At 42.1% G+C, this 71,015-nt stretch overlaps 3 protein-coding genes across 17 annotated transcripts; 2 read left to right on the plus strand and 1 right to left on the minus strand.

Moving 5' to 3' along the window:
* Window positions 1-2,107: 2,107 nt before the first annotated feature.
* FAM217A (family with sequence similarity 217 member A) lies at window positions 2,108-10,806 on the plus strand. The gene is made up of 7 exons (XM_048508267.1): window positions 2,108-2,593; window positions 3,848-3,956; window positions 4,393-4,474; window positions 4,558-4,583; window positions 5,458-5,526; window positions 5,645-5,724; window positions 9,376-10,806. The coding sequence occupies exons 1-7, from the start codon at window positions 2,451-2,453 to the stop codon at window positions 10,541-10,543; spliced, it is 1,677 nt and encodes a 558-aa protein (XP_048364224.1). The 5' UTR covers window positions 2,108-2,450; the 3' UTR covers window positions 10,544-10,806.
* Window positions 10,807-16,784: 5,978 nt separating this feature from the next.
* On the minus strand, window positions 16,785-45,442 carry PRPF4B (pre-mRNA processing factor 4B). 9 transcript variants are annotated; one of them, XM_048508426.1, is made up of 19 exons: window positions 45,296-45,442; window positions 40,198-41,394; window positions 35,787-35,957; window positions 34,776-34,928; window positions 32,673-32,754; window positions 30,949-31,159; window positions 29,917-29,990; window positions 29,126-29,216; window positions 28,280-28,427; window positions 26,722-26,859; window positions 25,566-25,719; window positions 24,337-24,451; window positions 23,318-23,469; window positions 22,480-22,566; window positions 21,441-21,536; window positions 20,182-20,227; window positions 19,584-19,668; window positions 18,776-18,821; window positions 16,785-17,848 (listed from the first exon to the last, which is right to left on the minus strand). In XM_048508426.1, exons 1-16 carry the CDS (start codon window positions 45,406-45,408, stop codon window positions 20,222-20,224), a joined length of 2,988 nt encoding a protein of 995 aa, XP_048364383.1. In that variant the 5' UTR covers window positions 45,409-45,442; the 3' UTR covers window positions 16,785-17,848; window positions 18,776-18,821; window positions 19,584-19,668; window positions 20,182-20,221. The 9 variants fall into 9 exon arrangements, with proteins under 9 accessions (XP_048364383.1, XP_048364380.1, XP_048364378.1 ...); XM_048508423.1 differs by adding an exon at window positions 20,760-20,897 and having other exon boundaries at window positions 19,584-20,227; XM_048508421.1 differs by having other exon boundaries at window positions 20,760-21,536.
* Window positions 45,443-45,454: 12 nt separating this feature from the next.
* On the plus strand, window positions 45,455-57,651 carry LOC125439349. Of its 7 annotated transcripts, none has more exons than XM_048508431.1 (5): window positions 45,455-45,525; window positions 49,473-49,743; window positions 52,530-53,096; window positions 53,837-53,917; window positions 54,988-57,651. In XM_048508431.1, exons 3-5 carry the CDS (start codon window positions 52,547-52,549, stop codon window positions 55,437-55,439), a joined length of 1,083 nt encoding a protein of 360 aa, XP_048364388.1. In that variant the 5' UTR covers window positions 45,455-45,525; window positions 49,473-49,743; window positions 52,530-52,546; the 3' UTR covers window positions 55,440-57,651. The 7 variants fall into 7 exon arrangements, with proteins under 7 accessions (XP_048364388.1, XP_048364387.1, XP_048364386.1 ...); XM_048508430.1 differs by lacking the exon at window positions 45,455-45,525 and adding an exon at window positions 48,083-48,197; XM_048508429.1 differs by lacking the exon at window positions 45,455-45,525 and adding an exon at window positions 48,566-48,729 and having other exon boundaries at window positions 52,433-53,096.
* The last annotated feature ends 13,364 nt before the right edge of the window (window positions 57,652-71,015 follow it).

Below are 71,015 nucleotides of genomic sequence, written 5' to 3' on the forward strand. Positions count from 1 at the left end.
ACTTTACCTGGATCATGACCAAAATCAGTACTAGCTCTCTACAAGCACTAGGAATAATAATATATTTCAATAAGATATTTGATTGCATCACTACTATAGCACTGGATTTTTTCACGCATGTCAAAAGACAAATTTCACATTGCACTTATTAGAAAAGGTATTGAAAGTAAGACCAACGTATTGCCCCAAATCGGCCTCTGCACTCAGCAGAGGCAAATTTGCTGGTGATCCCTGGCCCCTCAATGATGCGGCTGGTTTCCACTCGGGCCAAGGCCTTTACAGCTCTGGCCCCTGCCTGGTGGAACGCTCTACCTCCAGCTACGCGGGCCCTGCGGGATCTTAATGAATTTCGCAGAGCCTGCAAGACAGAGCTGTTCCACCAGGCCTTTGGGGAGTCCGGCCGCTGATGCCCCCCCTCCTCTTTACAACATCTGTGGACCCTGCCGTTCCCCCCTCCCTCTCCCCTTCTCTCTTAGGGGATTATTAGTAGGATGCCATCGGTACATTTGATATTAGGATGCTGCATTTTAATGGGGTTTTAACATATAGAGCCATATTTAATGATTATTTAAACCTTGATATTATGGATTTTATCGTGCTCTATCTATTTGTCTTGTTCGCCGCCCTGAGCCCTCCGGGGGAGGGCGGTTTATAAATATAATAAATAATAATAATAATAACTGCAGCTAGAAATGCAGTGGCCTGGGGAAAAATTAAAATTCAACCTCACCCCATTTTTCCTTCCCCCCCCCCCCCAGTTTTTACTCAGGAAAAACTGGAAAATTGGGAGTGTACTAAAAAAAACAACCCTCCTGTGAAATATTTTATCTTTTAGAATGAATGAAATGCTTTCAAAGACAAGAATGCTTTAGACATAGATAGCATTTGAATGAATGAATGAAATGCTTTTAGAATGAATGAAACGCTTTCAAAGACAAGAATGCATTAGACATAGATAGCATTTAAATCCAAGATATATTTCCACACCTAAAACAACACCTAATCTTCGGGGTGGGGGGGGAGGTGACTTCCACATTTCAGGAAATTTTACGTCTCTAGCTGCTTATATGGAGCCTACCATGGTCTGTAGTTAGGACAGCCAACACTCAGGTGTGGCCTGGAGATCTCCTGGGTTTACAACTGATCTCCAGACTACAAATATTAATTCCCATAATAATAATAATAATAATAATAATAATAATAATAATAATAATAATAATAATGTCAGCTGCAAAAGGCCACCCTACTCGGCTCTGCCCGCATTATTCGTCGATACATCACACAGTCCTAGATGTTTGGGAAGTGTCCGACGTGTGATGTAATACAAAATCCAGCATATTGATCTTGTTTGCTGTGTATAACTGTTTTGTAATAATAATAATAATAATAATAATAATAATAATAATAATAATAATAATAATAATAATAATAATAATAATGGTTGTTTTGGAGAGTGCCCATTATGGCTGAAATCCTTCCATTTCAAACTGCAAACCGTGGAGGGGGTGATGTCTATGGCATTATACCCAGCTGAAAGCCTTCCTTTGCAAACTGCAAACTTATCGAGGAGGTGACCTCTATGGCATTATAGCCTGCCAAAATTCTTCCATTTCAAACGGCAACCTGTGGAGGGGGGTGACCTCTACGGCATTACACTCTGCTGAAATCCTTCCATTTCAAACGGCCAACTGTGGAGAGTGAGTGACTTCTTTCGCTGTGCACCTCTTGCCCTTCCCTCAGCTTCTGAGGAAAGAGGACGCCTCATTGTGAGGCAAAGTGGATTTCATTAGGGAGAGACACCCCGACACCACCCCACCACCCCGACGTCCACAGCCGATAGCAGCGTGCAGGGACGACCGCGGCGAGGCAAAAACGAGGACAGAGCAAGGAAGCCGCCCCAGCCCTCAGAAGAAGGGCCCTTCCCCTCCTTCGGAAGGCCTCGCGGCCTCCTGCAGCGACTGGGCCCGTTGCCATGGCGACCGGCTCCCTGGCCTGAGGAGGAAGCGTCTGGGCCTACCCAGCAGCGTCCTCCCTATGCAGTCCTGCACCCGGTGGGGAGCAGGGTGGCGGCGCAGGGGTCCGGGGAGAAGGGGGTGAGGCGAGAGCATCCACCCCGACGTAGAGATACTCTCGCCTTCCTCATCCCCCCCAACTTCCTCTCCGAGAGTGGTTGTTCCTGCTTGAAGTTACAACTCTTCTTATGTTTCTCTTGCCTGGCTTTTAGCTCTCGCGTAGTCCATGGGTATTAGGAGAGGACCAGGAGCAGCTGCACGTGGTGTGGACCAAGATTAGAAAAGAGGCAGTATTTTTCCATTTTCCCCCAATATTTTTCAATATTTTCTCACTAGGAATGGGATTCGCCTTTTAACATAAAAGTCATTTGCATGTCTGGGGCCTCAGCTACTTGCTTCATACATTATGCACCATATTTATGAACAGCGGAGAGCTGAATGCCTGATCCTAAACCTCTGGCATATCTACATGATGAGGCGCAAACATGCATTTCCTCACACACAGAATGCACTAGAAATGTTTTGCACCGAAACGCCAACAGTGTGACCCGGAAACGAGAGGGTCAAAAGTACATTCTTTGGTATGTATGTTTGATTTTAAATTGCGTCTCTTCTGCTTTCTTGACTGTCTTCTTTCTGTGTTAACTAGATGTTCTCATTCAAAGAGGAGCATGATCCGTTTTTAACCTTACAATTTGTACGCATGCAGACATTCCTAAAACAGTGCACACTCGACTCCTGGATGGCGAGGAAACCTGTTCTGATTTTTTTCAAACCTTATCTACCAGTCCACTATCTGGTAGAGCTACCAGCTCTGGGATGGAAAATGCTTGCAGATTTCTGGGTGGTACCTGGGGAAGGCAGGGTAGTTCAGCAAGTTATAATGTTATAGAGTCCACCATCTGAAGCAGCCAATTTCTCCAGGGGAATGGATTTCTGTTGCCTGGAAATCAACTATAATTCTGGGAAATCTCCAGGCTGCACCTGGAGGTTGGCAGGCCTAGTATGGGCTGCATTTTGACCTTTAGAGGCCATAAGCATCCTCATATACTGTGTATGTAATTCAAAATAAAAACAGTAGTAAACCATAAAACATATATATTCTAATGAATAAATATCATTGTTTGTATGGAACAAAACACCTACTACTCCATAGCTTTCTTACCTTGAAGATACATAGTATTTTAACTTACATGAATCAAAGATGCAAAATATTGTTTACAGTTGTTTACTTATAACTTTACTTGTACTACCAAAAGTTGTCTCCTGCATTTTTTCATTGCAAAGTTTTTGATCATATCCTCAAACTTAACCTGATGTAACAAATCTGCTTCAATAATTAGCGGCGATAAGGAGGGAAAAAACTCTATGGAGCCCTCTTTACCTGAGACCCTAAGCACGCGCTTATTTTGCCTAATGGTTAATCCAGAGGTGACCCTAGGTATACTATGTTACTGTTGCAGAAATGAGATTACTGCAAGTTCTGATGATAGGTCAGAATCCCTTGGAATGTCTTCTGTGACTTGCATCCCTCCTGCCATTAGCTAGCTTTAAAAAAATGAAATATTTGAGCCAACACACCTGAATGGGGCCAAATCTCCCAAGCCAGAGAGATATGGATGATCAGATGACCCTTCATTTCATTAGACCAAAGCAGCATGGCCGCATTTGCATTTTTATTTTGACAGTCTTAGCCATAGTAGAATGTGACCTGGCTCTGCTTTTTGGCACAATTGTAACTGCTGCTTCCGTATTAAGTTGTTGATTTTTGCTACTTTGCTCATATTAATTTCTGTTCTCTTTTGTGTCGCTTCTAAATCCCTATCCCCATACAGGTTTGGCAAAGGAAACATGACCAAGAAGTCTCCCAACTTAATGGAAAAAAATAACTTTGTTCCTGGCATCTATGGGACCAGTCTCCCTCTGAGCAGCTTTGCTCACCAGGTAGATGTGTTTTTACATCATTCTCTCCTCACATGTGTCTCATGATCAAGTAGGTCACAGTTTATCATATTAAGAATGGACAATATTGCTTTATTTTTTTGAAGACAAAAGGGATTCAAATTTTAGGTGTGAGGAACACTTCAGTGAGAAGATTATGGAACAGCACAAAACAAGAGTGTACCATTTTTGTTATCTCTCAAGAAAAAGTAGATTGAAAAATTTATCATGGGATTTTTCTACTTTTGGTTTGTTTAGTTGCTTTACCAATGTTCATTACTCATTTGAGCATACCAATGAATCTGGTTTACAGTGTTCCTAATTGCAATTCTTGACCAGCCCCTCCCCACCCCGTTCTATTTAAAATGCAAACTTAAATTATACTTGATGTACCTGCTATAAATACAGTTGGTGAAACTCTAAAGATATGTCATTGCAGACACAACACAATTGTGGTTCGGATTCTGATGGCTCAGCTGAAAATAAATTAAATTCACATGGAGATAAAATTGTCTCTGGAGGTAAGCAAGTATAAACATTCTTAATGCAAACAAATTGTTGTTAAAGTGTGTGTTGGTAAAACTTAACTCTCGGTCTTCTACAGGTGTTCTTGCAAGTACATTCTATAAGGTAAGAACAATATAAGCATTGCTTTATTAATAATACTTATACAAACCTATAGTGTCCTGTTACAGTTTTTAATCCATAGAGACATACACATTATTTAGGCATGAATGGGCCTCTAAAGAAAAATAATTGTTTGTCATTGAAAGATTCCTGCCTTGTTTTTTCTTGATAGAAAGAACCAATGGGTCCCATTTGGGAGCTAATGGTAATGCGACTGTAGATAGAACCCCTCAGTAATTTCAAAAATCCTGTGGAATGCTACCCTTACCAGCATCATTTCATGTTTTGGGAGACGCCTTGACTGCCAATTGCCTGTGTTGCTGCAGCTCCCCATTGTGTGTTGTTTTGACTGGGATGTATTAAGCTCAGACTTCACCAAGGGTCATCCATTGCCTCAGGTGGTCGGCAACATTGCCATTTATTTGCCTTTGTAGCACAAATAAGTTATAGTTCCAGCGAATGTTATAACATGAAATAACATCTCTGATGCCCCCGTGTGGATGCTTCATGTAGGATGTCTATCCCTGTGTCCTTTCTGCAAGGATTTTTTTCCCCTCAAATTGTATAGTTGCATATGTATACCCTTTGACAAAGGTCAGTTCAGTTGCATATGCTGCTGAAGCTCATACAGAGCATATGCGGGCTTAATAGGGGGATCTAAAATTTGTGTTGATGTCAAAACACGCAACACAAATGAAAGGTTAAATCGGTGTCATGTAAACTTACTCGGTAACTGTTAATATTAGCACTGTGGCTTGTATGTTAGTCTTTTTGCTGGTCTGTGACTGTATTTAATAAAGTGAGAAATGAGAATGAAAGATGAAAGTTTAAAACAGATGTACCTTCTTGATTGTGAGGGCACTCTTCTCTTTTCCAGGATCATTATAAATCTGCAGTGGAACAGCTAGCAGCTCTTAGCTTGTCAAAAAATACAAGGACAGCACAGGTAGTATTCGTTTGCTAAGATCTTTGAATGCAGTTTGCTTCTTTTTTGTATTATGTGTTTTTATTCTGACGTGCATATCAATAACGTTCTGTTTTTGGCCATATTTTGCTCATTTCAGCTCAATTCAAACAGCGACAAACAAGGGACCCTCAATTTCTGGAGCTATATGTACCACCAAGGCACCAATTCAGTGAGCAGGTAAATACATTTATTATCGTTGTAAAGGTAGTTAAATAGAATAACTAGACAAAAGTGCCAAATATGCAGATAGCCATGTTCCTAGTTTAAAACTGAGTGCCAAGTATCAGTCTTATGGGAAGTGTGTATCAACACTTTACAGTTTTTAAGTTTTTAATGTTCTCGTTCATTGTACAATCCAGAACACGCTACCGAATTTGCCAGAGTGTTGCTGTATATTCAGGTCTCCATTGTTTAGCCCTAAGAAAGAGCTATACCATTTTTTGTTAATTATTTTATAGTCTTACTAGCGTGGCCCGGCCATGCGTTGCTGTGGCTTATTGTGGTGAAATGGGAAAGGAACAGTAGCAGCAAATCAATTGCAGAGGCCAGCAGTACATGCTCATGCAAACACGCAGCCTGATACTGTGCGATGTCAGTGATGTGTGTGCCTGCATTCCTGGGGGGGGGGGGAATGGAAAGGCACCCCTCCCACACATCTAGGCTGGCTGGTCATGATCCTTTACCTGGGAGTAAGTTTGGTTGGTGGCAATGGGTGTCGCTTCTGAGGAAACCTCCTCTGACGGGTGTGACGCAGCCATTCAAAGTATGTCATGGTTGCTGTACTTGGAGTCTTTACTCCTGAGTACGCGTGCCTGGTTTCTTTAACTGTAACTGCAGTATTCAGGGAATCTTAGGGTGCCTGGCTCCCTCCCTCCCGCCCCTTGCAAGTCAGCCTCTCACTCTCTTCCCTCCTCCCTTCTCTTCCTTTGCATGCCACCCTCCCTCCCTCCCTTCCCTTTCCCCTCCGCTTAGGGTGGGTGGGTCCTATTAAGATGCTGGGCCCCCTGCCTCCCTCCCTTGCATGCCACAGCTCACTGTCTCCCCTCTCTCACTTCTCTTCCCTTGCATGCCTCCCCCCCCCCCTCCGTCCCCTTTCTCTCCCCCCCCCTCCTTCCCTTGCATGCCACCCAGTGGTGGATCCAAAATTTTAGTAACAGGTTCCCATGGTGGCGCGGATCTCAAACTGTGGCGTAGCGCCAATGGGGCTGGGCGGGGCACGACAGGGGCGTGGCCGGCCATTCCAGGGGCGGGGCATTACTGGGCGGGGCTGTGGCAAGCGACGCGAGTCAGCTGTGCCGGTCCTTGGGTGGGAAACGAATGCACGCAGGCGCAGGCTGCCACGCACGCTGGTGCACCTCCTCCTGCTAGATCATGCTTCCAAGTTCTGTGGCGCTACTTCTGAGAGAAGGGTCGTGAATAAAGGCAAAAATCACGCGGACAAAAATCACTCAATTAGTAACCTCCTCTCTCGCACACACACACAAATAATTAGTAATTCTCTACTCGAACTCAGGAGAAACTGCTGGATCCCATCTCTGGATGCCACCCCTCCCTCTCAGTGGCAGTGGAGGTTAAGAGAGCTCGCGGTATCTAATCTGAAGGGAACCGGTTTGATTCTCTTCCTCGCTCTGCCACCTGAGCTGTGGAGGCTTATCTGGGGAATTCAGATTAGCCTGTGCACTCCCACACACGCCAGCTGGGTGACCTTGGGCTAGTCACAGCTTCTCGGAGCTCTCTCAGTCCCACCTACCTCACAGGGTGTTTGTTGTGAGGGGGGAAGGGCAAGGAGATTGTCAGCCCCTTTGAGTCTCCTACAGGAGAGAAAGGGGGATATAAATCCAAACTCCTCTTCCTCCTCTTCTTCTTCTCCTCCTCCTCCTCCTCCTCCTCCCCTCTCCCTCGTGTGTATGTGTGTGTATGTGTTTCACTTCCACTCGAGTTACTGCCTATGTGCTGTTTCCACTGCTCATCTTTGGCCATCTGAGTGAACATTCTAAGGGCACGAACATTCTAAGGGTGACAGTTACACACAGGCCCCTCCCTGTCCTTCACCAGGGAGCGCCAGGAAAAAGGCGTTTTTACCTGGGCCAGGTATGAAATTTCAGGTATGTGAACATCTGAAAACACTCTCGCCTGACTGACTATAGTGGCTGGGAATTTTCAGAGGAATTGGCCCAGCAGTTACTGAGGTACCCTGTCATCAACACATACACGGTTAGCTTTTTATATATATAGATTTCAAAAGTTTTGACCTAAACTCTGGAAATTTCCATAGTTATGTTAAAGCAGTTTTACTGATGTATTGTCGAAGGCTTTCACGGCCGGATTCAACTGGTTCTGGTGGGTTTTCCGGGCTGTGTGGCTGTGGTCTGGTGGATTTTGTTCCTAACGTTTCGCCTGCATCTGAATGTTGCGTTTTGTGGTTTCTACATAAGTCTACATAGGTCTACATAGGAACCACAAAATGCAGCATTCAGACCCGTATTAAGGAACACGAACAACACTGTCGGCTTAACCATCCTGAAAAATCTTTAGTTGCAGAACATGTGTTAAACAAAACTGGACATAATATTTTATTTGAGAACACTGAAATTCTGGACAATTCAGAAGCTTACTATGTCAGACTGCACAGGGAGGCCATTGAAATTCACAAACACCAGGACAACTTCAATAAAAAAGAAGAGACGTTAAAAATTAGCAAAACTTGGCTCCCAGTAGTTAAAAAATGGACTGATAACCCCACCTGCAATACAATGCACTCAACCACACCTTTGAATAGCAAGTTCCACCCAAACACTTAATGATTGGTTCCCCACCCTGGGACATCGACAATATACCACACTAAACTTTCCCTTCTCACTTAGACACAGTATGAAACAGACTTTTCTCTGTGATACACCTCTGAAGATGCCAGCCACAGATGCAGGCGAAACGTTAGGAACAAAATCCACCAGACCACAGCCCAGAAAACTCACCAGAACCCGTTTTACTGAACTGGTCAGTCTAACTACAAGTGGGGGGGAGGGGGGTGATTTTGCACCCCCCACGTGTCTGAATGAGCTGCGCCCGGGGACATGTGACACCATGTGGCAGAACAGGGGAAGATCCCTTCCAGTCTGCCAGCCATTCATGTGTCAACACAGGAGTGAAGCCAAGAAAAAGCATAGCTTGCTTTGCCGCTTCTCCTTTTGGAAAATATGGCTGTACACCAGCTTCTTTCGGCTGCATCATGACCTTCACCAGCTACCATTGACAGATGTATCTTCTACTGAATTATCAACACCTATTGGGGATGAATTCTATAGATCATGTGATGTCTAAATAAGTACTTCTATTTGTTTGTCCAAAACTATTATTTAGTAACTTTTCTAGCTAGATACTGAAGTGGAGGTAGGCAAGTTTTCTTTTAAATGAGACTGATCACCTCCCCCTCCCATAGTACTTTGCACACAGCTTGCTTGTGCCATCCAGTTTATTTTATTAAATTTATTCCTAATCCTGTTGTCTCGATCTGGCATGGTAAAAATGAAGCCTGCCCAGTTCTCTGCATTTATTGTGCCATATGATTTGTAAGATGTACTAAAGCAGTTAAAAAGACAAAGAGGAACAGAAGTAATCAGGAATGTTAAGGGATGTTCTATTTTTAAATATGGAATAAAAAGTTTTGTATATTAGCGAATGTCTTACTTCAGTGTGTATTAACATAGAATTTAGTTGCAAATACATTTATTCTTCCTGTACATGAACAATGACACCAATAACTGCCTCATGGACATGTAATGAAATGCCCTACTTTGATTAGTACACAGTTTTTCTCTTTCTCTGCAGAAAAACTTTTGCAGAAATGCCATCTAGCTCCAGTGATACTCCAATAAGCCTCATCTGTACCAATCCAGCACTGGTAGGTTCTCACCGTGTGAATAAATACCAGTCCATTTTGTATCCTGGAGCTCAGCAGACTGTTTCAGAAAACTGCTGTAGAAATGGAGACGGTGACTTTTTCAGGAAGACCCGGAAAGCCTCTGCTTCTGATTCGTATCCTGCTACAAATAATAGTTGCGAAGATCTGCTTTCTGTAATGAAACTGGCGTGGAAAACCAGAAACAGCCAGAGAGAGGACAGCCTTTTCGCTGAGAAAAAGGATTCATTTGAGAGTTCAAAAAATAGGGTAGATCTGCTAAAGTATTTCAAAAATGCAAATCTTAATCTAAGACCAGAGCCTATAGAAGACATAGAAACTTCCAGTTCAGCCGAGTGCCATACATTTTCATATCCTGATTTCCTTCCTATGCCTTTCAATAAATTGGATTTAAAAAAATTGTCCTCATCCAAGTGGAATGACTGGAAATTAGCATTTGAACCACCTTTGGAAGAGTCGCTTGATAAACTCATTTCTCGCTTAGTGGAAATGGAAAGGTTACAGCACTTGACAATATTAAAAGAAAGGACAAAGGAACGATCCGCTTCTCCTACCACGGCTCTCAATAACCGCCCCAGTTCTACAAAAGAGTTGTATCAGTTGAAGCAGCTGAAGTCAGTTGATCTTTTGTGTCCCCAGGCAGCCTTTGATGGAGATTTGCACAATTTTAGCAGTTGTGTGCAGGAACCAGACATCCCAAAGTGCTCTTGCCACCGCTGCCAACAGAAATGGAATTCCAGGCCAATTTCCCCAATGTGTTCAAAGCAGTTGCGATCATCCTGCAATAAGTGCACTAAAGCACCAGTGACTTTAGACTCCAGCAACATAGTTGCCCGAAGGTCTCTGTCATGCTCTAGTTCAACAAAAGTCCGATCAGGTGTCAAGGTGCTTTCGCCCAGCACACCTGTACCTTTTTTTTTACCTGACGGCGAAAATGCAAAATGTAAACAGCAGAAGACCAGAAGAAAATCTTGCAGAAAAAATGTAGCATTAATGAGCAAACCTTTCACCTCTCAGAAATTAAAATCTTTATCTGTTCTGGCAACAACTAAGTATACTCAGGTTGACCATCAGTAATCTGCTGAATTAGCTTGTTAGATCAAAATCACTTCAGAATGTTGCATCTCTTTGTTATTTGTGTTATATTAGCATATCAGATTTTTTTTTTACCTTAGCAATCATTTTCATGATCTCTTTTGAAAAGAAAGTAGCAAAAATTATTCCAACTTTATTAGTGATGAGCCGGCCAGCGGCAACTGTAATCGTTTTCCTTGGAGATTTTATTTTGATGCAGTATTCTTTTTTTCCCCCTTTGGAATATGTTTATATTAAGATGTAAATAAAATACAGCATGTAGACTATCTCCTTGGTATGATTCTAAACTGAAAAATAATGAGAGATTAAATACACTTGTGATAGAAGCGCTGATAAATTGGCTCCAGGAAAGTTACTCTAGAGTCGGGGTGGTGAGAGTGAGGAACATGTGCTGTTCTCAAGACTATGGATGGAACCGCCCATGTTCAGAAGCTGTGTGTGGCTTTGATTACCAAATACTTAGGTTACACCACCTGGTCTAGCTGTTCCCTGGTGAACTGTTCTAGACATGCCCAAATGCTGTGCCGCTAATTATCTCACAGCTTTCAAAATTCTCCTGGCTTTCAAAAGATGATTGCTGTGCAAATGTAAGGCAAAAGAAATATACCAGAGTACTGCCAGAAGCAGAATTAGCTACGTGGTTTTTCTGAATTGTAACTTTCTCTTGTGAAAACAAACTACTTTAAATCTTTAGGCTACGGAGAACATAACAAAAGCCCTGTGTAGGGCATATTGCTTGCCCAGCACCTTCTCTTACACCCTGGCGAACCAGTTGCACTGGAAGTCCAGCAAACAAAACTTCTGCTGATGTTGCCTTATAACAGCGGTGGCGAACCTATGGCACGAGTGCCAGAGGTAGCACTCAGAGCCCTTTCTGTGGGCACACATGCACAGAGTTCATCATGGGGGGGGGGATCACCCCCCCCCCACACACACACACACACATTTAGGCTAGCCTGGGCACAATCCTTTACCTGGGAGAAAGCTCGGTTGCTGGCAATGGGGCTAGCTTCTGAGTAAACCCTCCTAGGGTCGTGATTCACCCATTTTAAGTGTTGCATGGTTGTTTCATCAAGCTTACTCCTGAGTAACGTGCGCCTCTGAGCCAACCGTTTTTTTCTAAACTAAAACCTCAGTATTCAGGTTAAATTGCCGTGTTGGCACTTTGCAATAAATAAGTGGGTTTTGGGTTGCAATTTGGGCACTTGGTCTCGAAAAGGTTCGCCATCACTGCCTTATAAGCATCAGTATTAAGAGTTTCTGCATCTGAGTGTGGCAGTTAGTTATTATGGCCAGTAGCCACTGATGGACCTGTCCTCCATGAATCTGATTAGTCAAGGGTGATTGATTTCCCTTAGAAGTGTCTGGTTGCTATCTACATGTCATATGCAGCAATGAAGATTCACATGTAATCTCACAGTGTTCTGGACAGTCTTCACCATCAGGTGACTGCTACTTTTAATACAACTTGTTTAGCAGTGGAAAAAAACCCTTGCATGCCTGTGCTGAGACCGTGGCAGATCAGCTGTTTCAGGGTCTCGATTGTTTAGCAGGGGGAGGGGGAGCAGGCTCAGTTTATCATCTGAATGTGGATAACTAGAAGCAAAAACTCCCCACTTTAACAGCCACATTTGGGTCTGCCCTGAGAAACAAGCTTGTTCCATAGTAGATTCCACTCCTGAGGGAAAAATAATTCTAAAGCTAGTACATGTTGATGGCCAAACTAAAACTCAACAGCCACTTATTTGTTGTGAAGTGCGGTAAAGTGTTGGAAACCAAACAGGAAATTGAAATTAGTTGTTTTCATTTGCTTGCGAAAGGGCACTGGCAATAGATGCTCACATGAAAATTATAATTTGTTGAATGCACACTGCAACCGAGGCATTTTGCAGTACAGCAATATATAACACACAAAAGTGGAAGGTTTGTCATTTCCCTTTTCCCACTTTCCTCTTCCTGGAAATCCCTATAGTTTTTTTCCTGCTTTTCTCAACAGACCCCAGCCAACCTGCCTTTCTCTCCCCCTGGCAGCTCCTACCCAGGAATTACTATGGCTAAGTTGAATGTTTCTGGCTGTTGGGGCGAAGAGCAGTTTTGTCGTGAGGAACCTACAAGAACTTGTAGGGGACACCTTGGTTTCTTTTGCATCCCCTTCCCAACATGTTTTCTCCTCCTGGCAACTTCCATTTCCTGACCTTTTAGGCTTCCTTTTCCCACTACCTGCCCATTCACCAATCTTTTATCTCTCCATCACCCCATTCTTCAGCTATATTTATTTACCTGTGAGGTTGGATAGGCTGATAATGTGTAATTTGGCCCAAGGTCACCATGTGAACTTCTGTAATAGAATCAGAATTGAAACCTGGGTCTCTCAAATCCTAGTCTGAAACTCTGACCACTATACATGCTGTTTTTTGTAGGGTGGCTGCTGTTGAATAGCAGTAAACAACTGGACTTGGGTGAGGCAGGCAAGTCTGCTGCCAGCTCCGGCTCCATGAGTCCTCCCTCAAAGGCCATAACAACCCTGGAAAAAGAGCCCTGCCCCCTCCCCACCTTTTACTACCAAAACAAAAAAACAAGGCCATCAATACTGTTGTAGTTACCTAGCAACTGCCACTGAGGGCATTAGTTTCTTAAAGCTACAGATGCTGCTTCCATCATTTGGGGGGATTTTAAACCCACAAATTTGTAAGAGTTCAGATTTTTCTGTCATCTTGGGGGTTTTCCCCAAATTCATAGAAAAACCCAACTTGTCTGTCCATAACTCCAATCTCTGGATTTGTTTCCACATATGGGGCTACATTTCAAAATCAGATATATCAATATGTTGCACATTTAGTATTACACTGATACCAAAAGCTATGGATGTAATTTTCAGTTAGCAAACAAGTGGTGTGAATCGGTATACCGTGTTTCCCCGAAAAAGACAGTGTCTTATATTAATTTTTGCTCCCAAAGATGCGCTATGTCTTATTTTCAGGGGATGTCTTATTTTTCCACTCCACAGCTACATGCTCTGGTGTTCTGTTCGACGGGCATGCTTCCAAACAAAAACTTTTGCTATGTCTTACTTTCGGGGGATGCTTTATATTTAGCACTTCAGCAAAACCTCTACTACGTCTTATTCTCCGGGGATGTCTTATTTTGGGGGAAACAGGGCAGTATGACTTCAAATGGCAGTTGGGAGCCCTGGTAATTGAATGCTGTTCCATACTTTTACATTTTAAATATAGAAACCCAGATCTTAGGGAAAAGGCTAACTTGAACTGTTCTCAATATTGAATTCTCTCTGTTCAATAAGGCTGAGCATTCATTGTTCTTAAATGAAATGCTGCAGTCCAGACACCAGCTTGTCCAACCTGCTGTCCACAAACACACAGCCAGAGACAGCATATCCAGAGGTGGGCCAGATGCTGAGGCTAAGTTTCCAAATGAGCTCACTGTTGCCACACCCGTCTGCATGCCTCCTCTGCCAGCTGCTTGCATGTACTTCCCCCACTTCCAAGCCCTCCTGACGCATCATGTGCTGGCTGTGATGATGTGAGAGTGGTGCAGCTGGGAGTATGGACAGTGGGTTACTATAGTCTGCACTCTTAACACAAAGACTCACAATGGGGCAAAGCCCAAGTCTGCAGTGGGAAGGGAGAAACTGTCTTTGCCTCTTCTCAGACGGGCGGGCACGAGCAGAACATCAAGTTAGGCGGTAAATCACGAATAGTCATCCCAAGTCAGACATGCAAAACGCTACATTCAATAAGCAATGAAAGGCGTTTAATAGAATCAGAGAAATATAGGGATTAATTTTCAGTGTAAAGAATAACTTTTACACTAAATAGGAAACTTGAATTCTTAGCCAATTACTGGATTGTAAAACTGGTGGTCAATATATTTCATGGGCTTGAAGTGAAATGGTTCCACCTGAAAATTATTACAATGCGCTTGATACCATTTTGCTTTTGACTTGCTCAAAAGTAGAGCTGGGTGGGGGGGGGATGCCATTATACCGCAGGATTCACATCAAAGTTACGGCAACTGGGTCTGAACTTTGTACCTGCTCAAAGCACCTTTCCACAGGTTAACAGCTACAAGGGAAGGTGTCAGCTTCACAGGCACAGTGTAATTTAGGGCCATGAATATGAGGGAAAAGGTTACCAGCTAATACTGCAGCCAGATTTGTACATAGGAGAGATTTGGGAGCTAGACGGTATCTCTTCCTTTTGGGGGTGGAGAAGATGAAATGGCCCACAATGGGAGAAGAATATCTTTAATTTATTCTGTTCTGCTCTTAAGATGTCCATTAAAATGAGAGATGAAAGCCATAAAAACAGTCTTGAGCATTTGCAGCTGAATCCTCAACCTAAAAAACTGAGGTACTGGATGATTTCTGGACACTGTTAACATCAAGAATAGCCTATCCTTTCTCTAACTGCTGTACAGAATATAAACTGCAGTAGGGAAAGCGATTAAGTTATATCACTTTTCATTTCCATCTTAGCTAAGACCGCTGCCTTCTTTTGTTCATTACATGTATAATTTATATGTAACCTGAACTCTTGACCACACCCAATCCAGTCATGCTTATCCAAGAGAAGAGAGCATTATAGCAGGGCTCCCAAACCATATTTGAGCTTATGGGCACATCCACAAAATAGCTCCACTGGAGGTGGAACTGCCCATAAAATAGCTGCAGAAGCTCACCTTCAGTCACACAGTGAAGATCCTTGTCCTGTAGTGACAGCTGTTGGCAAAACAACATTTTTAAAAATCTGCACAGCCAATCAAATGTCCAGTGTCCAATCAGAAGCCCTGTAGGGCAAAAGTATCACCTAACCCTGCCCACATTCTAAAAACACTTGGTGGGCACTAAGAAAGGTGCTAGCAGGTGCCATGACACCCAGGGGCATCATGTTTGTGGACTTCTGATCTACAGAGCCCTTCAACGCCAGAGTACACCAATACGTGTATGCAGGTTCCTGTAGTAGCTAGTGAGCGTGAAGTAGAAGAGTTTGGATTTATACCACACCTTTTCTCTCCCGTAAAGTGACTCAAGGTGGCTTACAAACTCCTTTCCTCTTCCCACAACAGACACTTTGTGAGGTAGGTGGGGCTGAGAGTTTTTTGAAGAATTGTGACTAGCCCAAGGTTTCCCAGCAGGAATGTAGGAGTGCAAAAACACATCTGGTTCACAGATAAGCCTCTGCCACTCAGGTAGAGTGGGGAATCAAACCTGGTTCTCCAGATTAGAATCCACCTGCTCTTAACCACACCACCACTCTGGCTCTCACTGAAGCAGAAAAGGTAAAGATGTGCACCCTTTAAGTAGCACTGCAGTAAAGACGGCTGAAGTGCTATTCCTTCTCCGAGAGATATTCTTTGGAAAGTGGCAATGGAAACACCCAGAAAAATGAAAATAACACAGGCGTAATGGACAGTGGAGCCTCACTAGATCGTGTGGAGACTGCTACAGATCTTTCCAAGTTCCTATATGGACAGAAATGTGGGTGCAAGTAGCGGAGTGGGTCCAATTGTCCTCTAAGTAGCTCTTCCTCCAATGGAAGAACCACTTGTTGGAAGAAGGCTACTTAGACTTAATAATAAAAACCACTTTGCTCAGTGGAGTTTTCCCAGGGTTAATTTAAGAGTGTGTGAAAGCTGACAGAAGTTGGTTAAGATGATCACTTTAACCTGTGGGTATATTTTAGTAAGACGAAAAACAGGAAAACAGCCGGCAGCAGCAACAACAACAAAAGCCAACATAGTCTGCTTTGATTCTGAGGCTCCCACAGATTATCAAATTCCTCTTATCAAATTCCTTACAGGGCAAAAACTTTGCAGACACTTGACAGCAGCATTTGACAGAGCCAACCTAGATGTAACAGCACAGAGGGTGCCTTTGCCATTTAAGAGATGAAATTCCTTCGTTACAAAAACTGTGGCGGCCCAATCTAGATCCGGACTGGCATAGTGAGGAATATGTGTTCTGCCCCCCTTCCCTACAGCATTGGGGCTCTTGAAAACAGCACAGGGGCAGAGGACACAAGTAGCCCTCAGTCGTGCCCCTGATGAGGATCTTCCCCACAGTAGCATTTGCAAATGGGGAATTTCATCCCTGAAATAGCAGAAGCTTCCCTAGGATGGATTTGAGGACACCATCCCATGTAGTTTGGCTCTGAGCCTAAACTGGAAGAAAGACAGTTATCAGAATAAAAAGAAGAGCCTTGTAATCTGTTAAAGATTAATTTATTGCAGCATAATTTTGAATAAAGACTATTCCATCAGATACATGAAGTGTTACCCTCAGATGGCAGATGAGCACACACAAGTACATAGAAAACAGGTTTGGAAACAATGGTGATAAAAGGCCATGAAATGATAAAGGTTCTGTCTGTGTTACCAGAATGGTGTCACGAAGAGTGCAGAAAGATTTAGGTAGAAGTCTTGCTTGATAACGAGCTTTGGATCATTTTCCGTTAACTCAGAAAATGGGTGACATTCATATAAGCTTGCAAGAAAAAGTCTCCCAGTTTGTTATCATCAGTAAGTACTCTGTGCTCTCCCTTCACGTAACCAGCACATATTGTTTATACATGAGTTTCGTGTCAATATAATCCAAACAATGAATGGATGAATGAATGCTTTCACAAAAAAAGCAATTTACTTGAGAAAGCAAGATCTAAGGAGAAAAAACACCCACCTAACTATTAATGATTGCCTTGAATCAGAAATCCCCTTATGGTAACACCTGCAAAACTGTTCTGAGGAAAAACAAATAAGAACTAAATCATATGTTTTTAAGATATACAAATGTGACCCCAAAACCACAAGTGTCACCTAAACATTTATGGATAACAACTGCCTTAAGAATAGTTAAAGTGCACTCATGAATTAAACTAAATTATCAACTCAGTTTTGGAGCAGGAGATAAAGATTAAATTATTACTGTTCTGCTGCAATGCCTCCTTCACGAGAGGAAAGCAGAGCCAAAGAAACAGTAAATTAATACAGTGACCTTCTTTTGAACCAAACACTAAATTGTCTGGGTGTCTAATGTTTAACAGGGTTTTTTTAAACCGAATCAACTTCATAGAAATTACAAGTAAATGTTAACAGATGATTTCCAAAGGTATTTTTATTATCTTGCAGGAAATTACCACTTTACATTTTGTTACACAAGGTTACATTACAGCTTGCCAAAGATACCAGCGTTCGGTATTTTCATAGACTGATCTGCCTCTTGAGCACGTCAATCCATGCAAATGTTTTCTCACAGGTTTTCTGCCACTTACCCTACACAGGGAGGGAAACACATCGTTAGCAAAGGAAAGTGATAAAGCCACATCAGATTTACCAAAATCATAAACAAAAAACCATTTATGGCATGTCAACCTACACTGTAGCACAAAAACAGTGATGAACATATAGGTTCCAAAAAAGAATTCCCATAACGCATTTCCTAACCTGCTGCATCATTATAAAAGCAGGATATTCGCTTGACTGACCAGTGCCAATGCATAGATCTCTTTTTTTCTGGGGTTTGCACATCTCAACCTTAGTACAACAGATGCTATGATGGTCCAAAAAAATCTGTATTCCACTCAGTGTAAAGTTTACAGAGAACAGCATGGGAGAAAAACACAGCACCATCCAGCCGCCTCTTACCAAATAATGGATTTGGATGAGACTTACACAGACCTAATTTAGGCAGATCTACATAGTCTCTGCTGGCTTTCAGGCACACAACCCCACAGCCAATCTGTGCTGTCAAAAAGCGAAAAGGGTCTGAAGAATCTAGGCCCACCTGACAAATCCACAGCAATATTAATATTTATTCTGCATAAATTATGGATACTCTTAAGCAACGAAGGCTGCTCTATTTCATACTTCTTTTTTTAAAAGAGCACATTAGCGATCCTATTGGTCTATTTTACCCTAATGTTTGGTTGATCTTTGCCAAGGAGATAAAATATAATAATACAATATTTAAAACATCCTACCTCAATTTTATCACAACAAAAATCACATCACTCAAAAAACAAAACAGACAACATTTTACATGTTTTTTAAAAAAATGCCACATTAGTGCTACGCTAAAACCTGCCAGTGTGGCAAGGGTATAATTGGCACCTAAATCTGAGTGCTGTGAACTGGGGGGAAAAAAAACCCGGACATAACTAAATGGAAGAATGTTTTTCATATCTTTTATAGAACAGAAACCTTTGTTCATGTCTTCTGGTTGCCATCATCTTCCTTTGAACGGCACCTACAACACAAAGAACAAGTAAACAAGCAACTCCTTGCTTTTCTTGAGAAGGGCTTAAAATTATGTAACCATAAGGCACGCTGCTGCTACTGGAGTTGACAAGACCAGCTCTTTTCACTATTTGTGTAACAGTGATGGAGGCGACAGAACTTTACAACATCTGTGTCAGACTGCCACGAGATGTGCAAGTTAGGTTGAAAGGGTCACCAAAGCTCTGCACATTACTTTTGTGTGCAAATAACTATCAAGTAATCTACTTCTTCGAGTGGCAATGCTGCATTCTGCCTCCTGCACGGACAAGAAACATTTTAAGTAAGTTGAGAGAGAAATACATTTACTACTTATAAAGTAACATTAAAATGAAGAGGAGGAGACAGAGCAGAAGGTCCAAAACAGGCAGGTAACATCACCCACCTTTTGTCTCCTTTGTGGTTCACTATGTTGTCACAGTGGAGAGCATCTCATGAGGAGCATTCCACAAGCAATATAACTAACTGCACTGAACTGTGCACACTGGAAGCAACTACATGCCTAAATGGGTTAAAAATCCTATTTAGGGGGCTTTTACAAAGCACCTGTGACTGTGGCTTCATATAGCTGTGGAAATATACACAAAATGTACAAGCACAAAATTGATCACTTTTTACCCAAGAACTGGACCGGCAATCATGATATCACTGATTTGGGGATCCTCGTGATGAACAACAAACTACCATTTACATTGCTGCTAAAGTTTTATCTACACATGCTGTCAGAAATAACCTTGTTAGGAAGGTGAAGTTGGTGTCTCAGCAAACCAGACCCCCTGGAGTAGGCGTTGAGTGGCCTGTGACTTGCTTTCCTTTGTCTCTCAGCACCATCAAAAAGGAAAAGTAAGAAAAACAGCACAAACATTAGTTAAAACCTGTATCCAATCCCAAAATGTACAGGAATAAATTTCATTATAATGAAAGCAGACAGTATCTGTAGGGTGCTGGGGGAAATGGGGTTATTTACACTACGAAGTCAGTAATTAGTCTAATATTTTCAAAGGACTGTATCTTTTAGTAACTGATTTAATTAATGGGCTATCAAACATGAAGATTTCTTCTTATGGATTACCTGAGTCGGGAACACTGGAGACAAAAAAAAATCTTTTAAAAATGGCTACCAATGCCTTGTTCACAAAAGACTTTATTATCTAATGATGCATACTGAAAACATACAGAAATCTGCATGGTCCACTTTACATGCAGCAGAACAATCTTCACTTCACAATAAGTGAATGTCAACTGTTTTATGCAAGAGACAACACTTTAAAGTCACATTTCTTAAAGAAAATTTCATTTACAAAAGAAATAAAAGGTAAAGAAGCAATTACCGCTTTTAAAAAGCAGCTGCTTTGTTCAAGAGTGGAAGGTTTATGCCTGTATTGAAAGACAACATGATCACAAATAATGAAAACAGTGAACAAATTAAAAAAAAAACACCTTTAGCATAAAGCAGTACACTTTCAAATGACATACAAATAGCTAAAAAGTTTATTATGATGTTTTCTATCTGGCCATGAGATAACTTTTGGAATCGGAGTTCAATATTCGCTGTTAGTAAATGAAAACTCTTTTCTTAGCTCTGGGTCTATGCCGTAGTGAACTGTATTTAACAAAATGTATATAAAGTCTATATATATATAGAGCAAGCTGATTTTTTTTTAAAAAATGAAGGTAATAAACAGTACACTGAAGGCGCTCTCTCCATCAAGTGCACACTCGCCCAATTTTTTTAAAAATGTGATGATCAAACAGAAGTGGGAATTATGCCAGTTGTAATGCCAGAAAACAAAAAACAAGTTCATTTCTCAAACATGCAGGAAATTCTGCTACAAAGCTATTGACCCTCATTTGTCAGTTGCCCCAGTACAGAAACTTAAACACCAGTGATGTTGATGGTTTAGCTTACCTTCAGTGTACTGAAAGTTGTACACAACCTGCTTTAAAAGAGGAGACCATCCCTGCGGGCAGGCTCAAGAAGGAACAAGACCCCCTTCGGCACTGACTACACCAAGGGCATGCTGCTGTGGCCTGCACGCACACACACCTAGGAAAACGTAATATAAACAGCATTTATGCTGGCCATTTTGCAGAGACAAAAATGAAGCCAAATCTGCTAAAAAACAAAATCAACCACCCAGTCTGATCTTTCTTAACAGATTTCGTGTTTGACAGAATGCGTGTGTTTGGTGTGTTTATAGGAACTGCAACCATAGGCATTAGCGTTGTACTTCTGTGCAGTGTTGGCAATTGAAACGGTTCTACGGTGGAAAAAAAAAATCTTCACAGGAGAGACAAACAGATTTACTCTAACATTTCTAAAAGAAATATCAGCCTTGATGTTAATTCAAATATACCATTCTTCCTCAACTCTGCAGGGAAATTATTATTTATATGTTCTATGTACACTTATAAACTGCTGTGAAATCTCATCAGTCTTTGTATATTAACTATTCAAACCCTTTGAACTTCTTCACTGGATTTAAATTTTCTCCTGGATGAAGGCATGCTGCAGAGCCTGGTTGATACTAATCCGTTTAGCTGGGTCTAACATAAGGATCTGGTCCAATAAGTCCTTCAGTTGGTGAACCTTTTTACGCTGGTCTTCAGGGAGGCGCTGGCACCCAATTAAATCTGCTAGTAGATCCTTCGTGGGATTGATGGTGCTCATGACAGTTACTTTTTCCTAGAAAGACAACAGAATCAAGCGCTTAATTTCAAAACCAATAAGAACAGTAACAAGGCTCCACCAATTTTTAGTTAGTGGCGGGATCTCTCCATCTTTTTCACAGGACAGCTCATTTAAGAGCCAAATGCAATGCCCCTGCTACATTTTATAGGACCCTAACTAGAGAATTACAACAAGGTCATCCTGAGTTCAGCCAGCTCCACTCCAGAAACCTCTAGCCTAGCCACTGATGGGTACTGCCTTGAACTTCATCTTGAGGTCTTTCACACTAACAAGCTATTTTGGGGGTAGTCATGGAAGTGTGTGGAAGAATTACAATCCTAAGCTCTCCCCTGCCCTGGGACAGAATTTTAAGGGATTCAGTGGACTGAAACAGGAGGCGATAAATATGAGAGTCCCATTCCATAATTTCTCACAGGCATCCAAATTCAAGTCATGCTTGTTTGTCTCCCATCTTCATGTAAGAGTCAAGTGCTATATATCTAGATGAGGGAATGGGGACCCACCCAGAGAGAAATTATAACCAGTGACCAGACAGGAGGTTAACTGCAAGCCTGAAAGTCAGCTCTAATCAATATACTCCTCCAAACATCTGTTTTTTGCATACTCAGTAAAACATCTGACAATACAAGTGCAATTTTAATATACTGAAATACTCCACAAAATCCATTTCCTGTTTCAGAATTAAATACAGAAACCTTCATGGTCGCGATCTTCTCAGTAACAGTATCGGCACCAATTCTAGAGAAAATGGGTCGCTTTGCCCTATTGATCTCTCAGCTTAATGGACATGCCACTGATTTTCAGAAGTATGTGCTCCAAAACCAGCACTCATACTAACAGTTGTAACTTTTGGCAACAAAAGAGGTGGTAGTACACAACTTTCAATTCTATAAGCAGAAACGTATGGAAAATTTCTAATAGAGTAATTCAGACTTACCCTTTCTGTTACTTTATCTACCTCTATATACATAAAGTTGAGATTTTGATCGAAGTGTTGATCTTTAAACACACCTTTTCGGATCATCTGCCGATAAAGACGACAAACATATGTCTTAAATTTCAGTCATATTTAAGTGTAAATGTTGAAAACCCTAATCCAAAGAGAAAACCTACTAATTTCATTGCGAGACTCATGTAGTAAATTGACAAATGAACCACAATTTCCTCTGTTTAATTAAATCTGTACCCTCTCCTAATGTTAAAAAGTTCAGGATCCTGCAAGAACATTCCACTAATAGAAAGGAGGGGTGATTCTCACCAATACCCCCTTCCTTGCTGCAGACCTCCAGTGCTCCCTGTTGTTACCAGGAGCAATATTTCAGGAATAACTTTGGGTTGTGTCAGAGAATCCCCATTTTGTTGGTATGATTTCTCTTTTTATCCACAGATTTACTACAGGATCTGAGCAATGAGATGTCATGATAAAATAGCTGGGTAATTTAAAAAACACCCCACCCAAAGTCAAAACAAGCTTACAACAAAAGCCTCACATTATTTAAACAAACACCCAGGATTATTTCTTGCATTTCTATCTCGTATCCAGATTGCTGCATCATGGTCCTTCAGACTACAACCTGGGACTGTTCTTCATTGTAGGAGGAAAGTTTTACAGTAAAAATCAGCTCTCTTAACACTTTGCTTTGAAGGGAAGATATAGGTAACAGTTAATTTCAGTGACACTGTCAGTCCACATCCCAAGCATCATGCTGATTCCTACACGGGGGGGGGGGGGGGGTTTTTAAACATACTTCATTAAAAGCACTTCATTTCTTTACCTTGTTTGGCATCTTTCCCTTGAGGTCCATAGCAAGCTTCAACATATGATTATTGGTTTTCCCAGGAAACAATATTTTTCCTGTGTAAAGTTCATACAGTGTACAGCCTACAGACCACATATCTATACCGTAGTCATAGATTTTGCCTATAACTGAAGGAGGAAAACAGTTTCAGAATTAAACTGTTAAAACCACCTATCTAAAGGTCACTAGACATCACTCACACTTGTTTGATCAGATAACAATAAAAAAGAAAAGAATACATGAATGACAGTATCTGGGTCATTCAAGGAAAGAGGGTGCACTTATTTAATCATAATTTATGCCCTTCTGATCCTCAGTCAGGAATCTGCTCATGCTGCATGGCAACTGCATTTACAGCCTTTTCATGTCCACTATGAAAGATGGTGCTCGGGAAGTAGAAAAGGTGGTGGTTACGTACAGTAGAAAATATCCAGTGCAGAAGCATGTACACTATATAATGCACCATTCATTAGATAATATATTAAGTAGACAATTCTAACTGTCCATTCACTTATTAGAGGCCGAATCGTGGTCATCCTCTGATCGCACATGCAGACATTCCACATACAACTCGGTCATTTGATAAACAGAGGGGCGAAGTGATGAAAAGGCTCGAAAGAAGCAAAGATACCGGAGAAGGAAAAGAAGGGCTAGCGGCAAGTGCTAATGGAGAAAACAGGGTGTGTGGGCTGTTGACTGTAAGAGGACCAGGGAAAGCAAGAACGGAGGGAAGTTGTGAATGGCACTCACCCTCCCACTCAGCTGTAGCCTGTCTTTATGTTCATATTTCCGTACACAATCCCACCATTTGGCGGGCATCTCACACTAGTTGACTAGATAACTATAAAAATCTAATTAAGCACCAAGAAACATTATCAGGTATAAAAATTCCACTTTTACAAATACATATATGCTGATCTGCTTCATAGAAGCGGAAATTAATACACAACATTAGAGAACTTGAACACAAACGTTAGCATTTCAGATTAACTTACTAATTTCAGGAGCTCGATAAAATCGACTGACAAGGTATGGCGTGATGTCATTATCAGCTACATGAGAAGCTGATCCGAAGTCACAGAGCTTTAGTATGGTTTTAGATTCATTCACCTAAAAAAAAAGGTTTTATTTCAAGTCATGAACTACAGCTGCAAACCATGTTGATATTATGTTTACTAACAACCAATTCTTAACAGTAAGACTCAGTTTTTTAAGCATTTAAATATATTTGAATTATTGTGTAAATATTTAGCCTTGATATTAAGAGCATTTATAAAAGCAATGGACAAGCACAGATAGAACATCTTAATCTATTTTTTTCCTGAATTGAGTTTTTAAAATATGTCTTCGAGTCAGGATATCTTAAGAACCTCTGTCTACTCATCTCTATTCCTTTTAGTAGCGAAGTAGCTGATGTCAAGGCAATCACTGATGACACTAAAATGGATCAAGTCACAATCACAAAGAAAGCTGTAAGAAAGCCACTGTACTACTTTCCTCAACAACAGATGAGGCAGTTGCGTTGAAATTTCTCCATACAATGCAAATGATCCGTGATAAGCCAGGCTCTATATATTGTAGCACATACTAGAGCAGTCACCATGCAGTAACTGTTCTAATAGCTCAGAACAACCGTCAAAGCTTTAGCTCAAACATTACGTGATGCTACATGAAGAAGCCTCTTTCCCTTTTCCACTCACATACCATGAGCTTTTCAGGTTTTTAGTACACCATGTTTTGCCTTTACATCTGAGGTAGCTTTGCAACACAGGATTTCCAGCTAAGAACAAATCAGTGTCTGGAACCCGGTTTGCAAAGCTAACACAAATCAGTTTGCACGTGCATGCAAGTTACAGTTTGTAGAAAATCTAGAAAGCACTAGGTCACAATTCACAAGTGGAAGAGAAGACAGCAAGCATATCATGTAAATAGGCCACAAGATTCTTAGATTAGCTGCCAAAAGCATGGTTTGACATTATAGTCAAACCTTGCCATCATATAGACCAGCTTCCAGTTAAGTAAATTTATCATTTTGCAGTTTTGAAAACCTGACTAGTTCTTATGTTTTTGCATCTTTCAATATCAATTACTGTTCTAACATGCACTGATATTTTTGTTTTAGTAAAGCAGGGAAACTCTGGAGACATTTAAACAGACTGTAAATGAACATTACTGTATATTTCTTCAAAATCTCTTTTGAGGGCTGTAACTAAATATTACTTACCAAAATATTATCTGGCTTTATATCTGCATGCAAGATGTTACACCTTTTCAGAAGTTTTAATGCCAGAAATAGCTGCTGACTATAGGATCGCACAGCCTTTATATGGAGACCAACATCCTTTCCATACTTCTTTAGAACCTCTCGCAAATTCATACTTTTAAATGATGAAAACAGCCAACAGAAGAGAAGGGGACGTGGGGGAAAGAAACCAGGAATCAACATATGTTACAAATACAGCGGCTTCAGTTCTTTCAAGCAAAAACATTTCATTAGAGGAAGACCTCACAAAGTGGAATTCCAGGAACCAACAATACTCGGCATTATAGGAGATATTATTCATTATTTAGGCCAATCAGGATTATATCCTTTGAACAAGACTGTTTTGAAAAAACAATTTTAAAACAAATTTCAGCCCTCAAATTACTTGTAGTAGACCACCGAAAAGAAAAGTTGACAACTGACAGAATACATATAAAAGTCTGACAGCTGAATACCAGATTGGTGATGGAATCGAGCTTGCTTTAACAACTCTATGAATGTTACTAAGCTACTGCACATTTATTCAAACAGAAAATCAAATAAAACAGGACTGACTCTGTATTGGCAAAGGAAAATTATGTACAAAGGTCCCCACTGAATGCCAGAATGTAACCTCTTCCGAAATGAAAACATAATACCCTGATTTTTATCTTCTGTATCAGAACTTATTCCAATTTCAATGAAACATTACCATCAGTTTTAATTCTCCTACTTCACGTGTACATGTAGGTTAAAACGAAAAATTATATATAAAATTTAACTGTTCAAAAAGCTCCTGAATCTTTGTGTACAAAAATGTAATAGTCCACACAGTATATTTTTATTAGAAATGCTCTATTGTGTTGGCCACAATCTCAGCAATATTCTTCTTTTACAGACCCTGGGATTATTTTCAGTTTTTGAGACGTGAGCTCATTTTACTTATTTTTTTCAATGTACCATTTCATAATATAGGGGAGAATACTACTCATTCTCAAATTTGTATATCAAAAACTGAAGAACCATTTCTGAAACATTCCAAGAAAGGATAATTGGGGGGTGGGAAATGGGCAATAAGAGTAACAAGATAATTTTTATTATTTTAAGGAATACAGCAAATCTACATTTCAAGTCTCACCTGAGTGGTTCAAATACCAGACAGAGGTGCTGCTTGTGATAAAAATGACGGAACAATCGCAAACAATGGAACTTATCGTCTGGGTCTGCATCATTGAGTTTTTTCAAGAATTCTAATTCTTTTAGACCAGTTTTCTGCCTGAAAAGAGATCAATTTAGTGTGAAAAAACAGCCACATAGTCGCCCAAAACCATTATGGGTTGTGAGAAAAACAGCAATAGCAGCAGTATTAAAGCTAAAAGGATCTACAAAGCCTGAAGCCAATAACTACAACTTGCAGGTGACACAATATTCTGAGGATGACTAACATAGGAGGCAACACTGCAGCCACTGAGAATACAGAAACAGACAACTACCTTTCAATTGGCTGATATGAGGTGCTTTCAACTGAACGCAAATGCACAACTTGAACTTGCACCATGTTTTATAGGACTGTGGAAGATTAAGGGACCTAAATTTCAGTCCAGCAGCAACTTAGAGGCAAAAGAGTTTTAGATCAAAGCTCCCTTTGTCAGGTATGAGCAGAAATGGCCATTCCTGAGCTCTTATATTGTGCTCACAAGGCGTATGTGTGTGTCGGGGGTGGGGTGGGGGGTATGTTGCAAAGGAGGGAGTCAGGATGCAATGGCACAATGCAAAATAATCAGCTTGATTAGAACAGGGGAGAAGATCATGGGTGATTCAGGAGGGCATCTTGAACTTAGAAGTACTCTAGTTCTCAGACAAGAACACGCAAGCTATTTTCACCACATTCCTAGCTGTAAATACTAAACTGATAATGCTAAACATTACAGCAAATAGCTCATATTACTATCCTCAAGCGTTCAATTTAAAATTCACAAAGGTTTTCTATTTAGATATTTAACACTGACACTACTGTAGATTGGGAACTCCATGCTATGATCCAGGAGCACTACTAGACTATGGACTGCTTTATCCAGCATGAAAAAAGAGATGGTAAAAAACAAAAAAATGCACACAAACCAGGGGTTACCAGGTGCCCAGGTCAGTTTCATGCCTCTGATGCAAGCCCCACAATCAACCTGAGCACAGCTGAAGGGATACAAGTCCACAGCCACTCATGCCCCAGACATGTATCCATAGACAGTCAACCTGACCCTTCCCCTTTATACACCCTACAGCAGATGGAGTAAGTGGAGCAGAGAAAAGAGGACAAAATAAGCAAGACTTAGTGGTGGAGAGGGAAGAAGGCAGCTACAGAAGAGACAGAGAGGCTGGGTACCAAATAAGCAGGGCACTGGGAGGCCATACTTAATTTTCACAAACATTGGGGCAATGGTCCTTGTTAAATGGGGCAGACCTTAAGCCCCCCCCCCCCCCGCAATGGTTTTTGGTCCAAGGAGCTTACTGATATACAGAAATGTCCCTGTTGTAAACTGTTACATTCTAATCAATGGCAGATATTTTCATCAAGCTGTACTTTATTTGACAAGAGTAGTACATTGTACAAATCTCAGTTGCTGACCCTGGGTATTACTACTAGCCCTAGCACCTAGGTCATGATAACTTACGACAGTTAATAAGTCTTCTTTACTTACATGAGCTCATTGTTCCTGATGATTTTGACAGCCACTTCTTGATTTGCTCTTGCCATATCTCTGGCCCTAACCACATTACTGAAAACTCCTTGGCCAGTATAGCCATATACATTGTAACGTTTATCTAGAACTTCACCAATATTAACACCTAGAAAATAGGAAAAAAGATGACTGTAGAAGAAATTTGCACTGTACACACAAGACAATGGGATAATTAATAAGGGAAAACTTCTTTGTATACAAATACGCAGCGCAGGGGTCTCCAACACAGGTAACCTGCGAGGTATCATAGCTACCCAGCTGGTACTGAGTAGCTCACAGAAAAGATACTCTTTAAATCTCCACGAATGGCTGCAAAATTGGAAACAAACCCACCTTTGCAGCCACACTACAGGGTTAGAGAGCAGTGTCTACCAGGGAGATCTCAGGTAGTGCTCATTTAGAACCTCATTGTTCGGGTTTCAGTTGTATGGAGCATGCTGATGATGTTTATTTCCAGGAAAAAAATACTGAAAGAATGTAAGCTATGCATGAGTTACTTAACAGTGCAACAGAGGATAATAGTCTCATATGTTATTTTAGCTGCAATTGTTAGGATTCTCAATTTTACTGTTTGACTGACAGATAAACCGTTTAATGCGATTCCACAGGTTCATGCTGTGCGCTGCCCTGAAAGCCCTGCAGAATTACATGGTGCAGTCAAAATTCAAGTTTAAAACTTCTATCACATATTTATTTAAGGAGGTGAATTGACAGCACATTTTTCTGCTGGTCTCCTAAACAGAGTTTAATTTAGCAACTGAACCTCAGCACACAATGTACACAAATTGTGGTAGCCATACTCACGATAATATCCTTCCGCATCAGTCCAGTTATCCCTGAGGTTAGGGTTTTCTTTGAAGTCTTTTCCAATGCCAGCAGCCCTAAGGCGTGCGCTCTGAAAGAAAGTAAGAATTCAGCCTTGGGATCCATTATGTAATATGTACTTAATATAATGGTGGGTAGATATCTTTTATGTTGTAATCTTAACTATTTTCTATTACTTCTTTTTTCTGATATGTTTAATATATGTTGAAAAATAATTTAAAACATTAAAAAAAGAGAATTCATCCAGATTCTTAAAAAACTGATCTTGCTTAATGCTTGGCTGTGGAACTAAAAACCTACAAAACTTGATATATTTAACACACAAAATTAAAAAGTATTGATTACATTATATTTCTAAATTCTAGTAAGGCAAATCTGTTCTGGTTGCCAAAGCATGTTTTACTGATCAATGCACTTTAGTTTTATTCACAAATGAAGTCTTATTTATGACAAGAAAGAAGAGACAATGGGCATAGGAAGTCCTGTGCCACAAGAGAAAAAGTATTGTTGTCTATTTCTGACAACATACAAAATGTAGATCTCAAACAGTTGTCTTAATACTTAGATCCACTAAATACTATTCAGTAATACTGGAGTAATAATTCTTAAGATGGTCAAAGAATTGAATCCTAAAAGTAATTGTTAACATTTGAGAAATCTATTCAGTGATCTTTAACAACTTTCTAATAAATGGTTCTTGCTCATTTTCTGGCAAAAATAAATACTTAATAAACAGTATTACAACAATATATTTTTGTGAAACTACCTACATCAAAATATGCAGCAAACATGTCATCAGATTCTGTGAACATGTCAGGTGCTATGATTTTCTTCTGAGATGAACCTTTAAAAAATTTATATTATTAATATTACAAATAGAATGAAGTGAGAAACAAGACAGGTAGCGCAACAGATTTCCATAGACAGAACTTTTATATCATCTTCTGCTTTTCATTATCACCAAAACTGGATGCTTAAGATCTCAAGGTTTTTCTGAGACAAGCATGAGTAAGAGAGGTTAACAGAAACAGAAATTTCATACAATTTATTATTCCATAGTATTGGGGCTCACTGCTAATCCTAAACACTTGTGGACAGAGAAGCAGTGGCGTAGTGGTTAAGAACAGGTGAATCTAATCTGGAGAATCGGGTTCAATTCTCCGCTCTGCTGCTTGAACTGTGGAGGCTTATCTGGTGAACTAGATTAGCTTGTGTACTCCAACACACCCCAGCTGGGTGACCTTGAGCTAGTCAAAGTTCTTTGGAGCTCTCTCAGCCCCACCCACCTCACATGGTGTTTGTTGTGGAGGGGGGAAGGGAAAGGAGATTGTAAGCCCCTTTGAGTCTCCCTACAGAAGAGAAAAAGGGGGGGATATAAATCCAAACTCCTCTTCTTCTTCTACCTATCTTCCACACTTTTATAGGGATTCTGAAACATTCACACGTATCAGGCTTTGCAGAGCTAAGAAAGCACACTGCTAGTTACACTGCACTGTCAAACCCTCGAATGCAAACCTTAAGATAAGAACATAAAATCTCACTACCTCAAGAAGAGCAGAGAAATGTTTTTGAACTATTGCAGTTTATTCAGTCAACTTAACATGTAATATGTTCCAGTGACTCAGCAGGCTAAATCAAAAACTGAACTGATATAATTTAACTAGGCTTTGTCAAATAACTGACACAATCTTCCACAGTGCTTTCAACACAATCATTTATTTGTAGTTGCCAAGTTCTTGTCACACATGACCTTTTGTCACATAATTATTTCTGAATCACACAGAAATACTGCACGTTCTTACCATTATTTTGCTCAACAGCCATGAGGTTGTGCTTGGCTTTCACAGAGGCCTCAAAAGTGTCCACATTTTCCCGCTCGTACTCTTTAACATCTGCAGCTACCCGTTCCAGAATGTCATCAGGCGAATTTGAGCGACTACGAGTACTGCTCTGGGGACTGCTTGGTTCAGATGGCACAGACATGTTACTGTCTTCAGCTAAATACTTGTATTTCTGGGTGGGGAGGGAAAAACTTTGTCATAGTCTCAATATGAGCCAAAGATGAGATTCTCTTAAGTTCTAGAATACTGTATATCAAATGGCTGCCTAATAAATCAATCCTCAGAATGCTGGCAGAGAGCTACTGCTGAATCACCACTTGTGTTAGTTAATACAAGACTGTAATCATGCTGTAGACTGTAACTGCCCAATGTTCTCCTAGTCTGCTCTCTTCAGTTTGCAGTTCCTGCCGAGACATGGGATTCCACAGTTGGAAGTTTGTGGTGGTAATAAAATGTTAGAAAGTTGAACAGCTTCTGGAATTGTATGGCCATGCTTTTATGAGAACTTTCTGACTGATGAGCTACTTGACATTCCAGTTCTTTCCTTGAAATATTACACAGAAATGAACTGTTCTATTAACATGGGCGGGATTGTCTTTGACATCATCTACTCTCCTGTCCTCCTTTCCACTACGACTCTTGCCCTACCATGACTGGAACAAGGCCTCGCATTGAGCTCTACTCCAATTACTCTTGCCAAAGACCACAATGCTTTAATCAGTGATACCAACCCGAGTTTCACTAATTTCATGTAAATAAACAGGTACTAAAAAATGAAACCTATAACGTTAACTAATTAAAAGCCCATATAGCAGAAACAAAAGAAAAGTTATAATCTGTACTGGAGTTCACTCATGAATAACCAAATAAAAGGAGTGCTCCACTCCTACAGTGCTGCTGTAATAACTTTTTAGCGTTCCCTTTAAAGTGACTGCAGCAGTTTCTCCCCTCTTTCATAAGAAGGGGGTATATAGATGCACCTTTATGCTGGACAGGGAGCGACTGTACCAGCACCCTTTCCTCATCTGCCTCTCCTTCCTTCCTACACCCATTCACCCTTGCTCTAGAGTGGAAAGGAACACATTATTGATCCTTTCCCCCTGCCTCAATGATGCTATCAGCCTCTTCCAGAGAAAACATTCAGGTGACTGTATAGATTTCCCCTGCAAAGCAAGTAACAATTTTGGGTGCTGGTGGTAATTTGTTTTGAAGAAAGTTTTCTCCACCTGAACTCTGCAGAAATGCTCTGAGTTGCAGTACATTTTTTTTACAAGCTGCTCTTTTGCGATTAGCTCTGCCCACTGTACTGCCACTGTGGGCTCCACTCGCCAAGCCAACAAGGTGTTACTGATAGATGCCAAGGCTCTTGAAAAAAAAATGAAGTATCTCCCAGAATCATGAAGTCTGCCCTGCCCTGTGGTACAACACTTGGAAGAATTTAATGTATATGTATCTGTATGCATGTATATATAGTTTCTCCATAACCTCTTACACCGGTACTACTAATTTTAGATAAAAACTATTTAAACAGCTAAAAAATCAACCTATGCAATATTTTTATTACATACTCATAACTCCAAAAGTATCTGACAGATTTTGGCAGCATAACAGATGATAATGCTTATTATATTTACTGGAGGGGATCAGACTTTTTAATGAGTAGAGACATAAGCTCCACCAGGTACCTGCACAATTGCTTGTCTCTGTAACCTTCTCTGTTCTATGAGAGCTTCTTCATCTTCTTCTTCAACATCAAAGTCTTCAAGGCTATTGAAAAAGTAATGATTGACATGTTCCACTTTAGTATAGGAATTTATATTTGTTTCCCCCAATTTTAGCATTCCACTAGCTTATCTGTGAAGAAATAAAATTAGCAATACTTTCTGAATGTTTTCATCAAGTCTCAACATGACAAATTTTACTCTTTCTCAAAATACACAAACTGTCTACATTTTGTTTTTTGCTGAAAGGAAATATTGGCCTGAATTTAGTTCAATGGGCAAAGTGTAGACACTGAGCCAACTTCTGAGGGATATGTATACTAAACGAAAGTACTTCACCTCTTTAAAAGCACCTTAGTATTTCAATGCAGAGAATATCCTAAAAAGTATCAAGGGCATCTACAAAAGGCACAAAGCAAATGAAGAAAAATAAACTTAAGTTTTGAATATAATGATTTTGAAAATTCATCCAAGACAGGGTCATCTGGGTTAATACAAAACTTCATTGCCACGACAATTTACTGTAACCATTAGCAAGAAATATTTCATTAAAGTGCCTGGAATTGTTCCTGGAATCCAGCAGAAAGTGCCTGGAATCCAGCAGAAAGAAAACGTTCAGGATACATATCATAATGATGTGTAACTATGATGAAAGCCTACCTATTAACACCCATAATCTTAAACATATTTATTTGGAAATATTGCTCGAGTAGCTCAGCGAGGCCACTTTGCTCTCTCAGTGTTGAAACTCCCGGAGAGGGCAGCCAACCCTACCCGAGGTGAATGGCAAACACAGCTCATCGAGCAAAAAAGAACACCACCACCATTCCTGCCCAGTGTTTGTACTCTAAAGGAGTCAAAGTCCACGGCTCCATGCAGCCAACATGGTCCTTTGCTTGCTGCTGAAGCTCCTGACAAGGGGGAGTGAGAAAGTGGGTCTTACGCAGGTGCTGTAGCTTGTTTTGAGGGAAGCTGCAAATCTGGTGCCCTTTAGGACATCTCAGAGTGCAACATAACTTGAAGTAGTCTAGCTAGCCCTACAGAGTACTTTAGGCAAGACTTTCCCAGAGGTCTTGTGCCTGGAGGAGGAACTGAGGAGGAGGACCCAGGTGTTGTGCAGCCTGAGACAATATACCATCAACAAGCAAAGAACAGAAAACACAATGTGCTGACAATAACCTCGTAATTGGACATAATTAGGTGCCTTGAAAGAAGAGAAAGACATAGCAGCTCGACATGTAAGTGTGGAATTAGCTCATCAACTATCTACAATAATAAGGTCTATTGCTCAGCCCATTTGATTAACCTGCAGTCCCTATTCCCTATGATAACAAAAACTTTTACTGTATTCCAAAAATGTCAGTGAAATTGACTTCCAAATCAGTATTCTCAGGAACATGATCAAAACCTCCTAGTTTAAAGAAATAAGCCAGCAGTGGCCAGGATCCAAAATCAGAAAGGTAGTTCCATGAGGCTGGAGAGAGATTCCCTCAAAGCAAAGCCCCTCATACCATAAGACAGTCCCTTAAGTAAACTGAGTTTGCTAGCAGGGAAAGAAAAATGTCTTTTCCTTTAAGGCTTCCCACTGGATCTTCAAAGGGTACCTCAGTGTCTTCTAAGGTTGTTACTGCAACTCAAATTGATACTTCAACGATAGCAACTTGCTTTCTGCCATCACCTGTTTTTTTTTAAAATCATCTGTACAAGTGAAAGCATTACTATTAATTTGTGGAGGGGCAACCATCAAGTTGGGATTTATTTGGAAAAGTTGGATTTTTTCCTACGAATGCTGAGATTTCACTGGATTTCTAGCATTTAATATTTTGAATGGATTTTGCTATCCACTTAAAGGCCACAGTATTAGACATAGTAATATCTATTAGACTTGTCTCATCCTGACTGTGGTACATTATTGAACAGATACAATCAATTTTAATTCAATATAAATATTAAGACTTGCCCTGATATGAAAATACTGATGGATTTACGAATACTTTGATTACATTCATTTGCTTATACTACTGTACCTTTAGAAGATATCACCAAGTATTTAATTTTAAATCATACTTTTCATCTGATGAAGAATCTTGCTCAGCTTTCATTCCTTCAGAAAGACTTCCTTTAAATTTATCTTCTATTTTGCTCCTACTCCTCCGTCTATGGCCACCCCGTGACCTGGATCTCCTCCTAAGACGAGATCTACTTCGTCGACCTCTATCTCTGAAAAGTGGGGAAACAATATTTTAAAAAGAACTATCAAAAGGCACAAAATTATCTTTCATGTGAACTGTCAAACTTAGTTTTATATGACAATATTACTTTAAATTACTTATCTGTTCCATATTGGGATAAAAATTGTTCAGCAAAGCATAACATTTTGGGGAGGGGTTGTCAAATCACAGATGACATGGTGACCCCATAGATTTCTCAAGGCAAGAGGAGGAGGTTTGCCATTGCCTGCCTCTGCGTCACAAACCTGGTATTCCTTGGAGGTCTCCCAGCCAAATACTAGCCAGAGCCAGGGAACAACTATGATATAAAACACTAAAGGATCAACAAGATAGAATCCCTATAATGGATGCTAATAGGCAACAGCCAGCAGAAACCCAAGGTAAAGTAATAAACATAGACACTTTACTATATGAAGTAAAGGTTAAGACAATTAAGACACTGGACTAACACAAAGGTCCAACACAAGGATTAGAGCCCTCAGGGGTTATAGAGTCCCATCTGTATGATTGCAAATCCCTACAGAGTTGTGTATAGACTTCTAACAGAAATACAAAGAAAGCTTTCCCTCTATCCTTTTACAGACTCTTGAGAGGAACAACGGAACAGTGCGGAAAGGTCACTCAGCAGTGAAGGTAATCCATTTTTAGCTCAAGCAAGTTCAGAGACCATCCTTACAAAACCTTGCCTTTTCAAGGCGAGTGATTAAGCAAAGATAATTTGCCATGGCCTTCCACTGCAGAGTCTTTCTTAGTGGTTTCCCACCCAAGTACTGCTCAGCTTCCAAGACAGGATGAGACTGGCCTATATTATACCATTCCACATCCCCTCCTGTATCAGTATCCATACCTCCTCCTAGGAGATCGACTACGCCTTCTTGGAGACCGGCTACGGCGAAGAGGTGAACGAGATCGTCGCCTAATGGGAGATCTGGATCTTCTTCTGGATGGGGACCACCTAGGTGGGCTGGCATCTTTTGATCTTTCACGTCTAGAGAGGATATCATCTCTAGTTCGTGTTCTTGAAGTAAGAACAAATAAGGTAAAAATAAAATTATTAGTTACAGAAATTTATTAGTTACCTTGAAACGTTATGCTGAAGCTAAAAAAAGCAATGTATCACATTGATTTACACAACTGAAACATATTTCAGAACTGCTAGTCTTTGCTTCCTAGTTGCAGAAATATGCACCTTGTTTATTAATATCTCAGCAGGTATAGGAATATAACTTCAAGTCTTCTTTTTTAACAGAGGTAACAAATCTATTTCAATTGACTCCATTAATAGTTTAATTGATTTAATTAAGAGAATTCAGATCTTGAGCATATTCATTACATTTTATTGTTAAAAGATATTTGGACAAGTCAACCACAACGTGGAAGCTCAGAATTCTAAAATAATATATCAACACTGGAAAAAAGTAATCAAATCTGTATAATTACTGTAGCATGTATATTTTCTAATTGGAAAAATTGTTTCTTACATTAGCATTGCTTTTTTAAAAAAGGTAATGCAAGCTTTTTCAGCATAGATATAAAAAAGATTCACACTATCCACAGAACAAGGGGAATTGTGTAACTCAAATACAAAACCTGAAAAATCTGAACAAAATGGCTAGCACTTGAAGGACAGAATAACTTAATTTACTAATTCAGCAATGTGATCAGCATCTACAACAGGACTATAATACATATCATGCTCCTTCAACATCAATAACACATCATTTGTGTCATACAGGCAAGAGTTTCTAATCTAGTGTTAAAACGCACAAACGAGAGGCCAGATTCCAGCATAAGTTTGGTGCAGATGCTGTCTGATTTGAACTGGTGCAAATGCTGTCTGATTTGAACTGTATGAAAATTCATACAAAAATTGTATGAATCAACAATTGCATTGTTGTTATGGGAGTATCTTGATGCACTTGAAAAACACCACAATCCCACAAGCCACTGAAGATTCTATAAAGCCAGACTTATACCAGAATCTGGCCGCTTGTTCGTGGGTCCTTCGACTGCTAGTTATTTTTGTGCAAACTGTTCAGGTTTTGTAGATGTAAAAACAACCTGTCTTGAATGGACTTGGTAGATGCAATCCTTTGTAGGATTTCATCCTTTCTGCAGGACAATCCTCACAGTACTCCTTTCTACAGCAAGCAACAATTCCCCTTGGCAAACTGCTTCAATGAATTTCTTGTTGCTGAACACAGGTGTGCATACAGTGGGGCACGGGGTAGCAATAAGAGACAAGAAACAGTTTCTTCATTTTTTTCTTCATTCCTTGGGGGGGAGAGGGCGGGGAATGGAAAGGCACCCCTCCCACACATCTAGGCTGGCTGGTCACGATCCTTTACCTGGGAGTTAGTTTGGTTGGTGGCAATGGGTGTCGCTTCTGAGGAAACCCTCTGAGGGGCGTGACGCAGCTATTCAAAGTATGTCACGGTTGCTGTACTGAGCTTACTCCTGAGTAATGCGTGCCTGGTTTTCTTAACTGTAACCGCAGTATTCAGGGAATCTAGGGTGCCTGGCCCCTCCCTCCCGTCCCTTGCATGTCGCCCCTCACTCTCTTCCCTCCCTCACTTCTCTTCCCTTGCATGCCACCCCTCCCCCTCCCTCCCCTTTCCTCCGCTAGGGTGGGTGGGTCATATCAAGATGCTGGGCCCCTTGCCTCCCCTCCCTTGCATGTCACCCCTCACTCTCTCCCCTCTCTTATTTCTCTTCCCTTGATTGCCTCCCCCTCCCTCCCTTTCCTCTCCCTCCCTTCCCTTGCATGCCACCCCTCCCTCCCTTTCCTCTCCCTCACGTGTATGTGTGTGTGTATGTGTTTCACTTCCACTCGAGTTACTGCCTATGTACTGTTTTCACTGCTCATATCTGGCCATCTGAGTGAACATTCTAAGCAGCACGAACATTCTAAGGGTGACAGTTACACACAGGCAGCTGCATGTCCTTCACCATGGAGCACCAGGAAAAAGGTGTTTTACCTGGGCCAGGTGTGAAATTTCAGGTATGTGAACATCTAAAAACACTCTCACCTGGCTGACTATAGTGCTTGGGAATTTTCAGAGGAATTGGCCTAGCAGTTACTGAGTTATACTACCACTAACAAAAACAATGTTAGCTTTTTATATGTATAGATATATTTACATTATACATTTTGATCTATTTGATCTATTGTAATAATATACTTTACATTAAACACAGTGGTCTAATCTATAACTGCTAATTAAAGACGGCTTCAAAATTGGTAGTAATTTTATATTTTGATTTTACTGCTAGTAAGTACATAAAAATAGAAAGTGTCTTACAAGCAATTCTTATTTTATTTGTATTCCGATTAATTCATACTGTGTAAAATCAAAAGCATGTAATAGTACATAAACATGAAATTATGAAGGCAAATTAACCATCTCAAGGCCAATGATTATCCTTCCTTCTCAGACTACCGCGTAGTTTAGGATAACTGCATTCCAAATATGTCTGTAAGTATTCTTGGCAGCCCAATCCAGGGGGGCGGGGGGAGGTGAGGACGAGAGTGAACCAGCTCTTTGATTGGTCACAACCACACCAATATGTTGCATATTGGTCCACCCCAGTGGCATAAGTGGCAGTTATACCAGTGGGGAGAGCAAACAGGGAGGCTGGCAGGCGCCACTGTATTCTGTGGCACCCAACCCAGAACAGCCTGTCCCCTATAGTGCTGTGCCAGCCTAAAGTTGGATGCTGGGGGCAGATTAAGGGGCAGCTGGGGGCGGATTGGGGCATTCCTGGGGATGGAGCCAATTTTAGTAGGCTTGCACTGGGCTTTTGGGCTTAACAATGCTCCCAGTGCAGACCTTGGGCTTACACTACCTGAAAGGATGGTATAAGTCCATTTTGGGCTATGGGAGTTTCTCCCTCAGGAATTAAGCAGCCCTTACTATATAGTTTTGTTCAGTAAGGCAGCATGCGAAAAAGGAAATACTGGTAAACAAATCTTGTCCCAACCTTGCTAAAATATATGAATTCTAAGAAAATAGATTAATTGGCCTTTTCCACTCAGTCCTAGGATCTTTCCCGAAAGCTGTAGAGTCACAGGACTTCATTACTTTCCACCTTTGTCATAAATTACTTGAAACTAGAGGCTTCTTAACACTGTGAGCCTCCAGATGTTAAGAGTTCTCAGACCTTGTTCTCTACTACATAATCTAAATAGGATGTGTAACCTGAGGTAATAGTTACAGCAGTTCTCCCTTTCACCAAAGGGAATTCTGCCCAGAGATTAGTCCCTATTCACACGGAATATAGTCCTCCTTGGAAGAATAATTGTTCTCCTTAGAAGAATAATTACCTTTGGGCTCTATCTGAGAAGCCTTGCTGTGTCTCCACTTCAGAGTTTTTCCCCCAAAGAAAACCAAAATTCCCATGTGTTGATTGCTATTAAGGAATGGTAGTCTAGACCAGACCACCCACTCTCTGTCCAACACCTTCCCTCAGTAAAATTAGCACTTCCTTCAGAGTAGAGATACTCTCTCAACTTCTGCCTCCAAAGCTAATCTCTCCAACTGTTTTTTTCTTCTTTGGTTTCAATACCAGCAACTGATTCACTGGCACTCTCAACTCTAGCCAATCGGAAGTTAGATCTTGTTTCCTTCTCTAACTCTTTTCATATGTTGGCTCTTGTTTTTTATTTTTTATTTATTTATACTTTAGGCTTATATACCGCCCCACCTTAGAATCCTGTTGAGGAGTCGTGTGGCGTAGTGGTGCTTTGAACTGCCACTCACATAGTCAGGAGTTTGAGCCCCCTAAGGGTTAGATATCCTGGCAGCTGGCTCATGGTCAACTCAGCCAGTCATCCATTTCTTGGTCAGTAAATGAGTACCTAGCTCATAGCTAAGGGGTAAAGAATAGCTGGGGAAAGCAATGGCAAACTACCCCACAAAGAGGTTGTGCCTATAAAGTCACTGCTTGAAGTGGTACCCCAGGGTCAAACACGACTGAAGGGGAAACTTTACCTTTTTAGAGTCCTGTTATCTGTCACAGGGGTTTTTGAGGGGGTTAGGATTTTCTGATACCTATATTTTAAATAAGTTTCTGAAACCCCAGTTTTAGCTTTTCCTACAGGTACCTTAAGGGGCAGTGAGGTCATCTGGGAACTTCTTTTGTTGTTTTTAAATTGGGGTACTTCTAATGATGATTTGCAATCTACCTGGTGGCATGTTCGAACCAAAGCTATAAATATTTAAATAAATAAAATAAATACAATTTAATAATAAAATTACCTTGGTGAGGAAAACCGCCTCCTTTCTGATTCTCTTCTTTTTCTCTCTACTGACCTGCTCTTTGCTCTCCTACCTGGAGATCTGTTTCGAGATGGTGATTTACTCTGCTTAGACCGGCGATCATTAACAAGAGGCGATCTGCTGCGTCTTGGCTTCTCACGCAGTTTTGGAGACAAACTTCTCCCTTTAGGGCTGCGGCCTGGTCTCCTACTAGGAGACCTGTTTTCTTTCCCTGATGAAGCATCTTTAGAAGGAGACTTAGTAGGTTTCTTTTCTTTATCAGTCTCCAGTCTCCTGGATTTTCGATCTTTGGACCTTGATCGTCTGTCTTTGGATTTGCTTCTTAGTTCTACTGGAGATTTGGATTTTTTGCCACGATCTCTACTTTTACTTTCACTGACAATTGGAGATTTTTTATGATCTCTTGATTTACTCTTCTCTTCCACTTTAGTCTTTTCCTCAGGAGGAGATCTGGATTTCCTATTTTTCTCTTGAGAGCGCCTTTTAAGAGTTGGAGATTTTGACTTTCCTACGAGGTCTTGTGACTTGGTTTTTTTAGATGGGCTTTTGGATTTTCTTCTTTCTTTTGACTTACTTCTAGTTGTTTTCTCTTTGATCCCATCAACTCCTGACTTACTTTTCTTTTTATCAGATCTGTGTCGAGTCCGTTCTTTTGATTTACTTCTACTCCGTTTCTTTGAAATAGTTTTGTCTGCAATCTCCTGTTTTCCCTTAATGCTGGAGGATTTAGTTGCAGATCTAGTTCCATTTCTAACCTTGTCATTGATCTCTCCCTCTTCTTCAGAACCTGACTCATAACCTTGCAATATTAATCCCATCCCAGACTGAACTTTTCCTTCCATTAACTCATTTTCAAGTTCAGCCTTTAGCAATGCTCGTTGTTTTTCCAAGTCTTCCAGAGGGGCTAAGAAATCAATTTTAGTTCTTTTTGTTGGCCCGTCTTCTTTATCAGAGGCATCAGCAACCTCCTTCCGTTTATGTTTCTTATGCTTGTGTCTATGTTTATGCTTTTTGTCTTTATCGTCCTCTGAAGAATGTTTGTGTTTCTTATGTTTTCCTCTGTGTTTATGTTTCTTTTTTTTATGTCTGCTATGCTTGTTTTGAAGTGGTTCAGCTTCTGAAATGTCCCCATTTTCTTCATTGGCACTTCGCTCTGAAATCTCAGCATCTTCAATTCTGTGAAAGTGTTAAAAGAACAGATCAGACATTAAATACGCTATTCAAAATTAACAGGACAGTAATTGCCTCATATTCTCCATTTTAGGCTTGCTTATAAAATTGTAATATGGTTTTAATTGTAAGCCACCTTGAGCAGGCCTCTGAAGAGGCAACAAATAAACATCCTATCCTAAATAAGTTAAAAAATGGATGCAGAACATGCTTAATTTGCACTCATACAGAAAGTCAGAGACATTCCTTTTGATTTGTGTAAGCAACAAGAAGCCTCACATAGCCAAGTTATGACAAGCCAGTAAACATTCCATATATTCTATTGCTGAGATATAAGATAGCAAAAGCAGAATCAGAGATATTTGTTACAGATACCACTGTTACAGATAGAGATGCTGAACGCCACCATGGGTTTCCCAGACAACAATTCCTTCTGGGCCATTCCTCCCACAGCCCAAACTTAACCATCATATGACCTGCTGCTAACCAATTATTACCCTAATCATGCACCATAATTGGTTTTCCATTTCATTCTTTATATGTATGCCCCATCTTTCCTCTAGCACTGGAAGTAGATGCAAATGTTTATAACTGGATTCCAGTTATAAAATAAGGCCTATACTCATCTCTTATGAATTACACACTATACCATTTGTTAACTTTGAATGAATTGTACATTTATTATTAGAATGAGTCACCTAATTTATACACATATTCATTAGGGGGAGGAATATCATCATTGTTAAAGTGTTGCTATAGGGTAGAGCAGACCAAGATGTAAATCCACTCAGTAATTAAGTTCACTACTGTCTCACCAAAAAAAACCCCCAAAATTGTAACTTCATTTGCCACATGCTGGACTGTCTTTGTTTTAGAATGCTCCGTCTGCGTCCTAGTCCATCCGTGGCATTAGAACCCAAATGGAGAATTCTAAAACTAAGAAGGTCCAGCATATGACAAATGAAGTAACAATTTTGTTTTTTTTCTTCTGCAGAAAGAGAGTAAAAGTACCTTCAGACCAGTCACCCACTGTCAGTATACACACAGTCAATGAAAGCATCTCAAATTAAGAATGAACAGAAACAAATGTTTCTTTGTATTTGCTAAGCAGTATATGGCTTACAGAAATATTATCCAGTGCAGTCATCTAACACACATCAAAGTTGTAGTAGTGCACTGCCGACCCGGCAGTGCCGTAGTAGAACGTTGGCACGCCAACGGACCTGCGGCCTTGCCGGTTGCATCGCACCCCCACTCCTCATCCCCCCATGAGTCACAGGTCGTGAACTGTCTGGCTCAATCACCGGGCGCAGGGACAATGATCTTGCCCCCAGGTGAGGATTAGGCTCAGACGCGTACGCTCCTCTCCGCACGTAGCCAGATGAGATCATGCATCACCTGATGATCTCCCGACCTCCCGCTCTCCCGGAACTCCCCCCAGTCCTCCCTCCTACACGCCCCCGATAGAGTAACAATAAAAGGTGCCAGGAACCGGCAGACGGGAGATTCGCTAGGAACACGGACCTCCGGTCTCCCGCTGCTGGCGATCTCCACCAGATGTTATCTCCGCGTCTCGTCTCGTTCTTACGCTGACCACGTGGGTCGACTACAAAAGTCTGTGCTTGTTACATGTTTGTCCCCTAAAGAACCGTTTAGGCATTGGGTAAATAACTTAATTTGAAAACAGTTCTGATTTTGTGAAACAATTCCTCCACAAACTGCATCCCGCATTCAGAGCTGCTCTTTTGTTCTGTAGGATAGGCAAATTTTATTCACATTTACTCAGCAAAGTTCCACTGAGTTCAATGGGCCTCACTCCAAATTAAGCCAGAATAGAATTGTAGGTTTAGAATCACAACACATAGATGGTCTGCCTACCGTCAAAAGTCTACCAGCTTTTTCCTGAAGATTAAATAAGTCACGTATAATTCAGCACAGGTTAGATATCTCCCTTAGAGATAACATTTCTCATTGCTGTTCTACAGTCAGTTTGATTATGCAATGGCTGAATTTGTGCATCACAAGCCAAAATTAAACTGCAAAGACACTGTTTGTTGCTATGGCTGCAAGTTCCCCTCTCAGCATAAGACCTTGACTGACCAGATTGATTAACCTTCAACTTTACATGATATAGACACTTTGGCAAATTAGAATCAGTTTCCCCTCACAAACAAGAAAACTAAACTTTGCTTAAACTCTAGTTTATAATTCTACCCTGAGGGTAGTAAACAAACTTCAATTCCCTAAAGCGTTTAAATCTGCATATTAAGACAAATAGAGGCTAGGTAAAACAGGAAAGTTCCCAATCCAATTTCCTGCACAAGAAGGGGTGAACATGGAAGCAGAGCAACAAAGCTGCACTGGTAACCAATGCCAACAAACCTGTTTAATTAGTTTGCTACAATGTCAGAAAGTAGTGTTTACTCACAAACATCTTCCAATCAGGAATTATTAGAGAAGATTGGGAACAAGGGATACGTAGCCTGTCTAGTATGAGTTTTGGGGAGAGTAGAACACACTTCTTTGGAGAGCTGATTTATAAAACTATAATCTAGAATTAAAGCCAATCAATTACCTCAGTAGTGTTATAACTAATTTTCCAACCCAAGTGCACACACAGTTCATTCCATTTATCCTGGATGCACTTTCTTAAAAGGCACATAAAACAACTTTTATATATTATCTTTCAATGGATTGTACTGGAATGTAAATGGTAATGTTAATAGGCGTTTTACAGGTTTAATGTTCAATGTTTATTTAAATGTTTAATGTGTTTAATCTGTTGTAACCTGCCCTGAGCCCCTCAGGGAAAGGGCGGGATAAAAATGTGATAACATAAATAAATAAATTTCTAACTTCACAGTTGCATCTTTGTCAAGTACAGCAGTGTAATGTGAGATTTGTTTTTATGTTGCCAGCAGATTTTCAGACACACACAGCGCTGCTTTTCTATCAAGTGAGATCAGTACAGCCTACTTTGAATGACAGGTCGGGTCTCCTAATACCTGCCAGATAAGGGCCTTTACTGACGAGATCAAAACCGATTCTTTCGGCATGCAAAGCACAGACACTCTCTAGACATGGCTCTTAATTTCGGTTTTAGATTTCAAGCATTCATACCCAGCTCATACTCCCAAAAAAATGTTGTATGAAATAAAGCATTTTTAACAGCGCACTACATTCTGTTGCAACCATTGTTCAAACTGAACAAGAATTGAAGCAGTGTATGACTAATAATATTACATTTTTACAAGAGAACGCTGTGAAGCAGAAAAACACATAAACACGGACTTGTAAAAAAAAAGATTCCTAACAACAAATTGAGAGCCTGTGTTGACGACTTCATCAGGACTTTCATGTCCCAGTTTCCATCTGATGAATCCTGTAGGAACATACATTATGTTAAGGGGCTTTGGCTAAACCAAGTTAACCCAGTTATTAAAAATGTGCAAAAGCCACTGAAGTGGAAAACATAGCACTCATCGTTACTGAAACATCCAACAGCACACAAAAATAGAAGTCGGGGAGAGTATACACGAGGCATTATCCCCACCAGCCAGGCGAGCCTAGGCGCTTGAGCTCACTACCAGACCCAGCCAGCGGCCTTGTTAGTTTCTCCAATTTCACGTAAGCGACACAGCACGGCAGCACGGCGAGGAGAATGAGGTCCGGCGTGGCGGTGAAGGAAGGGCCCCCCCCCCCCCCCCCGCTCTCCGTTCTCGAGCCCCGCGCGCCAGGCCCGATCGAGGCCTCCTCGCGACCGTTATAACCGCCCAGCGGCCGAGCGCGCGGCGAGGCTCTTCCTATGCTGGGCCTCCCCACTCCATTTCCAGGGCACTCCGCTTTCCCCTCGACGACGGGCAATAACGAAAGGCCCGCCCTTTGTTTCGACTGCTCTTCTTCTTACCCGTGACCCGTCAGCCCTGACTCCACCATCGCTGCCGCGGCCATTTTGAACTTCCGAACTCCTTTTCCGCCGCCGCTGCTGAGCGCTGAGGCCGACCCTGGGCCGTGGCGCATGCGCTGTGAGAGCCTCCGCTGAGGCAGCGGCGTAGAAAATTGCCGAGCATGGCACAGCCCCGCCTCAGCAGCCGGAACTGAGCTAGACGTCGCGCGCCCGGAACGGGAAAAGCAAGGGTAAGTTCGGATTTCTGGGCATGGTCGGGGGTACATCTAACCGAGAGCAAGACTTCCGGTTCCCAATTGAAAAGGGACTATTGGCGGCTTATTGAACAGAGGAAAGAATAACTACGCCATAACGATACTGTGGCGAGGTCACCCCATTCGTCATATTATTTTACCCACTCTGTTTCCATTTTTCAAATGTATGCCGGAAATGAGGGATGTAGATTTTGTTTATTTATCTCTATGGTTTCAAGTAATTCGGAGATCCGATAATGGAACGTTCTGTTTTAGGGAATGTCTCTAAAGGACATCCATCAGGCGCAGGCGTAGAACGTTCCTGGTAGTTTCTCAACGTTTGCAAGATTGATAAAGAGAAGAATAATTGCTCAGCCCAAAACGACGCACGTGTATAAGTTCATTGTATTCAGCGCCACATGCTCCCAAATCGCTATGCATGTAGCTGTTGAGGGATAATTCTTTGCATAATCACTAAGTAAAATGCCCTCTTAGAGTAGAGACCATTAGTTAACATGTAGTGAGCGGGTCCTTATCACGCAGAGGTTTTAAGTAAGGTATTTTTTTTTTAAGGAACATACTTGTCTGCTGGGGTTTTGTTTTGTTTTGTTCCAACAGAGTAATTTAGTCACCTTTTAAAAGAGACTACTGAGTTGACTGTTATTGATTGGGAGTGGATCAGCTAAAGAAAGTGCTGTAGAGTGCACTGACATGGGCAACAACAACAAGATGTAGTGGTGGCCATTGGTTTAAATGGCTCATGACGACCACCAGACACATCTCTCACGATATAGTTCTATCAATGGCTATTAGCAATGATTTTACATTTATGATTTTACATTTTATGATTTTACATTTTATGTTTTTATTACTATTGATTGTTTCCTGATTGCTTACTAGACCTATATGACAATCATTAAGTGCTGTACCTTATGATTCTTGACAAATGTATTTTCTTTTATGTACACTGAGAGCATATGCACCGGAGACAAATTCCTTGTGTGTCCAATCACACTTGGCCAATAAAGATTCTATTCTATTCTATTCTATTCTATTCTATTCTATTCTATTCTATTCTATTCTATTCTAGCTAAGTGGAACTACCATTCTCAGAAGCAGTGTATGATCCTGAATGCAGCTGACATATTGGGGAATTTGCCTTGATGCTCTGCATGGGGCTTTCTGGAAACATCTGGCTGTCTGTTGTTAATGCAGAGAATCCAAGATTCTGCATCGTTTTCAGAGCAGCCCTGTATAGATATGCCCCACAGAATGATTTACAAACTGAAAACAGCAAGAATGCCATCAATGGGCTAGTTGCCATTGACATGTCTCCTAAATAAATGGTACTTATGAGGTTTAAAAAATGGGAAAGGTGGGTGCTGCACTCACCTTTCAACAGAAGCATGCAATCCTAGTCATATTGTATTTTCATTGGATGCCTTGTGCTGTCTGATTGAACTGTTTTGTGTATTTTGTGAGTCTCAGTGACGAAGGCAAACCATATATGAAACAAAGTAAATAAATAAATAAATTTGGCATTTCATTTTGTCACATTCTTTGCTTTTGTCACATTTTGTTGCATTCTTTTACAGCACTATATCAACATTAATAGGTCCCATCCAGCCAAAGTGAAGGACTTTCAAATTCTACTGTTTCGATAGAAGAGATTAGGAGTAATCCTAAATGAGCCCACTTATGCGCAAATCCCATTTTATTCAGTAGGAAAGTGTTCTTACAATCCAATCCATAGGGCTCCAGTGGCCACGGATGGCGTCACTACTGTGCTGCTGCACTTCCCCCAGAGGGCTTGCAGGCGGGAAGGCAGCGAGTTGCAGAAACTCTCTTAGCAGCCTGAAAGCCGTCCATAAGGCTAAATGGACATACACCAATCTTTGGGGTGGCATAAATTGGAGGCTGCACCAGGGGAATTCACTTTCTGACCTCCGGGAAAAAAGGGGGGAGGCACAATCAAAAGTGTATATGCTACATTAATGAGGTTGTGTACAGATTGGCCTACGTTTCAGTTACAAACATTGTTTTGATGGTTGACTGTTGAAACATGTGCCAATCTGTGCACAACTTTCTGGCCTCCTGCAGCTTCATTGTCCAGATTATGTCAGCAGCCGTTTTTTGCATAAATGTTTGCTTTTTATCTGCTGAGATGGCCATATTAAAATTATATAAGTAGCGGACCTGCAAGGACTTTCAGGAGGCATCTCATTCTCTCTGCGTCCGCTATTTCCTCTGTCCCTTCCCTAAAATATGCTACAGCGTCTCCCCTTTTCCTGCTTCAGTCTTTCCTTCTGACTTTCCAGCTAGCCAGCCTACCCCTACCTCCCCCATCTTCAGCTTTTCTTCTGACACCTGGGCAAACGATGGTCCAGTTGTTCAGTACCAGACAGGCTAGATCCAATCTCATGGTGGGGCACCTAAAAGTATGTAGGGGTTGCCTATTTTTTCTCTCTTTCCCTTCTCCTCATAACCTCACTTCTCCCTATTTTCTTCTCTCCCTCTCACTCACCTACCAATCTACCTTTTGTTCACCCAGCAGCAGCATCATCTACATGGATTATTTCATTTATGTCATGTGATTCTCTACAATGGGGACCCAAGCAGCTTCCATGATTCTCCTCTCCTCCATTTAATTCTTGCAACAACCCAGCGAGGTAATTAGGATGAATATGTATACAAATGGAAATGCAATATAGCACGTGTGTTTGTTTGCATTCTAGTGAACAGACACACTCTCAAAGAGGTGGGATTGGAGGAGGACGCTCACTTTGTCTTCTCATTAGCACGCAGTTCCTTCTAAATATATTTGCAGCTGCAAGATCAACCTGAAATTTAAGAAAAAAAATTCAGTGAAGGGTCACAGAAGCCGTGGCGCTCTGCAAGGACACTTGACTGTGTTATAGTTGCAAAACATAAATGTGGGAATCCTGTGTGCAGTAATTTGTACAGACTCCCTGAAGCGCTTTAAAGGGCGGGATCTAAACCTGGGCAAGAGACTTTGGATTTTAAAGTTGGGAGGAGAGCGGAAGCGGATTGAAACGAATGGGAGGCATCCCCTGCTGAGCGGAGTGGAAGAGTCCTTCCTCTCTCTTTCCTCTGTTAAGCTCTCGTGGAGAAGATTTGCAGAGATCTTGTGGACGCTTTCTCCTGTGCAGAGTTGGTTAACAGAAGATTCTCGTAGGTGTTGTAAGTCTATTTTCGTGGAACTTTTGCCATGGACAACAGAGGCATTTTTAGTGGCCATGTCTCTCGCATGAGCAACTGCGAGGAGGGGCGAGAAGCTTTCTAACCTCTATTGGCTCGCATTTTGCAAGACAAAAGCATAAAGGGCCTCTGTTAGCCGTCGCCTGTTTTTGTGTTGTAAGGTTCGATTACCTCCTTTTAACTTCCCAAATCGCTACTTCCGCTCCCAAATAAGCAGGAGACACTGCTTGTCTATCTTGCCTTGTTCAAGCCAAGAAAGGAATCATTCTGTAAATGCTAGAAGTAGTCTGCTGTGGATTGGAGGATCTTTGGTATGTTTTGTGTGTAGATTTTGGGGGTGGGAGTTGGTTTAAATATTTGCAGGTTTGTTTCTAGGTTTTTAGAAGTTTGATGTGATGCACTTGGAGTTGCAGTTGCAGTGATTCGATTTTGCTTATCAACAGTTATTTCAGCATAACTCTTTGCAATTTTTGACTGTGCCTGTCCAGTTTTCTTTCCAAATTAAGATGCAGTTTTTAACCTATAGTTTTAACAGGTTGCTTTTTTAAAGATTAGAAAACTAAAGCTACAATTCTAGTTGTGCCAGATTTAGCAGAATAGAACAGCTAAACACAGTGCTTTGATTATGTGTTGCTGCATTGCAGGGGGTTGGACTTGATGGCCCCTGTGGTCTCTTCCAACTCTATGATTCTAGGACAGATTTCTGACTCTCATTTCTCTTACAGGCCTGCGCACGTCTACGTTCTAAAGGCACACAAGTTTAATTTTACAAGTCACCACATAACGCTCAAGTTGCTTTAAGAAATTCTATTCTGTTTTTGCCATGATTGACTTTTGTCAATTTGCTAGTCTGGTGTACTTGAAATATGCAAATGAAAACAGTGATCAAGACAACGGTGCTTGCTACACAAGAGATGAAAGTTGTTGAAGACTTTCTTCCCTGAAAACACCGAACATCTTTTCCCACTGTCATCTGTATTCTGGATGCAGTTCGAGGTAAGTAATAGGAATATTTACATAGGTCCAAGGGGTCCAATTAGGGTTTTCTCAATTCAATTCAATTCAATTCAACCTTTAATGGCATACAATTAGGGTTTTCTCTTTGTGAAGCTGTGTTTTGTTTGAAAATGCTTCAGTCATTCCAAATTCTTGGGCATCAGTACAGGGCATAGCTTGTTGTGCCAGCAGATTCAGAAGTTTCTTTTGCGTCTGGCTGCATCCACGTGGCCGGGTTTCCAGGTATTGCTTTCGTTGCCACTGCAAATGAATGGAGCAGCCACACAAATGGCTGAGCAGTGAATTCCCACCTTGCTCCAGTCAGGGTGCAGCTTCCCCTCCCCATTCTTGTCCAGACAATCTGGATTAAAAACTGCCTGTACTTTCCCCCTTATATCTCCACAACAGAGCTAGCTGAAAAATGACTTTAAAAAAAATGAAAGCTGGGAATTCAGAAAACCTGGTACATTGTGGCATTAGATTGTTCTAACATTATTGCAGTGGTAATTACTAATTAAAGACAAAGCCATGGCAAAACCATTTCGTGGCACCGCAGGAAAAACACTGGTTGCAAGGAGCTGGAGTGTACAGAACTATCCAGGTGGCCTGCAAATCTGTTGGACTGGATTTTTTTAAAAAAAGTAATAATAGGATAGGTTTGGGAGTGATTAGAACACAGGAGAGGAAAAACCCAGAAAGTGGACATTTAGAGGATGGTAATGTGTCCATGCTGTTAAAAAAAAAGGATGCTCCAGTTTAGAAGCAAAAGCAGAGCAAAAAATCCCTGTGGAAGCAGCCTCAGACATGGCCAGTCTTTTTCTCAGCAATAAACTACAACATTTGTGAGCTGGTAAGATGCATGAACAGGATATTTGCTTGTGCCTTGGGGGAAATTATCATTTTCGTGCCCTAATGTTTGTAATTCGAGCAAGGAGAGTGTCTTTTGAATCATGGCATTTGCAGAAAATACAGTTGTCCTAGCTACTTTTTCTGGGACTGCTGTGGAAGTTCCTTAGATAGTCTTTGCAAAAGAGGTATAGGAATCTGGTGGTACTAATGACAAGTAATATATCCCCTTTTGTGGTCCTTATATTTTTTTTTTGGAATCGAACCGATTCTTGACCACTTCACAGTGAGATTAACAAAACTCCTCAGTCTGTAACAGTACAATTATATGCAGAGTTACTCCAATGTAAGTCAACTGAAATGAATGGGCTTAGACTGAAGTAACTCTCCAGATTGCACTGAAAGTCTTTAGTCTCTTTTGTCGCAAAGGGGAAATGCATACATCCACAACAAACAGGGGAGGAGACTGTGGTGCTGCCCCGCTGCCTTCACAGGCTTCTTCTTGATGCAGGAAGCCCAAAAACAAAAGCAAATCCTGGCCATGGTGGTGGTTTGGTTTCTGGGGCTGGGTGCTGTATAGTGCCTGCCCATATATCTGCCCCCCCCCCCCTGCATTTGCCCCTTATGCCAGCAGGGTGGGCACTTGTGTTGGCTGGGCTGTTACCTTTTTTAAAACTGGAAGTTGAGAATTTTCAGAGAATCCTAGGCCCTTCCGCACACGCAAAATAATGCGTTTTCAAACCACTTTCACAACTGTTTGCAAGTGGATTTTGCTATTCTGCACAGCTTCAAAGAGCACTGAAAGCAGTTTGAAAGTGCATTATTCTGCATGTGTAGAATGAGCCCTAGAGATTGTTTCAAGTTTGTAAAGAGATGTCAGTTGCTGCTCTTTGTAAAAAAACTTTTCGGTGGTGAGAGGAAATGACTGTAGGGGGACTTGGACAGGGACGATTACCTGGGACTGGGGGGATTTGGACTTGCGCCTCTAAATCGGCGTTGGCTTTGCTGCTGTTGTTCCATCACAGCAAAGGAGACTTGGAAAGGTTGCAGGAAAGACAAGAAAAACCCAAGAGATGTGTGGAAACGCTATAGTTCTGTAGGAAATTGAGGAAAAAAACCAGTTCCAAACAGCATCCAAGCCAAGGCAAGAGATCAATGAGCAAATGGCCTGTCTCATTTCATCTTGCATTAGATTTTATATTCATTCTACTTTTCTGCTGTTGTTCGGGAGTGTCTCACACCCATTCTGAATGAACGTATTGCTCTCTTGTTTGAACCTGATTTTACGTTAGCCTCTTTCTATTAACACTGTGCCACGGTGTGTTCTTTTTAAACCTAGCTGAAGATTGATCTAAATTCACTAGAGATCTGCTCACCCTTGATTAGTTTAGATACATTTGTATGGGGGAAAAAAAGATTGCAAAGGGTCTGTTGCCGTAAAATGACGCAAAAGCTCCTAGGTGCTCTACAGAGCAGCTGTGTTTGTTTTGATACAAACTTTTATGAACTTTATTTCGATAGGAGCTTCTTCATATCTGCAGAAATGAGATGTGATTCACAAAGCATTTTCTCAAAATAAATATTGCCAGTCTTTAAGGTGCCATTGGACTTTATTTATTTATTTGATTTTTATCCCACCCTTTCCCAACTGGAGTCCACCTGAAGGTAACTTTTGTCTGCTTATGATCTACAGTATCTGTTGAAAACATCTGAGAATTGATATCAGCGTGTAGTTATTTTGTTTGAAATGGCACCAGTCTGAAAATGGTACCAGGTTGTATAGGACTAATGGATATTTCTGCTGTTGCCAGGGAGATCTTATTATGTCTTCCCTCTTTAACAGCTTATTCCCTCTGGTTGAAAAGATGTCGGAAGGGATTGTGAATCTGAGACATATCTCCACTTGAATTGTAATTCTGCCTTTTGACAAAAAAAAATAGGTTGCCGTTTCTACAAGATGAGTCGCCGTGGCAACAACTGGGCCTACTCTGAGGTAATTGACCTCCTGGATATATGGGGAGAGCAGAAGATCCAGAAGTTGCTTCAGAGTAGCTATCGCAATATGGACACGTTCCAGGTCATTGCGAGCGAGATGGCAAAGCGGGGGCATGAGCGTACGGCGCAAGAATGTCGAACCAAGACAAAAACAATGCGCAGGGATTACAAAAAGGCCAAGGACAGCTCTTCCTCTGGGAGCGGACGTATCACATGCCCTTTCTATGAGCAGCTTGACAGGATATTGGCTGGGGAGTCTAGCTTCCAGCTGTCTAAGAAGCAACGGAATATCACTCTGCCAGAGGAATCTTCAGGAGATACCAATTCCCCACGTCCCATAGTGGAGGGAGTGGAGCCAGTGATGAACGAGGACTACATGGAAGGTCAGGATCAGTGTTCTCCATATGAACAGTTACCTGCGGAAATCTCTGATTCTGCCACACCCAGTCCCATGTTCTACATGACGAGGGCAACATCTGCAAAACCGGCAAGCATGTCTTGGCCAGCAACAGGTAAGCACTGCGCTTGTATTCTCCTAATAGACCCCACTTCCATCGTAATTGTGTGCTTGTCCCTCTGCACTGGGGCTATGTTGTTTTGGATAGTTCCAGTTTTAGCAGTGAAAGGTTTTAACTTTAATGACAGTTATAGACCAGCAATATGAAGTGATGTAAAGAGTCACACAGCCAACAATAAAAGCAAAGGAATTACAAGGACAGCAGCAATAAAAGGAGTACAAATGCAAATAAGTATTACCCGTTTTCAAAGTGAGAAACTTGCACTTATTTATCACAATACTGTTTTTTACATACAGAACAACAGAATTTTGCCACAGCCTATGAAATATTAGGCTCTTTGTCCTCAAGCAAAATTCTGGTCAACAATACTCTGTGTAAGGTATATGGATTAAGTGTCCAAAGCAATATAACAGTTGGTTCCTCTCAACAGTATAAAATTCACAGTGATGTAATATATGTGTAATTGTCTCTATGCCCTTAGTACTGCAAAGGCCGCAGCGCAACTCCAGCAGTATATTTTGAAACCTACCAGATAGTACAGCCAAGGGAAAGGCATCAAAGTGTGTTCTAGAAAAGGCCCGACAAAGTTTAGGCAGGTGATAAACAGGATGCAGGAGATGTTTCTGTCTGTTTTTTTTAAAGAATCTGTATAGTGATGAAATTTTGGTAGTTAATGGCTATACTTGGTGTGTTTTATAACTTATGCATGTTTTTTTCTTTTCTCTGCCTACTAGAAGTTGATCACCCAGCTCCCTCTCTGCCATCTTTCTTCCCTGCTCATCCTGGCAGCTCATCAAACAAAGACTCAAGAATGGGTAATGCAGCTGCTTTTGAGATTTATTGATCTATGTCTTTTATCTATAGACTATTTTTCAAGGTTGCGGCCAGACAGCCTAGGGCATGCAGTGTAAAAGGACTAGAATTACTGAACAAGAAAACAGTGGTAACGAAAATATGCATACAACATGACATACCATAAGTAATGCAAAGGAGCAGCAGTGGCGAAGTGGTTAAGAGCAGGGGCACTCTAATCTGGAGAACCGCGTTTGATTCCCTGCTCTGCCACTTGAGCTGTGGAGGCTTATCTGGGGAACCAGATTAGCTTGTGCACTCCAACACACGCCAGCTGGGTGACTTTGGACTATTCACAGCTCTTTGGAGCTCTCTCAGCCCCACCCACTTCACGGGGTGTTTGAAGGGGGAAAGGAAAAGAAATTGCAAGCCCCTTTGAGTCTCCTTTCAGAAGAAGAAGAAGAAGAAGAGTTTGGATTTATATCACCCCTTTCTCTCCTGCATGAGACTCAAAGGGGCTTACAATCTCCTTGCCCTTCCCCCCTCACAACAAACACCCTGTGAGGTGGGTGGGGCTGAGAGAGCTCCGAGAAGCTGTGACTAGCCCAAGGTCACCCAGCTGGCGTGTGTGGGAGTGTACAGGCTAATCTGAATTCCCCAGATAAGCCTCCACAGCTCAGGCGGCAGAGCTGGGAATCAAACCCGATTCCTCCAGATTAGAGTACACCTGCTCTTAACCTCCTACGCCACTGCTGCTCCTAGAAAGAAGGGGGAGGGAATAAATTAGAAAAGCAGAACATAGTGCAGTAATTGGAAAATAAAACATACATACAGGAAGGAGTGAAAAGTCTACCATTTTATTTCCTTTTAAAAACAGCTTCCTGGGCCAGTCCATCATATTACACCCCTATTCCCTTTTTAGAAATGCTTTCCTGAACATTTCTGTTTTACCCTATCTGAGGAACTATAGAAGTGTGGGACCCTCAGGCAGGCTGCTCCACAGCAAAGAATGAATGTGTTCAAACTTCAGGCCTTTGCAGAGCATTTTCAGTCTCTCCTTTTTTTAGTATGCACTTTTGTACGTGTTGTTTAGTTTCAGATGTGACAATGCCTTCGTCGCCGACTTTGCTGCACAACTGTGAAGCCCTTTCTACTGAAGAGCGCCTCACCAGAGCCCGAAAGCGCCAAAGGAAAACGAGGAATGACTTGGTCATGGAATTATCGAGGATAGCAGACAGGAGGGTGCAGACGGCCACGGATCGGATCCTGTCCTCCCTGAATAGGTACGCCACAGCAGACTTGCAGGACCGTGAGAGAGACCGTGCAGACACTGCGCAAATCATCGCAATCATGCACCGCCAAACCGAACTGCTGGAATCTCTGGTGCAGATGCATTCCATCGAACAAACTCCTGTCTCCCCGGCGCCCTCATGGCACGCCCGGCCTCGTTCTGCCATCTCTCCTCCCTCTCGCTCGGCTGTCCCGAGGCGGACCCTCTTGCCCAGAGTGAATCACAGGAGAAGGCCCCAGAAGTATAGCCCCTAATTGCACAGAGGCAGTCTCTTGACATTATAGTTTTATAACGTTTCTTTCGAGTTCTTTGCTTTCGTTTGTTAGTACATTACATAAGGTGTGAACTCCCCCCGTCCCCTTTAATACTGAGAAGAGGTACAGTAATGAAGTGGTGAGCACGAGACAGTTTGTCTCTCCCATGTAACCATTTCTTGTCCTTTCATGGCTGATGCCAATTTTCCTCTTCTGAGATTTATGCAGAATGATTTTATACTATCCTAATGAACATATAGGTGAAACTGTGTAGGGGGTGAATATAGTACAATATAAACTAATGTTGAACGCTTAGTCAGTACTAACAGTAAGCTAGTTGAGGTGCAGCAGTGACTTAGCCCTTGCTTAGAGGGTTTCAGGCATCTGCATGTGGTCCCTTGTTTGTGGCCGGAATGCAAAGTTTTCTTGCCTGTGGGAGGAAAAGGTGCCTGATTCCTCCCACCTTCTGCCAGAGGCGTAGCTGGGCTATACTCCACTGGTGTGCACTCTGTTTTCCACACACACCCCCGGCAGTGCCCTGCCCCCCACCCCCACACATACCTTATTGAAACACTTCAAGCTGGAGAAGCGGCTTGTTCCCTACACTTCCCATGAGACCTTGGGACTCGCAAGGTCTCCTGGGAAGAGTAGTTCCCACCAGGCCCTTTTCAGCCTGAAGGGAACAGGCCGCTTCTCCAGCCTGCACTGTTTCAATGAGGTAGGTGTGGGGGGGCATTGTGTGGGGGGGGGATTTTCCGCTCCCCCAGGCATGCGCCCGGTGCAACACCCCCCGCTCCAGCCCCCTGGTAGCTCCGCCACTGCCTTCTACTTAGCATCAAAGGGCTAGAAACTTCCTTCCCAGCTGAAAATGTGACCAGCTGTGCAGAATGCCTCTTTGGTACTTCAGCTCTCAGGTGTGGTGTTGGCAGGCCAAGGACTGCTGCATGTGAGCTGAAGTAACTGGTGCACCGAGGCTCTGGGTGCAGATGTACCTTGCAGTTTATGTTAAGTCATTGAGATGAAATGGCTGTGAAAAGATGATGGCAGTTGGCTGCCAAGTGGTAAGAAGAGTGAAGAAGGAAGGGGAAATGACTTCTGGAATGAATGAAGTCAGGCTATGCAAGGCTGTGTGTGTGCACATATGCATATGTGCATTAGACTTAAAGATGGAAGTGGGTGGCCAGGACACTGCAAGCTAGTTTCCTTTGAGCTTGCAAAGAGGACCAGGAGGAGATGTAATCAGTGCAGGGGAGTGGATGGTATTGAATGCAACAAATGCAAACAGCATTTAAACTGAGCAAATGCATACAGCTGGTTTGTGTCAGCTCCCTCTCCTCAATAGCCCCCTTAATTCCCTAAAATGCCCTGAGATTTGGAAGAGGCTCCACAGCAGTCATGAAACTGAATGGGGGGAGGGGGGGCTGGCAGGAATCTGTCCCCTTCCCTTCCTCTCTAAAGTTGAGCCCTGCCTACGCAAGCATCATGGAAGCAGTGGATCCAACCCTGTGGACTTTAGGCAGCATAGAGATTAACAGGGCTTCAGTGCAGCAACCATTGGAAGGGTGAGGCCACCAAAGTTGCGGGAGTTCTGCTGGGGAGTAGCCAGGCAACAGCTTCCTCCAGTGACAGTAGCATTGAACAAGGAGGAGGAAAGGTTGAGAGAACTGCAGCTGGCCCACAGTCACACAGCAGGCTGTATGTGGAACAGTGGGGAATCAAACCCGGTTCCTCCACACCAGAATCTGCAGCTCTTAACTACTACACGACACTGGCTCTCAGTGTAAAAAGACCAGAACAGAATATCTCGCAGCAGAGGTATGTTTATGGGGGACTGCCTTATTGCCGTAGTTCTTTGTATCTCTCTTACTATGCAGCTGGTGCTAATCCCATGAGTTTGTCTAGACTAGCAGCAGTAAACACGCTGACTGGCAAAAGCAGCTGGGGTGAAACATGCTATGATAAATAGGGCTTTTACATAATGAAAAGCAATTTGTTTGGGCCTTCGCAAATTATAGCAGTGGGTTATATGGCACTTTCACTGAATGCAGAATTCCTTCTGTCAGCAAGAAATTAGGAAGGAATTGGGTTCTGTTAAGAGGCAGGGGTTTATGAGGGATGTTCTAGTTTTAGAATTGTATTGTAGCATTTTTTTGTAACAGCAAACTCTTTCTGCTTGTATTATGAGTTTTTCTTCATAAAATCTTGATTGAGACCCATTGTGTCCCTCTCTTTTTACGTTAATTGATATTAGCAGGCTACCTTCTTTCGAAAAGCATTAATTCTAAAAAGGTGGAAGCGGCAAAGGTTAAGTCACTGTTACTTCCACATGGCAATGGAGTAACAACATTGGAGTTTTCTTCATACTTTCCTTGCTTCAGTCCACACCCCATGGCTGTCATTTCCTCAGGCTTCCAGAGGGCTTTAAGAGATGAGTAGAACAAGACTGGATTTATACCCCACTTTTCTCAACCATAAGGGAAAGGAAATTGTAAGCCCCTTTTACAGGAGAGAAAGGAGGGGTATAAATCCAAAACTCTTCTGCTGCTTCTTTGCCTGAGCCTCTATGCCCCAGTGATGTTTCCATCCCCATGATGTCGTCCTCCTTTCATCCTGCTTCTGGGTTTCCCCCCATTTTGCTTTGATCTTAGTGCAATCTTTTGGGAAAGATCAAAGCACCTTTGTCCCCCTATGGAAGGGAATTTAGAACCTTTTACAGCTCGTATGCAATTTGGGGCTATTTCCTTTGCCTCAGTCCGTAAGGAGTCTTAAAGAGGCTTACAAACACCTTCCCTTCTTCTCGCCACAATTTCAAGGGGGGAAAAACTTCCAAGGAACACAATGGCTGGACATACACCATTTCTGGTTAGTGGGAAATGGATGTTAGCATTCCTAGTGTTCTCCAGAAGAGGGATGACTTTTGCTAACAGAGTATTGAAAGCTGTTTTGTTATTTGCACAATGGTCTGGGCTGTAATGCCGTGAAACTAGCACACTCTTTCTCCTTGCCACCCAAGATTATGTCCCCATCATAAGGAGAAAATTGAGTCGTTTCTACACATTATTCCTTAATTCAATAGCGTCTACAGCCCCTCTCTCTTGGTCTCCTGAATGAATAGTGAATACATTTCCTTTGTTCCCAGAGGAAATAAACCTGGATAGTCCAGTGGCGGCAGATAAGGCAATTTCATACTCAACAGCATTAAGTTATATTAAATTGGTACTCATAGAGGGAATTGCTACCAACAGAGAGAAGCTTATGCAGCTTTCTTTCCTTGATCAGCAGAGGACAAATATTTCATCAATGAGGGATAGAGAAACAATGACACAACATCTCTGTATTCTGTTGTTTGAGCCAGTGACCCTTAAGGCTTTGTATGTACAGTTGTCCCTTCCCCCTCACAGGGGTTAGGGGTGTGGTGCCTCCCGCGATCCGGAAAACTGCCTAAAATTTCTTGGACAAGGTGGCTGACTCTGGGTGAAAGCAAGAGGTGGCGCTGCAGGTTTTTCTGATGGCTGATGTGCAGTGGCGGCAGCTATTCGGCTTCTCTGGATTTTCTCCACAGGTAGAGGACAGCAGCATTAGTGGTGGCAGCCCCTTGATAGCAGCAGATGTAGGAGGCTTTTCATCAGCCCCCTTGTGGTACCAGGGCCACTTGGGTGCGGGAGCTCTTATTGGGGGGTGGGTCCCGGGCTGACCCACAATAAGCCCAAATTGCAATGTGGAAAGTCACAATGATGAAGGGACAACTGTAACTATGCCTTGCCTTCATTAGTCAGTCACAAGCCTTTATTGGCATAAAATAAACATACAAAATCAGCATACAAAATTTGCCCATTATTGCTCACAATTATAGACACTGGTACTAAAATACTAAATACTAAAATATATACGTGGTCCTTCTGTAACTATAGGACATTCCTTCAGCTAAGTTAACTCACTTAAACGTCATCGGATACTGACAGAAGCTAGCAAAATTACTGCTGGCTATATGTGGTCATAATACATAGACATTGGTTGGTATTCATCTAGACTTACGTCTATTATTGTTAGCAGAAATTTTGCTACATTCTCACACACTGTGGGATCCATGTTGTTCAAAAGCATAGGTATCTTAAGAGCATCAGTTAGATTGTTATACAGAAATGGGATAAGTGCAGATTGTGACATTCTGATTTTTGCAAACCTTACACAATGAAAGAGGGTATGATCGAGTGTCTCCACCTGACCCATATTGCATGGACATAGCCTCCTCTGTTTATCAATTTGTTGATATCTGCCATAGAGCAGCATAGAAGGCATTAGATTGAATCTGGCCAGTGTTAAAGCTCTTCTTAATTTAGGGTTGGTGATCCACTGTAAATAATTGGCCATGTGTCCTTGTTCAATTGGAATAAGCAGGGTCAGGGGGGAACACGTTTTCCTCGCAGCATCTTGCCTTCATTAGGTGCTTCTGACCTACTGTAAAATGCTAAATATGGAGAATCTGACAGAAGTTAGACCCATGTCCCTCATACGTAATAACTGAGAAGGCTGGGCTTACCTTTTAAAATAGGTAGATAAGCTGGGCCCTGATTTAATTGAAGTCTATAAAATTATGCATGGGGTAGAAAATGTTGACAGAGAGAAATTTTTCTCTCTTTCTCACAATACTAGAACCAGGGGGCATTCATTGAAAATGCTGGGGGGGAGAATTAGGACTAATAAAAGGAAACACTTCTTCACGCAACGTGTGATTGGTGTTTGGAATATGCTGCCATATGCTGGATAGCTTTAAAAAGGGGCTTGGACAGATTTATGGAGGAGAAGTCGATTTATGGCTACCAATCTTGATCCTCTTTGATCTGAGATTGCAAATACCTTAACAGACCAGGTGATCGGGAGCAACAGCCGCAGAAGGCCGCAGAAGGCCTAACCTACTGCATCTGTGTATGGTTCTCCAGTTGCACAGTGGCGAATAGGAAGGCGCTCCAAAGGGTGATCAATACTGCACAAAGGATTATCGGCTGCCCTCTCCCCTCCTTGGAAGAAATCTATAATGCCCGAAGTCTAAATAAAGCCCAAAATATTCTAAGGGACCCGTCTCATCCAGCACACTCTCTTTTTAAACTGCTACCATCTGGCAGACGATACAGGGCCCTCAGAACTAGGACAAAGAGGCTTAGAGACAGCTTCTACTCTAGAGCTGTGGCTATGCTAAACTCCGCTGCTTCATATTGATGTATTTGGGGCTATGTAGGGATGGGTGGAGGATGATGATGTATGAGTCTGAAATTGCATGAGTCTGAAATTGTATGAGTCTGAAATTGTGTGCATCGAGGAATGCTGCTGTAAATTTCGTTGTGCGTGCACAATGACAATAAAATGCTTATGCTTATGCTTATGCTTTCACATCCTGCATGTGAGCTCCCAAAGGCACCTGGTGGGCCACTGCGAGTAGCAGAGAGCTGGACTAGATGGACTCTGGTCTGATCCAGCTGGCTTGTTCTTATGTTCTTAATCCATACTGAATGTATGTACGTACTAAGACTGGAAGTTTAATGTGACCATTGGATGGAAAGTTTTGCACTCTATCAAAAGCTCCAGTAGCCTGTAATTATGAGATGTTATCCAATGGATAAAACATTCTCTTCTGCAAATTTCTGAGCCCCTGTTCAGGGTGCTGCTCTGCTCCAGCTGTAGGTCCTTACCTCTGGGGAAATTTCCCACTATTTTTAATCGGTTACTCCCTTCCATTTAACATTCTTCTCCTCTCCACATAAGTAATGTAGATATTGCCAGTGAACACATAGATGAAGCTGCCGTCTACTGAGTCCGGGTACTGGTTCATAAAGGTTCATAAATTGCCTACTCAGACTGGCAGTGGCTCCTTGAGGTTTCAGGAGGAGGCCTTCCCCGCAGTGGGATTAAATAATTTAACAACCGGTTCCGGTGGTGGGATTCAAATAATTTAACGACTGGTTGTTTACAAGCACCATTTTAACAACTGGTTCTGCCGAGGTGGTGCGAACCGGCTGAATCCCACCACTGCTTCCACATCACCTATTGCCTGGTTCATTTTGAACGGGGAACGCTGGGGACTAAGCCTGGGAACCTTTGCATGCCATGCAGAGGATCTACCCCCAGAAGTGCTTAGTTTGCACAAATGGACAGTCATTTTCTTTCTTTGTTATATCGTGAGGGTCCTTGGCCAAATACAGTAATATTTTACTACTACTACCACTACTTAACAGCCCAATCCAGAGGGCTCCAGCGGTCGGGGATGGCGCTGCTGCCATGCTGCCTCCAGGGCTTCCAGGAGTTACAGAGAGACAGCAAACTCCCCAAAATCCCTGGCTGCCAGAAAACTCTCCATAGGGCAAAACGGGTGGTGTAAGTCTGAAGCCTACGCGGGGTGCATTCCCAGCTCAAAAGCCCAGTGGAAACTGACTAAAGTCAGCTCTGCCCCTGGGGACACCCCTGGCCCATCCTCAACCGTGCCAGCATCCAGCTTTAGGCTGGCACAGCTCTGTGGGGTGCAGGCTCTTCCCACCCATCTCCCTGTTTGCTCTTCCTGCCGGCATAGTTGCCAGTAGGGTGGGAAAATGTGCTGGTGTATCTCTATGCCATCTCCAAGAGTCAATTCCCCCACTCCTTCGGGACTGGGTTGTCCATCTCTTTTGAAAAATCTCTACATTTTTAAAAGCAGTCACAGTTTCCTTATATTCGAAGATTCCCATGCTGTCTGCCAAAGACTGATTGCCAGCAAAACCCACTCATTTCCTTCTCCCTGAAAATTGATGGTTTGCACCATTCACGCTAGTGAAGATAATGGCTCAAAAGATAATGTGCTCTTCTGAGGGCAGAAGAAACCAAGCCCTGTGTTCAATAATTTTATAAAGATAGACTGGTGTTCTGCAAAGGAACTGTTTCATACATGATCAGAGTACTGGATGAAGCTGTGACACCATTTTCATCACTGGGTTTTTTAAAGCAGCAAATCATTGGAACAATCCTGTTAGAATAGTTTTAGTATTCAATAATCCAAAAAACACAGGGGAGTATGGGTAATCTTCACAAAGATTTCTTTCATGTTCCAGAAGAGGGCAGCAAAAGGCCAGTTCTATTCTAATTTTTAAACGCCGTTTTTGTCAAAGCTGTTCATTTAAAAACTTGAAAATATTAAAAACTTATGTCTGTGAAAATGGCATGCCCAGTAGCTTGATCTGAATAGGGTTAGAATTAACTATAGCATTAGAATGTTTTCTATGTATTTTTTTAATTACAACAACAACTTCAGAACAGTGATCTAAACCGCCAGGTATTCTGTTGTGGCCAAATGACAGGTAACACAAATATGTTGAGAATGGATAGGCCCAGTTCCTGGGTTCCAGGTTTTTAAAGTATGTAAAGTTCAAAACCACAACAGATAGGCTACAAGTGCTATTTAAGATATTACCATGTAATAATTTCATGGAATTGTCATGACATGGAGAAAAGCCAAGCTGAACAGTAGTATCTGTAAGCAAAGCTAAGGTCGAGGAAGATATCCTTATTCCTAAAAGACTTCAGTATGATTCTGGGGATTGAGGAGTGGGCGTATTCATGTGTGGTTACTGCTTAATTTGTGTAATCATGCAAATCATGCAGGATCGTCCTTAGGGGACTGAAAATTTGCCTTTTATATGAGATACACTGGAGAAGGGATCAGTGCAAACTAGATAATGCAACATAGGGATATTTTGGATACCTGCCCTGAAATCACCGGTGTACCAGAATCCTTTAAGAATTTAGGGAAACATAACTCTAGTTAAACTCCAGTGACAAAAACATAAAAATGTTAGATTGTCCCCTGTGCCAAGAGATGGTCTTTTCCAGAGACAATTAAATGAAATTCATAAGCTTGATTATCCCTGGCCAGATATTCTCATCTGATCTAAGCAAAGTTAAATGATCTGTCCTTTCCTGGGGCTTAGATCTTAATTTGCCATTTCATCAGTGTAATAGCACTTCTCACAGAATGACAGTTTCATTTGCAGCGGAAGGGAAGGCAATTTTCATTGATTCCCCTTCCCCCATGAACACTGTAGACCACCATGTTGCAGCCTCACACTGTCCTTGGGAGTCCAGTGACCTCCAGTAGCACAATAATAGGGACACAGAAGGCTGCAGTAAGAAGGGGGTGGGTGGGGAAACGGCCTTCCTCTAGAGTGGCTCTGCTCATGCCACTCAAGATCCAATCCTGAACTTCTGCATGAATGAATAAAACAGCAGACCTGTGGTTCCTTAAAAACTAACAAAATGTATTTTGACATAAGCTTTTGTGGCTCAGAGGCCACTTGATCAGATACATGAAGGAAGAAGCTGAAAGCTTTTAATACTGCAAAGGATACCCCACACGATAATGCTGTCGTTCTAGGTCATTCACAGTGCAGTCCTAAGAACACATTCCTGGGCATAAGACCCTTGAGTAGACGGGAGCAGGATTCAGAGTAGAGTAGAGAAACAGAGATAAATTGTATGATTGTGCTGCTTGAAAGCTTACAGAATCCTAGGGGAGGAGAATGTAAGTTTGTGTATAGAAGATGCAACTCTTCACGCCCCACACATTGTACAAAACACTGGCACAACAGCACTGGGAATACTATATACATCTCAGAAAGAATAACAGAAATTGTACAGAAAAGGCTAAAACGATGAAAGGGTTGAAGCACCTTTCACAGAAGGAGCATTAACATGTTTGGGGATTTTTGTTTTTAAAAATAGACAACCGAGAGGGCACATTATTGGAATTTAATATATTATCCATAATGTGGGGGGAAAGTCTCCTTTCACACAGCAATGATATTCTATAGCAGGGGTGGCCAACCTGTGGTGTTCCAGATGTTCATGAACTACAATTCCCTTCAGCCCCTGCCAGCATGGCCTATTGGCTGATGGGAATTGTAGTCCATGAACATCTAGAGCTCCATAGGTTGGCCACCCCTGCTCTATAGGTTTGCTTATTTTGTTGCTGAGGTTGCATATTAAGCACAGCAGCAGCGAGCTTCCACATGGCGCCCAGTTTATAAACCTTTCCCCCCTTCCTGCACCACTGGGAGCCAGAGCCGTATGGGGGGGGGAATGGCACCCAGGAACAAAACCTCCTCTGGGCCCCACCCCCGCAGGTTGTGGAGCCCTGCCCCCTAAATTTGGTTAAAAAAGAGGCCGGTGGGCAAGCAAATGAGCGGGGGCCTCACCTCGTGTGTGTGGGCGCTGCTGGAGGCACTGTCCGGGCACGCACACTGAGCCTCCATGACTCACTGGTCACGTGTGGGGTCGAGTTTGCGCCACCCACGTGACCAGATGGCGTGCACCCAGGGACATTGGGTACCCCATGTCACCGGGCAGATACGCCTTTGCTGGGAGCAGCAGACTCTTATCTGCTGACTCTAATCTTGAGTTAAAAAGTTTGTAATTGACAAATTGCTATATAATGCAAGAGTTATTTATCAGTTTTGAAGCCAGCATAGTATAGTGGTTAAGAGCAGGTGCACTCTAATCTAACCTGATTTGATTCCCCGCTCTGCAACTTGAGCTGTGGCAGTTGATCTGGTGAACTAGATTAGTTTGTGCACTCCAACACATGCCAGCTGGGTGACCTCGGGCTAGTCACAGTTCTTCTGAGCTCTCTCAGCACCACCTACCTCACAAGGTGTTTGTTGTGAGGGGGGAAGGGAAAGAAATTTGTAAGCCCCTTTGAGTCTCCTTACAGGAGAGAAAGGGGGGATATAAATCCAACTCTTCTCTTCTTTTGAAACCCCTTGTTGATGCAGGGAGGAATGGCAGCTATGGGGGACTGGGGCAGAGAAAATGGTGTGATGTGGGTGGGACCAGGGTAGATCCAGATTTCCTGTCTGTATGGCAGCTGCCCTGGTTTTGCTGCAATCTTTCTTAAAAGATCACGGGAAAACTGGGTAAAAGGCAGAAGGTTCACAAACGCACCACGATGCTATGTGGAAGCTCAGGAAAGCCCTATTTTCCCATTCGCCAGATCAAACACCCAGGCCAATTACTCACCTGGTGTGTGGTGGGATTGAAAGCGTGTTGGGGTAAAAAATCTTATCCTGAAGCACTTCCTCTTGCGCCGTGTATCAGAGCCTTTCTGGTGCGACTTTTTGTGCCAGAGCAGAACAAGGGCGGGGAGCAGCTTGAGTGGGTAATCAGACCCAGTATGGAAGTAACCAGATACATTTTTTCTCTGGGTCACTTTAAGATCATTCTATGATTTCCCAGAACAGTATGTTTGTATTCCTGGAAGACTTTCCAAGAGGAAATAACCAGTGAAGGCCACTCTGAGCCCGGTCTTGCCCAGGAAAGGGCGGGGTATTAAAGCTCATAAAATAACAATAAATAAAATAAAATAATAATTCTCAGATTTTGCCCAGAGTGCTAAACACATATACAGGACATCGTTTTTGAAAAACCCATCTGTGTAATTATCAGCCATAATCCTCCCAAAATACACAAGCCGTGCTGGGAAAAGACGGCTTAGCGAAGAAGAGTTGGTGGGTTTTTTTAACCACTTTTCTCTACTGTAAGGAATCTCAAGGCCACTTACGATCCCCTTCCCTTCCCCCGACAACAGGCACTTTGTGAGGATGGTTGGGGATGAGAGAGTTCTGAGAAAACTGTGACTGGTCCAAAATTACCCAGCAGGCTTCATGAGGAAAAGTGGGGAGGGAATCACACCGAGTTCAGCAGATTAGAGCCTGCTGCTCTTAACCACTACACCACACTGGACCTTTGAACCGGTGCAGTGTTTCCCTAGGCACAAAATCCCCTCTCTCCCAGAGAACAGGATTTCAGGGGGCATTTAAGGCTGCTGTAGGACGCGGAAGCTAATTAATTTGCGCTCCAGTGGCAAAAAGCGTTGTATGGTGGAAATGCTGTGCTTTATTTGTGCGTGTGTGTGTTTTAAGGGGAAAATGTTAATTTCTGTATAAGGGTCCTTCAAGGTCTGCTGTCACATCACACTAGTTTCTGTTACCAACATTTTTTTCTTCTGCAGAGTGCACTCAGGAGTAAATAAATGAGGTTGCTTGGCACACCACTCTGAAACGGGTATTTCCTTAACTACACATAGTGGACTCCTGATTGCAATTGAAACAGTCAGCACAATGAGAAGGGGAAACGATGACTGCTAAAGGGTTAAGGGTCATAGATGGAATTAATGGAATTAAGACGGCACAAACGTGGGAGAAACCTTCAAAAATGCACATCAACTCTTACAGATGGTGCGCTAATGTGCTTGGACAACATTCTGTCTGAAAAGAATGTAGCAAAGTAGATTTGAGAAGGAATATACTGAAGACAGGGGAAATAGGAACAGTAGAAAATCGGAGGATTATCAGGAGGATGCTCCATAAAACAGCATTCCAAGCTTGGAAGCAAAAGTGAAGAAAAAAATTGTATGCAGAAGCAGTCATGGATGCCAGAACCAGTAATAGATATGTCTCCATTTGGGGCATGTTTACTAACTCAATATAGTGGCATATCATTCTAATAATATTTATACGGCAGTAAGCCACACCAGTTTCAGTAAAATATACCAACCAGTTAATATAGGGCTGCCATTTTCCTGCCAGGGACAGGGGATGCCCACCTCAAACAACAAACAGAGAAATGCTGCAAATAAACACGTGAAGGGGAACTGAGTGAAGCTCAGGAAATGGTGCCAAGGAAGTTCAGGGAAGCAGAGAAGGGTGGGAAGCATAGTCAATAGCTCGCACAAGCAACTGAATATGTTCTCAAAACATTTCAGCCAAATAATTGTTTTGAAGGACATTCATTTTAAATATTTTGAGGCTAGAAAGAAAACAGTTGGGGATAAAAACAGTGCGGAGAAAATGTTTTCTTTCCTGCCTCAAAACATTTTTAAAGGTTTCTGCGGAAGGGCCACTTTTGCATCAGTTCCAACCCAATACACGTTTTTAAAAGCAGACAACAGTTTCCTGCTTTTAGGCTTGCTGCTGTCATTGGGTGATGTATTCATTGTGGTGATGGGGTTTGTTACCAGCCTTGAGCAGTCCACCCCTTCCATGATACGTCTGCAGACATCATGTGACAACATCATGTGACACATGAAAAGGGGAATTCAGTCTAGACTATCACAAGCACAGACATTTTCACAGAAGAGATCTTTGCCAACTTTTTCTTCTTTCTGCAGATCACTAGACTCCATACAAAGGGTTAAGGGTCATTAAGATGAGCTTGAAATGCCACTCAGAAGGCTGCAGAGGATTGCAGAAGAGTGAATCAGTGAATACCTTTGAACTTCTACAGCCAAGAGCCAAATTGGTGTAGTGGGTAGAGTGTCCAATTCGGATCTGAGATATTCAGACTCAAACCTCTTTTCTGTCATGGAAGTTTGCAAGGTGACCTGGGGACACACACACACACTCAGCCTAACCTACTCACCAGAGTTGTTGTGAGTCTAAAATGAAAGAGAGGAGAAAGGTAAATCACTTTGAGTTCTCATTGAAGCAAGTATATATGAAGGAGGAGGAGGAGGAGGAGTTTGGATTTGTATCCCACCTTTCTCTCCTGTAAGGAGACTCAAGGTGGCTTACAAGCTCCTTCCTCTCCCCACAACAGACAACTTGTGAGGTAGGTGGGGCTGAGAGAGTTCCAAAGAATTGTGACTAGCCCAGGGTCACCTAGCAGGAATGTAGGAGTACAGAAACAGATCAGCAGATAAGCCTCTGCCACTCAGGTGGAGGAGTGGGGAATGAAACCCGGTTCTCCAGATTAGAATCCACCTGCTCTTAACCACTACACCATACTTGTTACCCACAGCCATGGGAAGTAGGGTGATGTCCTCCAAACGGCCAAGGCACTCCTTGTAAGTCCAAAAAGGTCTTTTGTTGAGGTTGACAAACTTATCAGATTGTAAGAAGGAGTTGTCCTTACTTTGCATTTTCTGATCTACTTCCTTGTTACCTAGCTACGATAGAACTACTAAAATCCTAAGAGGCTTCTTCTATTAATACAATAAAGTAAGAAGAATATTTCTAATCCATTTCTCTTCTTGTCTATCACTTAAAATAACTCTATAGAATCCCTTAACCTTATAACAAAGAACCTCCAATACAGTACAAGCCCATATAAACATATAACAAGAGTATACTAAATTAACAGTAACAAAACCTTAAATCAACTGGAGAACCTAGCTAAAGTATAATCCTAAACATTTGGCAAATAATAAATCCAACACTGAGGGACTTACATTAAACCTTAAAAGGGAAAAAGGCAAGAAGGAAACCATGTGAAATATCAGCACATTTGTATATACATGTTCTTTCCAGGACTTGTGGGGGCTTTTGGACAACACTGGTCTCTTTGCTCTGATCCTTAGCCAGTGTAGTTCAGTGGCAGGCTCAGGAAAATATTTTTCCTATTTTCCTGCTGGTAACATACTGGCTGAAGTAGATAAAAGGAACGAAATAAGTAAATAGAAAGGAGCTCGTGTAAGAGTGGGAAGGCAGAATTTCACTTCCCACTGCAAGGCCTTTCCCTATTGCATATTACCCTTCAGTAGCTTTTGAGGAACTCAGGAAACAGCAGAAAGAAAGCAAATGCAGCCAGCCTCTCTTCTGGGTGCAAAGCTCCATTCTACAGTAGTCTGGATCCAGCCCAGCATCTTCTATCAGCTCTATTCCTTCTATTTGCTTAAACAGTGGAGCATCAAAGCTATTTTGCTACCTCTTTCCAGAATATCCCCATAGCAGACTTCTGCTATGTCTACCAAAAGAATTGCCAGCCCCCCCCCCCCCCTCCTCACACAGAAAGTAAGCAATGTCTGCTTTGGATAAAAGCAATGTATTCTGTCACCTTCTTTGGACAAAGCAGTCATTTATTTCCTATTTTCTTTCTGTTTTGAAAAGGGTTCTTTTCTTTAGTTTTGTCTCTGTCACATTAAAGTTCAATTCCTCACTAGGAGGCTCAACATCCCTTTTTTTAAAAAACAGCCAATACACTTAGATTCTTTTTTGTTCACCAGAGGCATTTGTGTACATGGAAGTTGTGTTGCCATGGTTATCACAAGATCTCCCTTCCTGCCAAAAAAATAATAAAACCGTGTTAGAAATCCTTGGATTTCCACACAAAAACTCTTTGTGTCTATCTTGGCTCGGGACTTAGGAGCGGGTGCTGCGAGTTGCACATTTAATGCACCCATTTCTTTAAATATCAAGCAATTTTAAAACTAGGAAGTGGAATGAATAATTGTGGAAGTGAAATGAAGCAAGTACTCCACATTGGTCACCCTCTCAAGTAGATGTCATCAGCGCAGCAAAAATAGCAACACAGCAGGAGAGCAAATTGGCATCCAATGCTCTAAAATGAAGCCATAGGCCTGTGGTGAAACAGCATGCGGAGGATTAAAATACATAGCTGCAGAATCAGAAGTGGGATCCAGCAGGTTCTCACAGGTTCCCGAGAGCAGGTTACTAATTATTTGTGTGTGCCTAGTGGGGGTTACTAATGGGTGATTTTGCCACGTGATTTTTGCCTTAGTTACGTCCCTCCTCTCAGCAGTAGCGCGCAGAACTTGAAGCAGTCTAGCAGGAGGTGCACCGGCGTGCGTGTCAGCCTGCGCCTGCGTGCATTCGTTTCCCGCCCAAAGACCGGCGCAGCGGCTACGTCCTTGAGCCCCAACCAGGAATACCCCGCCCTCCAAATGCCCGGCCACGCCCCTGTCGTGCCCCACCCAGCTTCATTGGTGCTACGCCACAGTTTGAATCCCACCACCATGGGAACCTGTTACTAAAATTTTTGGATCCCATCACTGTGCAGAATTGCTTGTGCAGTTGTTCAGGTTTGCTCTTTTCAGGGATAAGAGCAATCCTTTGGTTTTTTTTCATGGATCTGTTAAAACAAACCCTATAATCTGTTGTGAGCATTTAGGTGACCCTGGACCAGTCACACGCTCTCACCCTCAACCTTGGCTAGTGTTTGGATGGGAGACCTCTAAGGAATACCGGGGCATGATGCAGAAGCAGGCACCAGCAAGCCACTTCTGAATGTCTCTTTCCTTGAAAACCTCTATGGTCGCCATAAATCATCCGGGACTTGGCAGCAAAAATAATGGTACAAAGAAAACAGAGAGTGGTTACTTCTATGAAGAGAAGAAGAGTTTGGATTTCTATCCCCCCTTTCTCTCCTGCAGGAGACTCAAAGGGGCTTACAATCTCCTTGCCCTTCCCCCCTCACAACAAACACCCTGTGAGGTAGGTGGGGCTGAGAGAGCTCCGAGAAGCTGTGACTAGCCCAAGGTCACCCAGCTGGCGTGTGTGGGAGTGCACAGGCTTATCGGAATTCCCCAGATAAGCCTCCACAGCTCAAGCGGCAGAGCGGGGAATTTGTCCCTTGTGGACAGCAGACTGCCCCCTACATTTCCACACATGGTAAAATTCTTTCTGAGAGCAATTTGTGGGCCTCCTGAGGAAAACCCCTTTAATTTAGTTTGGGGTGTGTAGTGGCTGCCCAGCAGTGTCTGTGTGGACACTCTCTCCCAAGCCAAATTGAAGGAGAGACTGGAACTAAGTTGCCCCTGTTTTA

Source organism: Sphaerodactylus townsendi, linkage group LG09, assembly GCF_021028975.2.
Source record: "Sphaerodactylus townsendi isolate TG3544 linkage group LG09, MPM_Stown_v2.3, whole genome shotgun sequence".
In the NCBI taxonomy this organism is placed as follows: Eukaryota; Metazoa; Chordata; class Lepidosauria; order Squamata; family Sphaerodactylidae; genus Sphaerodactylus; species Sphaerodactylus townsendi.

What these genes read in the sequence shown, in the direction of transcription:
- FAM217A (XM_048508267.1), top strand. Translation starts at nt 2,451, where the DNA reads ATGCCTGATCCTAAACCTCTGGCATATCTACATGATGAGGCGCAAACA. An exon ending in TTGCAAGTACATTCTATAAG is followed by an intron (nt 4,584 to 5,457) that starts GTAAGAACAATA and finishes TCTCTTTTCCAG; the next exon opens with GATCATTATAAATCTGCAGT. An exon ending in GGCACCAATTCAGTGAGCAG is followed by an intron (nt 5,725 to 9,375) that starts GTAAATACATTT and finishes CTTTCTCTGCAG; the next exon opens with AAAAACTTTTGCAGAAATGC.
- PRPF4B (XM_048508421.1), bottom strand. Translation starts at nt 45,408, where the DNA reads ATGCGCCACGGCCCAGGGTCGGCCTCAGCGCTCAGCAGCGGCGGCGGA. An exon ending in AGGCGGTTTTCCTCACCAAG is followed by an intron (nt 35,958 to 40,197) that starts GTAATTTTATTA and finishes TCTTACTTCAAG; the next exon opens with AACACGAACTAGAGATGATA. An exon ending in AGTCGATCTCCTAGGAGGAG is followed by an intron (nt 34,929 to 35,786) that starts GTATGGATACTG and finishes CCCACTTTTCAG; the next exon opens with AGATAGAGGTCGACGAAGTA.
- LOC125439349 (XM_048508431.1), top strand. Translation starts at nt 52,547, where the DNA reads ATGAGTCGCCGTGGCAACAACTGGGCCTACTCTGAGGTAATTGACCTC. An exon ending in CATGTCTTGGCCAGCAACAG is followed by an intron (nt 53,097 to 53,836) that starts GTAAGCACTGCG and finishes TCTGCCTACTAG; the next exon opens with AAGTTGATCACCCAGCTCCC. An exon ending in AAACAAAGACTCAAGAATGG is followed by an intron (nt 53,918 to 54,987) that starts GTAATGCAGCTG and finishes CGTGTTGTTTAG; the next exon opens with TTTCAGATGTGACAATGCCT.